This window comes from Ixodes scapularis, unplaced genomic scaffold, assembly GCF_016920785.2.
Source record: "Ixodes scapularis isolate PalLabHiFi unplaced genomic scaffold, ASM1692078v2 PGA_scaffold8__174_contigs__length_109621045, whole genome shotgun sequence".
Taxonomy (NCBI): Eukaryota; Metazoa; Arthropoda; class Arachnida; order Ixodida; family Ixodidae; genus Ixodes; species Ixodes scapularis.
Genome location: NW_024609883.1, coordinates 104,927,336 through 104,996,367, shown reverse-complemented (window position 1 = coordinate 104,996,367; position 69,032 = coordinate 104,927,336). Strand labels below are relative to the sequence as shown.

At 47.1% G+C, this 69,032-nt stretch overlaps 1 protein-coding gene across 2 annotated transcripts; it reads right to left on the bottom strand.

Annotated features, from left to right (window-relative positions):
• Positions 1–9,087: 9,087 nt before the first annotated feature.
• Positions 9,088–62,020, bottom strand: LOC8053252 (choline transporter-like protein 1). 2 transcript variants are annotated; one of them, XM_029985146.3, is made up of 19 exons: positions 61,711–62,020; positions 45,883–46,027; positions 39,856–39,969; positions 30,083–30,231; positions 29,309–29,377; positions 29,140–29,227; positions 28,099–28,162; positions 26,614–26,722; positions 24,268–24,385; positions 23,948–23,995; positions 22,313–22,384; positions 21,005–21,133; positions 20,332–20,438; positions 19,731–19,868; positions 19,520–19,632; positions 18,621–18,787; positions 14,410–14,505; positions 12,783–12,875; positions 9,088–10,702 (listed from the first exon to the last, which is right to left on the bottom strand). In XM_029985146.3, exons 2-19 carry the CDS (start codon positions 45,931–45,933, stop codon positions 10,640–10,642), a joined length of 1,788 nt encoding a protein of 595 aa, XP_029841006.2. In that variant the 5' UTR covers positions 45,934–46,027; positions 61,711–62,020; the 3' UTR covers positions 9,088–10,639. The 2 variants fall into 2 exon arrangements, with proteins under 2 accessions (XP_029841006.2, XP_029841007.2); XM_029985147.4 differs by having other exon boundaries at positions 10,173–10,702; positions 14,346–14,505.
• Between the last annotated feature and the right edge of the window lie 7,012 nt (positions 62,021–69,032).

Sequence of the window (69,032 nt, the reverse complement as noted above, 5' to 3'; positions counted from 1 at the left end):
AGATCATGTGCTCCTCGAAAGCTTGTGGAAGACGAGGTGGAAGAAGACGAGGGCACGTGACAGGCGGTCGGCCGACAGACACGAGCTGGGGTCAGACAGAGCGTGCTGCGCGAGGCTGAAGCCGGGCAGGAGCGACGGGGTCGGTCTGGCTGGTCTGGCCCATGGCGATCCCCGGAGTGGTCCACCAAGGAGGTTCTGACCAGGACCAGAGGGAACGGTGAGTCCTGGCCATTCCGGCCTGGGTCATGACGATCCCGGAGTGGTTCCGCAGCGAGACTCGGTCTGTGATAGACCATGGACGAGCGAAGCGCAAACTGATCGGGGACGATTATTAATAAAGGTGAGAATACCACAAGCTTTACTTTTCTTTTTTTATTCTGACTTCCAATCACCCAACGTCGACAAGGACTAGGCAGTCATGCCTTTCATCTTTGAAGACACTTTCAACTCTTTTTTTTTTTTTTTCCGATGCGAACACGCACGTAATCGTACTGTTTAGCGGTAGATGCCAATTCATGCAACTCAAGGTTAGTTTGTTTATCCTTATAAGGACATCACGTGTGACGTCACGAGGGTAACAGTTTCCCGCCAAAAAATCGGGACATTTTCCCACTAAGTTTAGAGGGGAAATGTTTCCCCGCTAAATTAGCGGAAAATTTTTCGCTAAACTTCCCGCTAAATTTAGCGAAAATTTCCCACTAAATGGGAGGGGAGCAGGAGAGGAGGGGCGTACCCTCCCCTCCTCCTCCTCAAGAGCTGCGCTCTAATTCGACATTAGAGAGAGCTTTTAGGCGCCCGTTTCCGGCTTGAGCGGCTTCGCCGTCGCCGTCGGCGTAACCGCGCGGTGCATTATGGGACATTACCCATGATGCATCGCGAGGGAGGAGGGCGAGGGAGGAGGATTAGAAGGAGAAGAGGGGAGGAACTTGAAGGATGAGGGGAGAAGGAGGTGAAGGAGGAGGAGCAAGGGGAGGAGAGGAGGAGTAGCAGGGAGGATGAGGAGGTGAGAGGAGGGGTATACCCTACCCTCCTCCTCTTCAAGAGCTGCGCTCTGTTTCGGCGTTACAGGGGATTGTAAACGGCTTTAATTTCTTTAGAGCGCAGCTCTTAGCTGCGCCTGTTTCCGGGTTGAGCGGCGTCGGCGTCGGCGTAACCGCGCGTTGCATTATGGGACGTTTCCCATAAGGATGTCACACGGGACGTCACGAGGGTAACACTTTCCCGCTAAATTAGATAGATTTTTCCGCTAAATTTAGCGGGGAAATTTTAACCCCGTGATGTCACACGTGACGTCACGAAGGCTTCGGCGGCAGCATGTGGCGTTTTGGTACGGCAATGAAACGCCGCATGAAACTTTACGGTACGAAACTTTAAATTTCGTTCCACTTTGAACAAAATTTAAAGTCGAAGGTTGGACTTGTGTCGAATAATCGTGGTAGTTGTTCCCCGTGACGTATGTACTAAAGAACTGAAAAGAAATTTTGCCTACGTGCGTTAGTTCTTTAGAAAAAGGAAAAAAAAAACAAAAACAAAAAAACAATTGACGTTTTTTTGTGCCTCCAAACCACCCTCAGCTCTTGCACCTTGAGTCATGTGCGCAGTGACGCGCAATCTCAGAGCCTTCAGCGCGCGGGGCCTCTGCTTGCGGTTCACGTGGCGACCTTGACCATGGCCTTGGGGGCCATATGGTCTGAGCAAGTCTGAGCAATCTGGAGAGGGGCAGATGGCTTACCTTTTATGTATGAAGTTCGACTGTAGCACAACGAGGTGAGGCTGAAGGGAGGAATAGTTTCTTTCACCTCGGGCGGGCAGATGGCGCCACTAAAACTGAAATATCTTATATTGGTGTGTCTAAGAAGACTCTCGATACAAAGACAACTTTGTCGATGTAATGGGGTTTTGACGTATTTACTGATCTTAAAACAACAATATTTATCAAATATGGTATTATATTGAGCAGATAATGACACATTTTGCCAACCTATTGGATAATACCCATTGCGCGTCACGCCTTAGTTCCGGTGGCCGCCACCGCGCGGCTGCGAAGCGCGAAATATTCCCGTTCTTTTCTATGCAACGGAATCTTGCATAGTAGCTGCAAATTCTTTCCAAGTTAATATTGTTGCGGCGTGGAGCCAGAAATTGCGGTCTTGGATGGCGCATGGCGATGAGGCGCACGCACAAGGTGGGGCACGCAACTCTAACGCAAACGCACGCCGCTTGCGTTTGCTTCTATGCGCAATACTAAAACTCTTCAGCAAGGTAAAATCCCATACCGGCTGCAGCACCTCGCTGGGAGAGTGAAGAGTGTTGTTTGCATTCGGAAACGACATTTCGCGAGCCATGATCGCGAGCAGTTCCGCCATGCCCGCTGAGCACGAGAATTGGGGACCCTCACTAGAGCGCTTCCCGTTTCCGCCGCGGGAGGGCGAGCGTCGAGCTGGAGACGCGAATAGTGATTGCAAAAATTGAGACGTCGTCTGACTTAAAGCCCCTCGGTATGTTTGCGTTTGTCTTGCGAGTAGCGTTGGTAGCGTCATATGCGCCAGTGCACGAGGCCCGTGTCTCGAGCGGTCCTTGGAAGCAAATGGCGGCGCAGCACTGAAGTGGCAAGAGCGGCGCCCGCTTACAATAGGCCGCGTGAAGACGGTCAAAGTAGATGCCGCGAGTGGCGCTGGAGTTCCGTGCCCTGGGAGAATTTGTGGCAGATGGCAGATGTGCGATGAGCGAAGAAGACGACGAAGCTGAGGCGGTACGCTTCTCCCGAACGTAGCAACGCGTAGCACTTTTCTTTGCGGTGTAGTGGCGGGGCCTCTTCCCCGTTCCGTTGCCGCCTCGGTCATAAATGCGAGGAAAAAGACGGACGCACACACTGCTTCGTGCCGGAATGCGAGTCGGGCCACCCGGTCAACAAGGGCAGCCACCAGCGACCGTAGGCCGTCGCTGTTTCGTGCTCCAAAGGAGGAGTCGCGCAGACTACAGTGGCATAGCCTCCTCTATACGGAGAAAGCCTGGCGCGTCGCATGAAAAGACGGCAGCTGTAAATGGGAAAGGAGGGGCGGAGAAACGGGAGCGGAGAGATCCTTGACTGCTAGCGCCACAAAAGAGCGAGCGGCCAAACGCAGAAACAATCTTTTTTTTTTCTCTCTCTTTCCTTGTCGCTATTGTGGAGAGGAGAAACTCAACGTTCAACCTTTCCCGTTTCTCCCTGCGCCCTTTCGAATCGCCGCGCCCGTTTCTCCCGGAGTACGAAAACGACGGTGACGAAAACACAAAAAACAAGCGTGGTTCGGGGAGCGGCCGCTCATGACCCAAGCGCTCGCTGTCTAGGTCTGCCCTTTCTGCTCTGCGCTACCATATTTGTCACCATTCGGCGCGCTCCTCCTCTCCTTTTTCCTGCGGCCGCGCGCCCTATGGTTCCGTCGTCGATGTGCCAGGCTTTCTCCGTATAGAGGAGGCTATGACAGTGGGAACAAATTCTTAAACGAGGAGATAAACGCCTCGCCGAGACATCAGCGGTGTGCGAGAGACATTCTGAACCGCGCCTTATCCTTCGGGACTATGTGCACATCGTCAGTGGCGAAGAGGTTAGTGTAATGTTCGGCGAGTTCACGGGATAGCGGGGCATTGACGAGTGCATGCAAGCTTGCCCAGTGTTCATCTGTTTTAATCTCGTGCGACATGCTCTTTATATACCAGGTGTGCAGGGGGTGCCACCTGGCTGTCTATCACATTCCTCCTCCCCCCCCCCTAACAAAAATGAGCCAAGGTCCCACCGATTTTCACGGTGAAAAGCGCACAGGAGGCTTTCGTGCTCGATTACTTCTCCTCGGTAGTGGAGTACCAGGACTCCTTGGTAGCGAAATGCCAGGAACAGGCTGAGTATCGTCATGCTGGTATTCAGCTGTTACGGTTTGAGGTACCGCTTGGGCAGAATCCTCTAGTGGTACAGGCACATTCTCATTAGGAGGAGCGGCCTGATCCACCGGCTCTGGTCGCGGACCCGATGATGCCATAGCTTGGGATAGGTCAGGACGCAGATGTCCTTCATGACGTCTCCAACACCGACCATCTGGGAGTGCGATATCTGTGATGTGGTCACTTGGAGTGTCGGTCACAGTTGCCGGTACCCATAGTGGACCTTGTCGAAAATTTCTCGCATAAACGGCATCACCCGGTTGGACAGTTGGTATCAGTCGAGCACCCCTGTCGTGCGCCATCTTCTGGATAAGTTGTTTTTTCGATACGCTTGACCTCAGGTCCGGGTGAAGTAGAGCCAAAGCAGTCTTCAACTTGTGGCCCATCAGTAACTCCGCCGGAGTGCACCCCGAGGTTTCATGAGGTGTAGTTCTGTAGTTGAGCAGGGTTCGGGCCAGCTGACACTGGAAACTTCCATCAGCTGCCTTCTTCAGCTTCAACTTTATGGTTTGAACCGCTCGCTCAGCGGCTCCATTTGACGCTGGGTGATACGGTGGTGTTAGAATCTGCCTTATTCCATTTTGTTGAAGGAAGTTCTTAAAGCTACCGCTTACAAATGCCGGCCCGTTATCGGATACGGACGAGGTCTGGTAGTCCGTGACAGGCAAACATCACCCGCAGGCAAGGGATCGCGGCTTCTGCCGACGGCGTGGACACAGGAACGACCTCAATTCATTTTGAGTAGGCGTCGACCACGATGAGTAGATATCGGTTCTTCATTGGTCCAGCAAAGTCGATATGAAGACGAGACCATGGCTTTTCTGGGAATGGCCATGGCATCATTGGTGCTCGTCGTGCGAGTCGCTGGTTTTCTTGACACTCACGACATCCCCGCACTGTAGCCGCAATGTCTTCATCTAATGATGTCCACCATACATGACTCCTAGTCACGGCCTGTTTTAATCTCGTGCGACATGCTCTTTATATACCGGGTGTGCAGGGGGCGCCACCTGGCTGTCTATCACAGTTAGGATGCAATATATTACGACTATTTTGTAGTCTTTTTGCGTACTATGTTGCTGGATATCTGTCATGTGCTTGCTGTGTATGTCGATAAAGTGTATTACCACTTCTGAGAAGTCATAGAGCAGTGAGTTGAGAATACTTTTTTTTTTTCATATTAGGGGTTGTTGAAATTTGTGTTCATATCGTATTTTAATGCTTCATGTACTCCCAATCGAGGTATTTTTTTTCATAGACTGCCTTCCACAAAAAAACAATTTGTTAGTATGTTCGCCAGTTGCAGTGGCACCATGGCCGTTCCCAAACGCGCTCCGCCTTGCACCTTACACAACGCTGGTTCCCGCATCAGCAACACGATGACAAAAAACAATACGCCAGTTTATTGTTCCTCTCACCATTAAAAAAGTGAGAGATTTATTGAGATTTATTTGTCAATTTTTCCTCGTTATATCAGTATCGCGTGGTTTCTTTCGCAGATATATAAAGCGTGCAGCCGAAGTGATAGCGTTGCTGAACGACCTGTCAGTACTGGGAACCCCCTTTGGGGGGGGGGGGGGAGGGGGGGAGGGGAGGGGAGGGGGGAGGGTCGATATTAATCAAATTATCTCAATCAAAACACGCGAATAATAAAAGTAGAGGATAGCACACACTCTAGAGGCATTAGTGCAAAGGAAAACCTACAATTTTTCACATTAGCATTTGTTCTGTGTCGCGAAAAGCTCCAGCCGAACCAGGGGTGCTATGTTGCGCTTTTTGCACTCCCAGGAGACTTGGAAGAGGGAAGTGACGTCAACGACTAGAGCAAATGCAGATTGGATGTTGACAGAAGAAAACAAAATCAACATCCAATCTGCATTTGCTGCGTTATTGTTGACGTCACTTCCCTCTCCCTAGTCTCCTGGGAGTGCAAAAAGCGCAACATAGCCAACATAGCCCCCCCAGAGTAGTACACGCCGAGCAGCGCCGACGAGGCTGACGGGGGCACGTTCCTGTAGCAATATCTAGGAAGGACGAGACGAGGCCATGTCCGCTGGGCTACATGAAGCGCGTGTGTCGCCGGCGCTTCGTTCTTCTTTATTCAAGTCTCTTGCCACAGTTCCTAGGGCTGAGAACAGCGGCGCTACGGTGTCGTCTACTCGCAAAATCTTCACGCGGTGGACGCCGCCGCACTACAACTCTCTAGAACACTGTAACTGAAGTGAGCGGCTGGTGAGCGGCCCTTGGAAGCGAGTGGCGGCGGAGCACCCGCTCGTGGCACGTGTCTTGCCCGTTTCCACAATGGTTGGCGGCTCTTGTAAGCGTGAATTTTATCGAAAGACTTTAGTTTGACTGACTTCTTTCCCTGCCTCTTCTACTTTTGGTTGGGAAACTTGCCGTTGAAACCTGGGCCGCTGGCGTCCACCGAGACCGAGCTAAATACGACAGCAGCGCCACTCTTTATCATTTGTCTGTACTGTGGTCACTTTGAGCTTTTACAAAGCATGTTTTTGCGTAAAAACCAACGGAAAAAGACTCTTTTTGTATGCAATTTATTGGACTTTAGTACCAAATGATGGGCGCGTGATGTTTTTAAAATCTTTAGGTTGAAAGGTTTAGCGGCACGATTAATAGTTTTTATACAACCTAGGGAGCCTTCATGAAGGCACTCTAATACAACCATGCCTCAGCGGTGCTTTCAGGTAGCGCGTCCCGACCTATGTGCATTTTAACATCGGTAGTACGAAGCGGCGCGTCCGCGGGGGAGACGGGGGTGGCACCCCTGTAACCCCTTCCGCTGTATCCGTTTCGGCGCCAAAATGGCCGATTAAAGCCAAAATAGAAGTCGCTTGCATTTCGTGGAGTGGCCGCTGCGGGAGAAATGGCGGCGTTGTGTCCGCCATTAGCTCGGTTCTCGAGGACAGATCGGGGCCACTTTTCAGAGCAGTCTCTATGGCAGTTTCCCAACTGAGTGGTTCTAGTAACGTTGGGGCCAGTGCTCCACTTCCTCAAGGTCGCACTGAAGGTGGTGAAAGCTGCTTGGGCCAGAGGCAGGCGACAGGATGGAAGTGTCGTCGGCACACGGGACAATCAGAAGCCTTTCTGCGGCGTGCCACTTTCATATATAAGGAACAAGGTCGGTCTGAGAACTGAGCCCTGTGGGACACTCAACCTTGCACTCATCAGGGGTCAGCAACACAGCCACACCAACAAAGGGTCGCTAAATAGCTATTTGTTTCGTTCCTGCTAAATAATGCACGCAAAAACTGGCTGGACATAAGAAAGACAAAAGTCGATGGACTGTTAGCGTGTGTTTGTTCTGCGGTGGCAAAATCTGAAGGCGCCACCGAAAAGACTCGAGAGGCAAAATACAGCCACGAGCAGCGCGACAAAGGGGCGTGGGGTTACGGGGCCCCCATCACCCGGTTGCGAAATTGGATGTGAAAAGCGCTCACGGGTCGGGCAATAGACTACTTCCATAAAGCCCTGCATGCAACACGGCGCGCGTTGCACTCTGGGAACTAGTTGGCCAGGGAGGAGGGTGGCATGGTTTCGGTTTCGATCGACACGTCGACAAGAGACTGTTTTCTGGTCCCGAGAGCGTCATTTGTGGTCTCTAAACTAACCTAAATGGTCAGGCCTCGAAGCTTTAGCACAAGCCCGAGACGTATAGCTTGTCTTAACACAAGCTTGTTGTATTTTTGTACTTGAGCCTTCCTGTTAGCGTTCCATTCGAGGTATGTGGACGAGCCAGTGCTGGGAGTCTCGACGCTGCGAAGCTCGGGTGCTCGGGGATCTTGCTTGTGTACGAAACAACAAGCTGTAGCAAACAATAAGTATGCATACATCGAGCTCGCGCCTTTACCTTAGTGTTTTTGATCAGGAAGTTCGCTTCGTGCGTCCATAGACTAAATATTACTTTTTGCAATTACTGTTTTTCTTAATGTGCCTGAGTATGCGAGGTAAAACTCGGAGGTGCCATTGAAAAGCTCAATTTCAACACACTTATCTCTTATCTGTACTGACCCGCAGCACTGCACGAAGTGAAGTCCCCACCCGCTTGCATTCCACTAATATTCAACATCGCGTATGCGCATAAAGTTATCCTGCAATCATAGACTAATTCGCGCATACAGACCGTTTTAAGAATGCAAAAGTCGAGTACTTGTGTGAAGAATGTCGCACCGTTCGCCGGAAGTGCGTCAGACGACCATGAACCCCTATGCGCACCGCATTGGGGTTCATGCCCGTCCGGCGCACGGTGCGACATTCTTCACACAAGTGCTCGAAAAAATTCAAAGAGCATTTTACGGTTGCTAATGGCCATAATATTTGTTATGTGTTTGCTTTCTTCCTGCCTGAGTATGCCGAGATAATTTCAGACACACCGTTCCCGGCACAGATCTCGGGCGTCAGTAAAAGCTCGTCCAAAAAGGCTTAGCGAGGAGTAGGGGGGACGCTTGTTAGGGCCTAAGTCGTAGCTGGCCGATCTCAGCGTTTGCGGAAAGTTAATCTTCTATCAGCATAAAATTTGAGTGGGGGATATATGATGACAAGAGGAAGACATCGTAGTAACTTTTGTGCAGTAGTGAGGTCGAATTTATTGCGTTTCCTTAAAAGTTCATGCGTAAACGCTGGCCTCAACTTCGATACCCCGTGAGGATGCGGCTTGCTTTTCGCCCAATGAAGTAACAAGAAGCAGACGTTTGGCAAACAAAATGTGTGTAATGCTCCAGACGAACAAATTTCAGTTGTAGTTCGCTGGTACTAGACGGGATTACTGACATTGAGGTCAAAGATGCACTCGTCGGGTGAGGTGACTAAGCCACGACTTACTACGTTCGCATACGCACGCACAATATCCGGTGTTTCGGGAACCAAGGAAAGTGCCCCGGTCTTCGTTTTGTATCGCTCGAGAATGAGTGTATTGTACGTTCGTGAAAAGTCAGATAATCGAAAATGCAAGCAGCGCGTTCGATCGCGGCGTGATAGCATGAGATGAAGCCGCTCAGTCGAAACCGAAACTGAGTGGCCAACTAGTTCCCAGAGTGCACTGCGTGGCATTTCGCCGCGATGGGGCGCGTCGGTTTTGGAAGAAGTCCATTTCACGAAACTATGTAGCTACTGAAATTATTCGTCTCTTTGAGATATCGAAGTGTACTCCATGAGGAATGGTTCAAAACGTTTTATTTACACTTTCACACGCAGCAAGATGTCAATCCATGATAGTCACACTATTCCATTTTCAAAACCCCGCATTGTGCACACATATTTAAAACTGTTGTGTAAAGACGAACAAAGGAAAGGATGCGTCCAGCGTCATCATTTAAAACAACATACGATCACAGTGAGAACTTGACACGCGTGCGCACTAAACGTGGATCACAATTTTCACAGCTTGAGCGTCCGACACCCGTTCAGTGATATTTGGCAGAACTTGAAACCTTAAAATCTTCTCAACCCATTTTTTTTACGTGATATTTAATCCAAAAATCTCGGAAACACTCGCAAGTTTTAGAAAATAATGATTTAACAGGGGCCCGTTTATTTTTCCACGTTAAGGCAAGCATATCTTCGCACCATTTCTGCATCGCAAAGTCCGCGGGAGTTCATTGCTAAATGCTTTTGTCCAATGTGGCACATCCAATTCTTACACAAAAACCTTTTGGCACCATTTATACTGCTAGAAATAAGAATGGATGATTTGTCATTTTATACTTGGACTGTCCAAACAGGACACTTGAGAAATCGCGAGGCGACGCGACTCCGTCAAAAATCGTGGAAGTTGAAGCGTCCGGCGTTCCGGCGTCTGTTCGAACATTACCAAGCAAACATCCACAGATTTTCTTCCTCGCTTCCTCCGCATTCGGTGGCCACGACGCTCGTCAGACTTGAGGTCACAGGACACCTGCCAATTCTGTCGATCTGTTCTGCCAGGCCCCCTTGGTCGTGTTCCAAAATTTACTCGATATTACCCCCGGGGTAAGTGTTTTGTACCTTTGCGTTCGAAAACTACCCGCATCCAGCGTCGCTCTGTGTTCTCACTTGACACGACCAACCCCGGCCCTTCCCTTTCCCGTTTCCAGGACCTGAAGAGCAGCGGAGGCCTTGAGCGATTAACCGAAAGCCAACAGAGCTTGTGAGTGGCTGTCCGGACCCACGTGATGTGCATGCGTGGAGAAAATTAGGGAGCACGGGCTTAGACAAAAAACATCTCCCCCCCCCCCAAAAAAAAAAAAAAAATAAATAAACGGACGGAAGCGGACCGCCGAACGACTTATGTCGGAGTCGTGTCGCTTCACGATTTCAAAAGTATCCTGTTTGGACGGGCCTTTCACCGTTATTTTATGCACCTCTCATATTTCGGCCTTTTTGATTTTTTTTTTACCTAATTTTAGGTATCTTAATTTTTTGTAGCATAATTCAATCAGCTTCTTATGTGTCTTGTTACGGTTACTTAGGACACTCTTTTTGGTTGTTTTTTTAAAGTTTTTTTGTCTGTTTTAAGTGCATACTTGAAATTTTCTGATTTCTAGCGTAGTCGTTTCCAGGCCGAACAGGCGACCAGCATTTCGTAAAGTCTTAGATTATTGTAGCATAGCGTTCATAAGACCAGTGGCCGTAATACTATGTCCTCTATAATGCCCCTTCCCCGTTCTCTTCCTTTTACGACAAGCTATCGATACCGCCCAGGTGAAGGCGGCGAGAAGTCAAGTGCAGGCTAAGCACGCTTGTGATGCTTGACATCCGCTTTGCTTGCTTTTCTGCTGTTCTTCACAAATGCCTGCAAGTGGGAAAGAAGACCATTTTGAGCGGATGCTTTCACTCAGCTATGCTATCGGACAAATAAAAAGCTGCAGCTCTACGCGTGACTTGGAATCTTGCCGAAATTTAAACGCATGCAAGCCAGTTCCTCGGCACAAGTACCGTAAAAAAAAAAAAAAAGAAAGAAAAGAAATAAATTGGGCGTGATGTCATGGCGCCCTAAATATCTCTATTCTTTTTTTGCTTTTAGGGGCCACGAAAGTGAGACAGAAGGTATGAAACGTAACGAAGACCAGTCATGTCCATGGAAGGGTCTAATGAAAGGACAGGGAGTGTGAAGGCTATAGAGCTGGTGATGATTGTGTAACATCCGAAATTGCGGCGAGGAAACCTTGAAAGTGATCTCGCGTTTCTACGCGAATGGAGAGCGAGACATTGGAGCGTGTACTTTTCTCGCGCTTCTCACCAACTTGTCTCACCAGGGGCCCTAAACTCGTCAAACGCAAAGTTGGAGCCGAAAGTTGGCGGAGGGCGCCGATCGGACGTCGGCGAAAAAAGCGCCAAGTCATCGTCGTGATAGGCCAATCGGTGCACTCTGTCAACTTCGGCCCCAGCTTTGTGTTGGACGACCTTCGAGGCCCAAGTCGTGCGTCGTCGAGTTGTGGACTCACGCACGATTTTTCGCGGAAGAGAAAGGCTGCTGCGCATGCTTGGAAGTTGGATCCACGCCCAGTAAAAAGAGCTGGAATCCATTCGTGGCACATCTAGTCATTAGGTTCGATTATGGCATCCAACGGATCTGCTCGGCGTCCACCCGTGCGGTCGTGCACGAAAGGACACGAATTATACTTAGGCTACGCGCTGTCGTGATCTTGGCGATTGGTTGTAGGAAGTCCACCAGGGAAAGCGGGCGACCAGAGGCCGCTGTCGTCGCGGAGTCCCACCCCGTGGTTGCTCGAGTTCCCTTGCCGGCCACAGGGCGAGTGCAATAGACCTTCGTCTTATCGCCTCAGCTGCACTGTGAGGATCGCGGCGACCCGTAGTGATCGCGGAGACGCCGCAGAGACGTCGTCACTCGGGAGAGGACAAATTAAAGACGCAGGAAACACAGCAGTCGGACACGCGCTCTAGGCGCTAAAGTATGCCTCGAGACCCAGATGGAACTTTATCCGTTGTTTTCTATGAGGCACATGGTGATTCCATCTCTCCAGAAGGCGGGTGGAGACAAGGCATCCACACTAGCGGCACAGAGTACAGACGGCCAAAACATAGCCTCCTCTATACTCGCGAGCCTGGCAGTTCGACGACGGAGTCATAGAGTGCCCGGTCGCAGATTGGAAGCGCGAAGATCTGGTAGCACAAAGCATCAAAGAGCCATTTCTCGGGGAACCTGGACGTCAGCGCACAGCTTTTGCAGCGGCGAGGACCCGAAACACACTTGTTCGCTTGGGAGAAGTGTGTTTCAGCTGCAGTGGGACGCCAGTTACGTGGCTCTCCTCTCATCCGTTGTCTGCCGCTCACCTTTCCCATTTCGGCAGCCGCTTCTCGTGGCAATCTGCCAGGCTTTGTCAGTATAGAGGAGGCTATGGCCAAGGGTACAGGGCACGAGCCCTTATACCAGTGCGCGAGGGCTGCACCTCCCATGTCTTCGGCGTCGCGTCCGTAGCATTCGTTTTGCTCCATGTAAGTGCAAGACAAAGCGTAGTTTTGTTTTACACTTGTGCCGATCGAATTTCGAGCCGAATATATCCGACTGGTATGTAAACCGTTTCCTTATTTGTGGTGCCTCGATTTTCCACCCGATAACGTGGGTACAGAAGGAGTGGTACGGCCTGTGTGCACATCACGCTTATAGGAAGCTCCGGCAGTTAGGGACGCTTGCTTTCGCTCCTCTATTTTTACCGGAACTTGTACAACCAACCGCTAGGAAGGCGACAACCGGCATTACGACACGCTGGCCCCCCCTGAGCTAATTGACTGCCACTTGGAATCCCTCGTGAAGCCCGGCGGGTGAAAAGTCCAAGACGCCTTCCAGGCACCATAAAACAACTGTTCTCCTTCGACAAAGCAGTAAGGCACGGCACTGCCCGATGCTTTACCATGAGATTGGTGCTCATGAAGTAGGGTCTCGAGATGCCATCGTTCATCTGGCAGTCCTCGCAGAAGCAGAGGAAAAGAGTGTCGATGGTCATCTGCAAACGGAGGCAGATGAAAAGTGTGACGCGTATTCTTCCTTCTTTTGCAACATTGCTCGATAGCTGATTTATCAGCTCACTATCCTGCTTCCAATCAAGGATCGGTAAAAAAAAAAACACATAAACTTGCTTGAAAATATTATATTTGAGATACATTTCAGGATTTATCTGGGAATAGCGATCTGTACCAGTTAGAAGTAAAGGCCCATTCACACACTTGCGTTTGACTACGACCAACTTAGACGAGGACGGCTCACGATCGGCTGCATTACTATGCAGTGGGTTGTAAGCCGTTACAAGAGGCTGAAAAACCATTCTTGTCTCAGTCAATCGTAGTCAAATGAAAGTGGGTGAACGGGCCTTCAAAGAATCGCAATATTTTAAGCCTACCAAAAATCGAAACCAGAAGTAATCAATAGGCGCCCGTGTTTGGAACCACCGACAGACTGACAATGACGTCACTTTATTTGTCAAAGTTATAAAAAAGAAAAAAAAAAAAACTTAGCGTATTTTGGTATATTAATATCTGAAAGTCTGAATCCCCAAAATTACATTCTGCACGTTCTGTCTTTTGCGGTCTACACACTCAAAAACTGCAAGTCCCAGAAAGTGGGCATCGCAAACGTGGTAGCTAGAGCCACTGTGTAAAGCTACGCGTAGCTCCATATAGTGACACTAGTGGTAGCAACAGGAGGGCGAACAAAAACGCGTAAAGAGGGAAAGAGAGAGAAAAAAATGACCCGGAGGGCGGTGGCCGTAAAGCTAGCGAATGTACGCCCTTATTTTTTGAGTCCTTACTCAGGTAAACTCCTTCCTTGAATATTTGGTACACAAAATCCCTTTCACTCGCGCAGTAGACAGGGAAAAGGATAACTCTTCCCCTCCTTGTAGGAGTTCAGAGTGGCCATTCGGTAATGCAACTTTCTTTATTTATTATATTATCTAGGTCGACGCATTACAAACGGGGCGGGGATTAGGGAATAGAAACGTAATTAAAATATGTTACAGAAGCTCAAAACAAGAATAATAGGTAGTACAGCCTTAAACCTAATAACATCAGTAACAGTCGCAACAGAAGGCAGGAGGCGGTTTCAATCACAAAGGTGTTGGGAACGAAATAACTTGTCCCTTTATGAGAACCGCGGGAGTCCTTCACGATAACTTCATTCCCCTGTCAGGACCCGCGAGGAAAGTAGGATTAAATATTCGAGTAAGCTTTTACTTGTAAGACTGTCCTGGATGACTCGCAAGTTGTGCCGTATTTAATTAGCTCGAGAGAAAAAAAAAAGTTCTCAAAGAAGCTACCTTAGCAAAGTGTCAACCGTGTTAAAGCTCGCCCCCCCCCCCCCCCCCTTTTTTTTTGTTTGTTTTTTGAGGCCCTCTTTTTCTTTTTTACCCTCAAAAAAGGAAGGTTAGCCAAATCTTCCTAGCAAATTTAGCTAACCTTCAAAAGACCGTGTTTTATACCGGCGAAGAATTTGCATCTGGTTCGATGACGGTTTGTTGGGGCGTCCTCGGACGAGCTGCTCACCTCGTATACGGAAAGAAAGCAGTGGGATATCAGAAAGGCAAAGACGCCGCCCACGACCAACGGCAGCCAGATGTAGTGCAGGGCCTCGTTTTTCATCTGCACAAAGAGAAAACAACCGAGGCAGAGAAAAGCATTTAAACGCCGAACACACGTTTAAAACACAATAAAGCTTTCCTAAAATAGAGTCAAATCGAGAGCTATAAAACTCTGCTAAAACGTCAAAAGAAACGCGTAATTTGATTCGCAGCAATAGCACAATGGGCGAAGTGTGTTATTAAATAACGCCACATCTTTTATTTTAAAAATAATGGAAAGATGTGTCTCCCCGGACCCGCAGCATCTACGCTGGATCAATAGGGCTGTGCCTCTCGGAATGGGCGCTGGCCCGCTTACGATACTATCCAATCGAAACTGTTTCGAGCTTTCATGTTGTACCACCGCCGATTGTTCGCTTTTCATTTTATCCCCAGTTCGCCTTCGGAGCCTTTGCCATTCGCACGTTAAGGACCCCGGGCAATAGTACTAGCAGAGTTCTGCTAAAGAGAAAAACCTGAAGAGGGATTGCCTAAGCGCGGTGGCCACTATGTCACCTTCGGAAGGGGGGATAAGAGGTATTGGGTAGAAATCGAACTACCTAAATATAGAGCCATCAGCGTGGAGGGCCAACTAATTTCCCGTTTTTCAAAATTGCGTAGAAGAGACTGCTCAGGAGTCCTTCGAGTCTCTCGTGTGTGGCATCCAAAATATAATAATAAAAAAAGAGCGGAAATATTAAGCGCTTTATCGGATACAAAGGCTCCGGAGACACTAAGTTTTGGCCGCGACCGTGCATTTGCGCTAAGTCAAAGTACAGTCTCGTCGAGTAAAGAAACGTGCACGCCTCTGTCGGTCGTTTGAGTGAAGTGTCCCGTACGTTGCGATTGCCATGGGTCTGCTCATTTTCTCCGTTGGCGTTTCGGGAAAATATCCCGAAGCTCCCAATAAATCGGTCGCCTCGAGAAGTTACGATGGACCCAATTCGGATTCACAGATTGCACGAACAGCGTGGCCGTCTTTTGTACCTAACGCCTTCCAGACGCAAACACCAGTCGCTTTGCTGCGCTCCAACGTCGCCGTCCACTGCCAATACACTGTACAAAGAACGGTGTGCGCACACTGCCTGACGAGGGATTTTTCCCACGGCGGTCCTGTCACGTCTCTGATATAAAAAAATTTTCCATAGACACGTTCAGAAGCGTATGAAGCGAACATTCTTTGAAAATGCTCCAGCTGTGTCCGCGGTTCATTCAGTCCTCACGAATGCAGCGAAGACTCCAGCGTGTCTTTTGTACGAGGTGCGACCCCCAAGTTCCGGGAACAGTTTTGTAGGGCAGCACGCTGATGCGCGCCCAGCTGTTCAAGGCGGTGAGGGATCTTCCCGAGTCATCGTACCAAAGAGTGCGGGAACATTTGGTGGTGCCGCTACGCGACCTTTATGGGACCGCATTCACGAGCACGTCCGCGATTTCACCCTCAGTGTTGCCATTGGTCCGTGGTATTTTTGGAGCGCCTTTTGGAGCAGCCGAAAGTCAGTATTGGAGACTGAGTCCGCATTACATCTTTGTTCGCACGAGCGCGACTATCGCGTTAAGATTTATCTGTTTCTGTATAAACTTTGCCTTCCTGCTTCCGTGAAATCTTTCGATGCCATCGACAGCGTGACGAGTTTGATACCCTAGAAAGCACTTCAAATGCGCGTAGAAGTACAAAAGTGCCGTAACAGTATGCCGGTCGATGAAGGGCGGTAGAAACTGCCGTGCACGCTTATTTTGGGCACTAAGTCGAAGTAGGCTCGTTCGTTGTACCCGCACCTCTCGCACCGGTGCAGAAAAGTGTACGGCAGTCTACTTTCGGTATGTGTATTGAGATACGACCGGAAGTGTATCGCCCTACACTTTTCAACACCGCTGCGGGAACTGCGGGTAAATCGAATTCTGGAATATAATCATTTCGAGCACCCGAATTGATGTTCTATTCGAGTTCTAGAGGCTGTAATAAATTTGCAGTTCTTAATTTAGATAGAGTATAAAGCTATTTTCGTTTGATTATGAATACCAACGACATTTCATAAGTGGACCTTCAAGATAACAAAAATCAGCACGCAAATAATAATTATAAGCTAGGAAAAAAAATAAAAAATCCGCCGAACACGGTAAGGTTATTCTTCAGCTTCCTTCTACTGCTCCAGTCAATTTAGTTTTAATTTTCTGTATTCACTGTGCCATCGCACGGATGGAACCTATATGAAGGGAATAACTAAACGAGAGTTGACATACAAATAAACGTATATAGCAGTTTAGAAAAGTTTTCTCGCGATACCCAAGTATCCTCGACGAATCTTGAATGTGAAAAATATATCGCCACAATATCGGTATCATATATACTGGACGCATTTTTTCTTTTAAACCGTGTGTAACTAGCTCCTTTGGGCCCTGGGGGAGTGCTTTCTCCTCAGCACGAGGGTGCACTTCGGCGAAGCAAGATATATGCAAAATCGCGACGCCTGCTACGCGGTGACAAGCGCACTCAACGATGCTAGCTATCCGGTCAGAACAGACAACGTACTTGAGAAATATTGCGATGCTTCCGAGTACAGTCAATGTTTCATACAGAAATCTAACTGATTATGATGTTACTTAAGACGATAATCGAAACTTTGGGAAATTCGCCCCAGCCTACCGTAACGATCCGGCCAGTAGCGGGACCCGATTTGTTCTATTTTCGGTACAAACAGAGCGAAAAAAAGTTTTGGCGCGATGTCGGCGCAAATTCTTCACGTTTTGGCAAAATGTAGCAGGATGTAGCGGGATTAGAGCCTACGCGCAGTTGGGTGCAAATGGCGCAGCAATCACATCACTGAAACCATTACCTGCAATAAGAACAAAGAGCGAACATCGATTCTACATCAAAAGGAATGAATATGGTACAGAGACCTTTCAAAATAATTCAGCTAGATTGGCAAAAAATCAGTTAGTCCTACGAGACGCTTTGGGTGACTTCCGAGCTTCCAGAACGGCCGGACAACAATGAAAGGCGAAGAGGGGTTGAGCAAGGTCGTTTAACCCTCTTCCATTGGCCGTTCTTGAAGCTCGAAAGTCCCTCAAAACGCCTCGCACGACTCATTGGTTTTTCGCCAAGCTAGGTGAATTATTTCAAAAGGTCCCTCGATGCTTGCTCTTTGTTCTCATTGCTCGTTCATTTGGTCACAAAAACCTTGTGTAACGCGCAAAACAAAATGTTCACAAAAAAAAAAACCTTTGGCAAAATAAAGCAAATGAAAGGTCCCTGCTTCAACTAAAGTCCCTAGACACGAGCTTCCTACAAGTAGCGACATTCTTTGAAGCGCCGACTGCGTTACGGCGCATGTTTTAGGAAGCGAATGGCGGCGCACAGCAGAGGTTTGAACTGAATGCCGCCATGTTGTTCCAGGGGAATGTGCTTTGTCATTTGTATTGGTTGTCGTTACTTGTAAAAGAAGTATCAAGGGACTTTACTTACAACAGCTGCGCATGCATCACTGTGCTGCCCTCTCTTTTTACGCCAAAAACCATTCCCTGAATGTTTGGGTCGCACCTCGTATGAGCCAGCATTACTAGGTCAAAGTAAGTTGACGAGCTTCCTAGGACGCCTGGCGCCTTTTCGTGGAGCGTCCGCTCGGTGGCGCTCGCTAATCTATTAACCCGTCCCATGGACCGAAGCGACGGAACCGGTGTTGGATGCCCATAGTCTGCGGTGAAAAGTGATTCTATCGGGGGTTTTGCGGGGAAAACAAAGTTTGCATAAAAGTACGCGAAACAAGAGCGTCGTTCGAAAATGGTTCGTTGCCCGTGGATGCGATGCTGCTGGTGGTGCTAGGATCGCTATCCGTCCGTGCCTGCTCACGTGCTGGCACCGCTGAAGAACGGTTTTCAAACGACGCTCTTCCCTCGAGCTTGTCAACTGACAGTTCCAAGAACGTTGGTATGAGCAGTGGAACTTGAAGCGCAAGCATGCTGGTGAAAGTTGTATCGATGTGAGGGATAGTTTGATAGGCCGCATGAGCATCTATAATCTGCCTGCTATATGGTTCCGAGTGCTTTCACCGAGACCAGCTGGACTAAGTATGACACACGGAAGCCTGCGATAGCCGGCGACTTTCGACGCGCTAGAAGGTCGCGAAGACGGCTGCTTGCCTTGAGGATCTCGTAGCCGATGAGCGTGGTGCCCGCGATGACGCCGACCTTGGCCATGAAGATGACAAAGTCGCCCACGCAGTTGATGGCGGCCACCCGAAGCACGTTCTTGGACAGCAGCGAGAACGCCTCGCGTGCAGCCTTGCAGAACGGGTAGCCGTGGATGGCTGAGGCACGGGGAACCATGCATATCAATCAGTCACTCGATAGATCAATCACTCGATAGATCAATCGATCAACCAGTCAATCGATCGACAAATCAATTGATCGGTCAATAAGATCGATCAAACGATCCATGAATTCATCGATAAATTTATTTGAATCAGTACAAGTAACAGCAATCTCCGAACACAACAGTCACAAATCTGCAAACACAGCTAGGCGACTGGCGCTCGACCGAGAAAATCCGGCTGTCCTGGTATCGAACCAGGGACCAGATCTCCATTTCCACTGAAGCGCTCTACCAAATGAGCTAACCAGGAGTCAGGCGCCAGTAGAGCAAACGGGTTTTCTCAGCTGCCACCAGTCTCACACCAACAAGGATGAACAGCCTGCATTTTAAGGTTATGATGATAATGCAATTAATGCGAAGGTGCAGGTGAGCTGGACAAGAATGACGATAGTAATCCCTGGATAAGGAGGGGATTATTATCGTCATTACTCCGTACGTTATCAAATGAACACGAACGGGTGAAAACGTAAAAATAGAATAGGGCGGTGGCAGTTTCAAAGATTCTTTCTCGTTTAATACTCATTTAATACTCATCATAATCTTAAGACATAGAACATGTCTCATCTATCTCATTTATCTCGGTTCTAAGACTATAAATTGACAGGCGGATGCATAGATAATTTACGCGTATTGTAAGACACGAAATAAATGCATAAAAGCTACGCACCGACGAGGATGAAAGCATTCCTATTGAGGAACTTGAGAAACCTCTCAAAACAGCAAAGGCACACTTGGCAGACCTTGAGCAAGACCTTACAGGAGCTGAACCGGCCGCTCAGCCTGAAAAGGGCGGGTGCACGTCGAGTGAGAAAGAAGTTACGGGAACCATCGTTGTGAATTTCAGGATTCTTCGACGAAGATGAGTTTGTTCTACTGACTGCTTTTCGATCCACTTGAGGAGAGCCCTGAGCAACTTGACGAGTGCTACCAAGAAAGAGCCCAGCAGCACCGACCCCAGGTGGTAGCGTAGGAGGTAGTGTCCGCTCGTGCAGATGGGTGACCCGAGGTCTTTGTCTCTGAAATTAAGAGAGAGAGCAATTATCGCACCCCGATTTGAGACTTCTCCCAAAGTCCATTAAGAGAAAGTTTCGAGCTTATTTGTTTTTACAGATTTCGACTTGATCTTTTTAGGGCTCGATCTATGCGATCGGGCAACTCTTAAAAAAGGGGAATTATTCGGTGTCCGGGGCCTCTTTCGTTATGAAGAACGCGGTCAGCATTTACCTTCTTCTGTTCCGAGAGGAGCCCATGAGGCGGCGAAGCGAAAGAGCGGCCAACACTGCCGGGAGACTCGTTATGCTCACCATCGATAGAGAGTTTTAGGATAAGGGACATCGACGCTCCGAATCCCTCTGACATGGCTCCGGACATCGCAGTGCACAGAACATTTGCGCGTACGCAGTATGACGCCCCAAGCTGGGACCCAAAGCGATGTATGGAAGGCTGTCTACTCTGACAGCTCCGTGAAACGAGACGAACCTCGTGAAATACCAGGTGGCGGTGGCTCCGGCGATGACCATGTACTGGCAGCTGACGATAAACTGCGTCATCCAGTACAACGCTAGCAGATGGTACCACGGGGCCACCTGCACTCAACAGGGTTGCTTCTCATCAATCCACGTCCACTCTGCTGGCTACACTGTTAACTGCACATGCGCAGTGCCGACGCCAGCGCCACCGCTGGGGCGTGACGTCAGAGAGCGTGGGTAGTGGGCGACATCAGGGGCGCTCTTTTCTTCCTTAGTTAGGCTTTGAACTCATGCAGAATGACATTTGTCGCCCCACCCACTACGCATTCCCTCTTAAACATCTCACGAGGACGATTGCCAATTCTCGAGCCGCATTTTGCCCCCCATGGTATTTGCGAAGTGTTCTGTTGAAACTTTAGCCTTGATGATGTAATATCTCCGGTCACATGTGCTGTCTTCAATTTTAGCACAAATGTTTTTGTACAACGTTGTGAAACTCACGAGATGTGTGGCCCCTAAGAGCTTTTAGTTCGCGCACGTTAAAAAAAGCGACGTTCAAGGTTAAAACAGCAAAAGCAAATGAAGGGAGAGATGTGGATAGAACATTAGACTAGTCTTGAGGACGTAAGTAGAGCGTGGATACCAAAGTCACGAGCAAAGATCATTTTGCCGATGCTGATTACCTTGAGCAGTGTGTCCTGCGCTAGGTACACAAGACCGCTGGTTTTGTCGGCCGTCAGATCCCCAGAGGTCACGATGAACAGCATTCCCACGATCCAAGCCGCGAAGACCGTGCTTAAAAACAGCAGCGTCTGCGATTAAATTCACACTGAATGCCGTAAAGTCCCGAAAGAACGCCCACCCCTGAAAAATTGTCCGCCACATATTTTTTTATTTTATTTCTTCACCGTGGGTGGGCGAATGACCCAAAATGTTGAAGATGATAAAACAATGCTTGTAACGCATGAAGACTACAGGTGCTGATACGGTATTTGGCAGTGCATGAGGCGTTGACTGCCTCAAAATGGCGCTGGTGTATTCGCTGCCCATGGACTCATGAAAATGATAGTTCTTCTAAAGGTTAGTCTTGTCAAAACCATGCTCCTTGTGGATACACAAAGAGTTTGCCGTAGATCTGAGCACTCTTTTTACACTAAACAAAGCCTAAAGCCGGGGTCCACACTCCTCATTCATCATACAAAAGACAGTTTGTAAATACGAGTGACCGCAATATCCGTGGTTCGAACGCCGCATGCCAAGTTTCTCCTTGAACTTGTTGCCAGGCGGCATTCAAGGCAAGGATCTTGCGGTGACTTGCGTTCGAATATGTTTGCAGACTGTCTTTTGTATGATGGTAGAAGCAGTGACACTCCGGCTCAAAGGCAGCTGAACTCACGTAATGAAGAACTCTGAGGAGGGACCTGTCGGAAGCCTCAGGAATTGTTAATAAAGACATTCGCGTTGTGGCAACCGCTGACTCGTTTAGGAAGACTTTAGAAATGCCTAATCAGTACGTTTCGTGTTTTTGACAGAAACCGATTAACCCCGGAAATGAACCCTCGAGCTGGTTTTTATCAAAATCGGAGAGACTGGAAAGCCCCGAACTAGAACTGTTGTCGAATAAGAAAAACCCAACCTTCATAGGTAGAGAAGTTTTATCTACAATTTTATTGCGTGTAAAACCGAAACAAATTCAACCATGAACAGTCTGCCAAGCTGCTTCTTTTTTCACTATACTATCTGGTTTCCTTTTTTTTATCGGTAACGGGACGTTTTTCAAGTATTCGGGTGAGACACCCTTTCCCTGGATGTTGGGAATCCCGTTCCCAGCACCTATTCAATTCACGTGCCGATAAACACCGATTTTTTGCCAATCCAGAAAATTTGCACCAAAAACATCGAATCAATGTGAAAAAATACACCCCGAAAAAACCCCTCCCAATTCGCAGAAAAATGAACCCCACGGGGTTTTAGGGGGAGCTGACTCTTACCCAGAGTGGCTGGAGGAAAAGCAGAGGTAAGGCAGTCAGGGCTCTCCCTGCTTCGGTGAATAAGGCAGCCGTCTGCACACAGAACAGGAGTAAGGACAGCACCGTGCACCACACGGGTATTCGAGGCCATTGCACATCTGGTGCAATTCATTTAGAAGACTCGTGGTAATTACGAGGAATAGGCTCCATGGCGACACAAACTCGGCGTACAAAGTAGGTTGTGTCTGCCAGAAACTGATACGAAGAGCGTAAAACGAAAGCAGACTTGGCGGATGAGAAGAAAATCATCCTCGTTTTCGCATGGCCAGCCTTCCGCCTTCTGCACGATCGGTACTAACTTTAGCGCATTTCCACGCTTCATGCCCTTGAAATTGGTTGGTTGAGGGGTTTTCAGTGACACTCAGCAAATTTCTGTTATGGAACCATATGTTTATTTCCACTAACTAAAAGTTATTGAACAGATTTCATGGAGTTAATTCGCTATACCTGACGTCTGCCGTAGCTGTCGGTTTGTTCCCGAGAACAGTTGATTTTTTTTCGTAATTGCCCGATTTGCATGAATTTTTAGAAAGAATCCGCAGAAACACCCGGCATGTTCAGCAACGTCTTTTCTCGCTGTAATAATTTGTTTAATCTTTTTTTCTTCTACAAAAATAAATTTCGAGAAAAGCAACAACAAAAAGTACAACTCTACAGGTGCACTAAAGAAGTGTTTGACTAAGTAGTTTCAGGGTTAGAACCTGATTCTATTTGCTGCACCGAACCTAAAAGGCCAAAATTGCACAAATGAGCGCATACCCCGTTCTGGTAAAAATGCCCCCCCCCCCCCCCCCCCAAAAAAAAAAAAAAAAAAAAAAAAGTGCGCAGAAAAAAGTGAAAGGATATATCAAAATAGTCATAGATCGGTTTTCTCGCGCGCGGCTGCAGGCCATTGTCCAATGAGAGGCTATCTTTGCGGCCGCAGCGAGACAGCGGACGCAGTTCCATAGAGCACGCTCGTGATCCAGCGCGCAGTTCAACTACCGTGCAGTTCCACTACTTAATGGGAAAGCGGCCAGGTCCCAAAAGTGCACTTGACACTTGACAAAATGTTGAAGCTGGGCACGCACGTTCTTCAATATACTTCAGATCGCTTTTGCGCTTCGATATCGGTATACCCAAAGCCCCTCTATCCTGGGAAAAGTGGAGGCATTCATTGTTGTGGAAATGCTCGAAACACGTGCCGCGCGCCCTGGTGAGAGCATGGCGTTGCAAATCTAGCTCAACACTCTAAAAAAAAGAAAGGGTCGTGCATCGACAAACCTTGAGCTACTTTCTAAACACGAAGTGGATTTAGGTACACCCGATGCGATGCACGCGCAAAAGCGCCAATGCTATAAAAAACATCGTTGTGGAGTTATCGATATGATCTCCTAAAGCTCCTTATTAACGCTGGATTTTAGAAGTTTGGAAACACGCAGATTTAGCGGGTTCTCCTAGGAATGTCGAGGTAGTGAAACATCTGTAGAGAAGCTAGCTCTACCTTAGTAAATCCCATAAAAAATATAGTGAAAAAACAACAACAACATCAGAATTTGTAATATAAGAACCGAGGACCAAATAAAAATAAAAGCGATAGATGCTTCCGAAACTTACCAGTTGAATGCGCTTGCGCATGACTAGAATGATCAGAAGAAGGATTGCCTTGAGAAAAAAAAGAGAACAAAAACGTGCGATATAAATTAATATTTGTCACCAAAACTACGAGTGCTCAATTTTCCTTTTTTTTTTTCCTTTTTAAAGTATAATTGAAGACGTATATTCTAGCGGTTAAAACTATTTTCCTAATTGAACAGCGACGGCGGTTGGCCGTAGCTCTTGAAAATGTAAAACGAATATTTCCTTGGCAGTACAGGCGCCGTAATCGCTTCCGAAGCTACCCCGTACACTCCAGATAGGAAGCATGAAAGGATTACCGTCACAATGGTCGCCAAACAGGCTGCCGCGAGCCAGTACTGGAGATCGTTTAGGTGCTTCTTTGGTTCGCTGTCGGGCAAGCTCGAAAGGTCGCGGCGAGTGATATACCAGAGGAACCTGCAATGGGTTTCGGAAACAAGAAAAACTTGAACAAATACGCTCGCCATCTGCACCTGCGAACAACTTTAGCACCTTAAAGGGACACTGAAGTGAAAAAAAAGTTTTTTAATGCGAGAGCATTAACTGGTCCCATGGAGCGAGCTGACGTCATCAGTTTGAAGCGCGAAAACGGCACCTAGTTTCCCCGATCCCAAAGGAGCGAAGCGAAAGCTGATGGATTTCGCCTTCGGTTCCATTGACTGGCGCGATTCGACGGGGGCTCCCATTGGCCGCTGCGCTCGTCAGTTTCCACGACCGCTCACCCCACGGCGCTGCGTGTCCATCAGCGCGCCTTTAACACGGAGCGTCCAAGGTCACCTTGCCCAGGGGAGAACGCGCGCTGACCGGCGATGACAAGTACGCAGCAGACGAAAAAGGGGGCAGCTTGCATGCTTTCGCATTCACAACTCATTAGAAGTGTGCTTAGGTGTTTTTCCAGACAGAAAGACTTTTGAGCAATATTTACGCTGTTAGACGCACTTTAGTGGGGGAGCCCTGCTCTAGGGTCCGCCCCGTGCTTACAGAACTAAGCACATTTTCTGAGCTCATTGGATGGAGAGATGATTGATGTGTGAAATGTTTGTTGTAAAATTGTCTCTCTATGCCATACAAGTATTCATATCGACAATATTTGTATGTAGTAGAAACAAATAATCTAGATAGAGTCGTTATTGTTAAAAAAAAATATCCCGAAATTGGCTTTCCACTTTGGCTTCAAACGACAACAATTTGCAGCGTAGTCAACGAGCCTAGGTCGTTGAGCTTGTTTAATTTCATGGCGAGTCGTTCTGTGTTCACCGAGGTCCTAGATGAAGATCTCCTCAACCGACCGAATTGGCAGCAAATAACTGCTGCAAGTAGGTGCCGTTGGAAGCGCTGTGCGAGTGCAATTGGGTTCGTAGCGGGACTGGCCTAGCGTCCCACGTCAACTACGTTGCATTGATCTGGCTTGATTTGTTCCTTTGCGCGTGTTGATGCCGAATAAAGATGTTGGTTAGCGTAAAAGCGGCCCCGCTGCTCTGTGCGACCGTTGTGATTGCAACTATAGTTTAGCACAAGAAGATACCTACATACACAGGTAAGAAATTGCGAGCCACTTGGCTCGAGCCAATCGGGCGTTAGTTTGCATATGTTCCCGTCATTTCGCTTCGAAAAGCAAGTAGCTCTCAAGTTTTGCGGTGCACCTGGCCTACCGAAGCGAATATGTTTACGTCGCTTTTGAATTGTGCGTCATGACGCGGACCCACCTGGCTCGCGGATGCCACGTGAAAGAAAATAACATGAGCAGTAAAACTGCAAGAACAACATACTTGTTTTGTTAATTTTTTTATTCCTCTCGGCCGCTTATTACGCACATCGAGAAACGCTGACACAGACGCTTATATTGAACCGTGGCTCGTGCATGACGGAACGCTAGAGCGCCGATTCATGGTCACGTCTTCTGCGCGTTGCAGAAGTTTTTAGACGGCCGCGAAATAGCAGAGGGACGGAGGCGAAAACGGACGCCGTCGCGCAGCTTTCGTGTCCGCGTCTCACGGGCATTGCAGACGACGACAGACGGTGGCGAAATAGCAGACGATGGCGGGGGCTGCCGCGCGTCAGCTCGCAGGACTAGCAAGCGGTGCCTAGACTAGACGCACCGGATGTCGCGAAAAGGAGACTTAGCGTGTTCAGCCGTGCAGCCAAGTCAATACAATAGTAATATGCGGGGCCACTGATCTGTGGGCAGGGTTTAGAGTGGCCCATGACCTTCAACTAAATTACGCGTAACAGCGTAAACATTGCTAAAGCATTTTTTTCTTTCTGAAAAAAAAAAATTAAACCTTATAAAGTAACTTTTTTTTCTCTCACTTTAGTATCCTTTTAAAGCCGCAGTTACACCTTACATCACATAAAAGACGGTGTTGGCTTCCTTGTACGACTGACCTGTCCCACCTGCCATAGAAAACCTGCCTGCAGAAACGTGTCAAAGCACGCACGAAGTTGCTTCGAACGGGCTTGAGGCGCAGATAATTCTCCCATCGTGTCTGCAGCGCGCCGTCTTTTGTACGATGAACGAGGGACCGCAACTTTCGTCGCTTACATTCGAAATGCGACGAACATGGCGGTTATTTAAGCGACCCACCCGCAAGAGACGAGAAAACACAGGTTCATGACTCCACTGGGCCACTGGGTTCCCGACTCACCAGAGGTAGCTGGTTCCCCCGACGCAGGTGAGCGAAATGGTGAACAGGACGAGCCAGACGATGGCTGCGGTGAAGAAGCGCATCAGCATCAGCACTACCAGGGTGAAACCTGCGCAACAGGGCTGCGGTCAAGAAGCGCATCAGAATCACCGGGCTGCGCAACAGGGCCACATTTCTCGGAGCCGTTTATTGAGAGAGTTTGGCCATACATATTGGTTTGAATAGGCGAGCATCTCGGGGGCAATCACAGGCCGCGAAATAGCCCCTAGCGGTGGTCGTGTGCTCTAAGTATGTGACACGACTAATTTAAGCCGTTTCAGCGTCGCTAGAATAATAAGGTTTATCTCTCGGTGACTGAAAACTTTGGGCATGTGAGGTTTTCGTCAAGCCAATATTCAAGTGTAGAATAAACGAACGTGCGCTGCAAACCAGGGCCGACTCGCTAGAAACAGCGTCTCAGCCAAGACGGGGAAAGAAAGCAAGCCGGCTTAGAGCAAACTGGCACCGATACTCCATCTGCACAAACATCAGCAGTGCAGACAAAGGCATGGACACGAGCGCGTGGCTTTGGAAAGTGCCTCCTATGCACGAGTTCTCGTACAAACAAAAGCATTTCGCTGAGCTGGGCTCCTGTGCCTTTGTCTTTACTGCTTCAAATGTCGTTTGCAATATTGTGACGTTGCGGTCCCCTGATAAGTCGACGCTGTGTCGTACCTTTAGTTCATCACCAGTGCGGCCACGTAGCAGCTCGCGTCAGCGACGCGGCCAGTCCGTCTTGCAGCGTCTCGCAACGGACGCGAGGCCAGCACGCGGCGACGCAGTGGCCTGCCACTCGACTTTTGCCGAGCTTTAGCGTGTTTGCCGCATGACGATGACGTCATAGACAGGCCTTGTATAAATTCTACATAGTGGAGTGCGCAGCGAGTTCACCTACGGGGTTCCTCAAATAGCGGCCAGGCTCCTTAGATCGACCGTAAAAATCGGTTTCTTAACGTATCGCGCTACGATTTTGTGCAGCGTTTCCCACAGGTGGTGCATTTTTTTTCTATAAAATTTGCAAAGAGCGCACTCACCGGAGGAAAAAGTAAAAATAAGGAAAAAGTCTCAACTCGTATGGAAACGCAGTGAAGCCACCGGTCTTCAAACGATAGGGCGCTCTATTGTTTTCTCTAGTGCGAGTGCGAGTAGATGACCCTCGAGTAAACGTGTTCCGCGCATCTGTGATCGTGCAAACAAAGCTTCCCCCGGAGATGCGTTCCCGCGTCGTTGCCTCTGCTCACAACTTATCAGCGGTCGAGGGAACCCTACAAGGCGAAGCGACAGCACAGGTGTCGCTGATTGACTCGGATTTGTTTGAACGCTTCTGTCCGGCGCCTTTTCATGTTCCCTAGGAAATGACTTAGAAGCTGTTTTAGTGTCGCACGGAACGTGGCGCGCCAGTTGTGCGTGCGTGCATGGAAGGTGCACGAGACCCGGATGACGTACCCAGGGCGATCAGGCACATGTATCCCAGTTCCCGCCAGCACATCGTCAAGTCTTCTGCCGCTTCCTGGGGGAGAGAAGGACAGCTCAAAGCCACAGCTCGCGAACTCAAAGCTAGGTTGTCGACGAGCATTTTCCCCAGGTGCCTCTCTGTGTATTGCCTAAGGTGAAGTAGCAGAAGGAAGCACAGTTAGAACGCTTTAAAGGGATACTGAACCGAAATTTCGAGCTCGCTAAACAAAGCAGGGCGGATAGGCGGGAAGCTGCAAAACCAAAAAAAAGATATCACTCATACGGCGGTATAACGGATCGCCGTATGTTTTGGAAAAGAAGTGCGCGATTGAACCCGGCCGACGAGGCCGACGAGACAAGCCACGTCACGATCCCCATCCTCTCCCCTCCTCGCTACGTCCCGTCAAGCTGGTAAACCGAAGCGAGGAGGAGAGAAGCGAGGCCGCTTCTCCTCATTCTCAAACTCTCCCGGAGGACAGTTACGTCGAAGAACTCGCTTGATCGCGCCCTTCTTTTCCAAAAGTACGGCCATCCGTTCGAGATATCGATGTACGAGTGATGCTTTGGAGTTCGTACCGTCCCGTTCAACACTTCTGCAGCCTTACTTTGCGAAATCCAAATTTCGGTTCAGTATCCCTTTAACGAGGCATAATCATCTCTTTTTCTCACCCTCCAATCATACACATGCATGCACGCGCATGCACAGAGATGTACGCACGCACACAAACCAAACAACTGCCGCAGAAGCGCACGTTAACTCGTCTGCCTCTCTAATGTGACATATGCTTTTTCGTTGCGGAGGCTGCGCCCATGAGCGAGCGTCTGAAACAAGGCTGCCACATTTAGTCTAGGATAACTTCATGAACCAACTCATGTCCCCGACATCGCGTCAAAACAACAACAATAACTTCTTGAAAAAAAGAAAAAGGGCGCCTGTGCATGGTTAGTGCTGATAGCTTCTGCGGGTAGACGACCTTCATTTCAACACAATGTGTTACCCTAAACGTGACTCCAACATAGAGAGTGTTGTACCTCAAAGAATAAGCTGCTGACATTGATGGCTCTGCCGGCGAAGCTGATGGGAAGGTTCTCCACAATGCAGCGCCGAAACGGGGTGGTCCTAAGAAGAAACGCGCGCAAGATATATCAATATTTGCTATGGAAGAAACCGTATTAGGGCACACATTGTCGATCAACTTACAAGTAACCAACGGGGCATTTGGAGGCGCAGTACCTCCTTTGGCCAAGCACGTCTTCCAACACGAGCAGCCTGCATGATCCGATAGCACCGTCATAGAGGGATCGCACGAATGCACTTGCAGCGATCCAAACAACGGGGTTCTGACCAAGAAACGCGTAGAAGTCAGAAGACCCAGACTTCTTGAAAATCATTGCCTTCCGGTGGCTGAAAAAGCAGTTTCACTTTCAAGAAACTAGTGGCGGTCATGACACTGCCTCATCGGGCATCGTCACCTCAGCACGTCGACGGCAGACGAGAATTGGTTCTTCGATCGCCCCATAATTATTTGTTTCCGTTGTGACGGTGTGAACGCAAGAACTGACCCGTACAAAGTAAAGCCCTTTTATACGAAGAAAGCAGCGACATCCTTCGAAGAATGCCGCCTGCTATCTTGGGCCGATATGTTACAGCCCTTGGGCACACTGACTAAGCGAGGTAGTAACGCGTTGACGTCACCTAGTGTCAACGCTCTCATAACTACGGTACTCTCGGCCCTAGGGAGGCCGATGACGTCGCGGCAAAGTCGCGGGTGCGACGGATATCCCGGATGGCTGATTCTGAAGCGCTCACCAGAATCGAACATTTAGAACGAGAAATACAGCCATCCGTCTGAAATGCGAGTGTGCGATTGTCATTAGCAGGTATACAGTCCATTATGTTTACCTTATTTCTGAGCGTGGGTCTATTTTCAATTTCGAATCAGTGCCCCGTTTAAAGCAGGCGGGTGTGACTCACGGGAGCTGACTCATGTCTCTTCCGGACTGCGGCACCCCCGGCAGGGCATCGGCGTCGTTTCGGATGCCGCAGATGTTGCCGTAGTTGTCCAGGCCGTTGATGAGCCGCAGGGGCTGCCCCTTCCGCACGGCCACGAACAGGATGTAGCCCTGGACATCACGCGAGAGCTCCTGCACTTCTTACCCTCTCGATCACTATTCATTATCCGCTGCAACATAAAAGCTGCAGAAAAACGACGCTCGGCTCGGCCCATTAAGCGTCGTTCCTCTTGTTCTTTTTGGCGTCAATTTTGAAGAGGAGCGATGGCGGATGCTTTCCCTGCAGTGTTGGACAAGATACTCGACTAAACTAGTTAAGATGAGATACTGCATACCGGCTTCAAAAGATATTTGGAGTAATACTCAAGCTAATTCCCCGCAAAATATCTTGAATAGAGTACATATACTTAGTAATGTAATTCAACTACTTTTGCAGATACTTTTGCATTCCGCAATGACACCCGGTTGCTAAATTTACGAGCGATACGAGCAAAGAAAACAAAATCGTAGTGCTCTTTTACGCAGTCCCAGCAGACTACAAATAGTATCACACTGGTGAATGTTACAAAAAGTAACGTTGGCTGGGCGGTTGGTGTGCGCACGGAATCGTTTGGAGCCTCTTTTGTACCGGCCGTTCTTGCCGCGTAATATTCTCGCAGCTCAGATTTTTTTTCGTTGTAGTCGTTGTTCTCGATGCATCGTAAAAGAGTTCGCCCAATGGTAAATAATAAAGCATACAAGAGGGAGGCACGCGCACAAAGACCTGTAAATCAATATGTAGATTGGCGAAATATAGGTGGTTTACGAGATACTAACGACTTGGCGAAAGAGCATGTATCGCGCCAACGGGGGGATGCGTAAATGAGAGGGCGAGGGAGCAGGACCTTCCTGTAAGGCGGTCATCTTCGAGAAACTTGGCCGTTCACTGTGCCAGGTGCCCATGTTCTCCCGTGCTCGATGAAAGGCAGACTTTCGGGCCGTATAAAACAACAAAAGAAAGAGAAATCTTCGAGGCTTTTAAAATCAGGGGGAGGGCACATCGTCAATCCTTTTATCAGATCAAGAATTTGAATTCCTTTCGTTTGGATTGCGAGCGAATGGTTCCCTCGGGGGTGTCTCTCTTGTTACGGAGTTTAATTTGCTTGGGGCTATCCATGGCCAGATTCGAACAGACCAACGTTACTGGAGAAAGCTTGCTCCAGTAACGTTGGAACAGACTGTGAGTCGGCCCCGTGCACGCCTGCGCGCGCATCGTCGTCGTCCTCACTGGGCTCTGGCAATAAAAATTCAGTTGGAAGTAGCGCATCGTTTCGTCTACTTCTTCCTGTTGTCCATGTTGTTGCTTTTTTTTTTTTCTTGTCGTTTCTAAAATTCGAGTAGAAGGGCAGGGAGCTTGTTCGGCCTTTGAAATCCCTCGACGTCTCGTGATCCTTGAGCGTGCACGCGCCGGCCAAGTACAACGGAAGGCAACCACCATGTGCTCAAAGCCGAGGACGCCTTTGTTGTCTTGTCAGCGACTATGGTAAAAAAATATGAAGCATACGCGACCTATGATTAGCGGGGGAACGACGCCCCCTCGCGTGCTCCTTGCCACCAACACGGATCGCGGGGAATATTAGTTGCGCCCCGATTCCTTTCACTGAATATGTTAATCGGCTGCCTCGCGTACGCCGGTGCGTGCAGCCGTGATCACCCCGTAACCTACACTTGGTTTCACAAGAGAAGAACAAAAGTGTTCAAAACAAAAAACCGGCCCGGGGTTAAATTTTGCTCGCGGAGGTCTTCCGACCGGCTCGAGGCTGGCCGCAGTTCTTCCAATGAGGCCCGACCCGCGGCACGCTTCCAGCAGGCCGGCCCAAAAGTAAGCTGCATCGCTTATCACCCGGGCGAAAAATGCCGAGTCATTGAACTGGGGACGCACGTGCAGCGTCTGATGTATACCGCACAGCAGATGAACAGCGCATGCTCCGAAGGCTTTCCACAGCCCAGCAGACAAAGGTGGCAGTGCGCAGAAGGCGATTTTTGCAAAGGTATTGAAACTGCACCGCATTGCGTGTCAACCGCGTAAACGAAGATACTAGAAAAAAGGATCGTCATATTTTAGGGGCGAAGCTCCTTAGGGTAGCCTTGTCCGGCGTCCGTGCTCACATCGACTGCCATCCCATCTGTCTTCTCAAAAAAAGAAGAAAAAAAATGTTTGCGCAGTCCACAGTGTTCGAACCTGTGCGGGGAGACCCCAGTGGATTTCTAGTCCATCGCCCACTCGGTCCCGACTGCGGGACGAGTAGGGAGCTCTGAGATGTGGTAGTAACTCAAGAGCTGGGGATGTCATGGATGAAAGGTTGCATGCAGCCACTCAGCGTCTATACAGGAGAGGGCGCTGCGGTCAAATGCGTATATAATCGCGTTAAACTTTGCACGCATCGGCTCAACGTTTATAGACGAGAGGGCGCTGCGGTCAAATGCTCCAATGCGTATATAACCACGTACCATACCACACATTCTCTTTCTGACATGGATGAAAACGAACGAAAGGCTCGGCATGCTGCGGCTCAGCATTTCAGCACCACCAGAGCTTCGCCCCGATTAACATCATTCACCACGTACGAGATGCGGTCATTTTTTCACTGAACATATCGTCCTCACCATATCAAGACTTAGGTCGTTCTGGAGTGGGGAATAATAAATAATAATAACAAGTATTATTAGTCCCCCGTTTCATATGTGTGTAACTGAGCATGTTAAAATTCCTTCGCGTATCCACGCATCATTGGGGTTAGTGTTCATAATTGATTTTAAACTGCGCTACCAAGAGGACAAGCACAAAACTGAGACGAGGGAATAACGACACGAAAACGAGAAGACGCAGTTGAAAACCAATTATGAACACAGTGATGTGATTGGCCTCAGCCGTTTTGGAACACCTTTCGGAGCAGCCAAAACAGTGTTTTCGAGCAGCAAAAGTGAACTTTGGAGCTGATATTCTTAGAAAAATAGAAATATTTGTTTCAGGTGCTGAACAAACGGAGGACACTTTGCTCACCGCAGTAAACAAATTATAGTCAAGTTAAACTACCTGGGAGTCTTTCAACATGTTAACTGAAATGCCAATGACATGCCACATTATGCAATGCTTCAGTTAAATGATACATATATTTATACCCGCTACAGGTAAATGAGAACCAAACTACACATATTAAAATTTATTTCAAAATGACCAGCTTAGTATTAAATATCACAACATTAGGTTGACTAGTTATATAATAAATGGAAATAGTCTCTAACTGTCAGTACACATGACCACCGCAGTGCAATGCGAAATTGTCACGCGAGCGGAGATGGCTGTTCGATCGAAACCAAGTCACTCCGCTCCGTCGCCAACTGGTTCCCAAAATTGTGCACAAAATGTAACTGTCGAGCATACAACAAAAATCAGTCCAGCCGTACGTGCTTGCCAGACTGGCTGGCGAAGTACAAGCTAAACACACACAAAAAAAAAAAAGAAAAAAAGAAAAAAAACCTGAGCACATCGATGCAAGACATTACGAGCCAGGGTCAAAAAGCTCTCGGAGTGCTCAAGATAAACAAGCGCGCTGTGCGGGTTCAGACACTGCCTTCTTTGATTTAGCTCACTTCTCTTCACCAACTTACTTCCGCGGCGGATTTTTCAGGTACCGGGGTTTCCCTCGAAAGAAAACCCACCCAGAGAAACCTAGGTAAGCAGTACTTCGACACAGCAGTCTTCGAGCAAGAGGCATTTTTTGTAGTAGCGTATTAAACAAGAACAATAATGTTGATGAACATTAGGGCGGTCCTTACGTCTCAGTTTAGAAAGCACGATATGTGCAGCGACGTGGCGACAGCAACACCCGACGTCGCGCGACCACGGCAACTTGAAGGCAGAGACCAAGTATAGTTTTCCCAGGAGCAAGTGCTTCAGCTCAAAAAGTAACTCCCGCCGCGCAAAAACGTGGTTTCGTTTCACAACATGATGGCATGGCTGGTACCCATCACGCTAGTGTCGGAGCGTCCGCACATGCCCGCGTTTATCGTTGAAAAAGTAAAAAAAAAAAAAAGAGACCGGATGAACCACTGATGCAGGGTACTTTGTGTCGGGTGGCCCCTTGGGCCACCTAGCTGACGTGTGCTCAATTACGGTACTCAGTTTAGTTTCGGGTTTGAAAGGCAATCAAAATTGGTACTTTGGCGCAGGCCGGGCGCAGATTACCCATATTTTGGCAAAATGTAGCAGGATGTATTAGGGTTAGACTCTTGGCGCAGTTTGGCGCAATTGGCGGAGCAATCACATCACTGTGAACAGCCCCCACCCAAGCTTTGTTGTGCTTACTGTCTCGTGTTCTATCTATTTCATATTGTCAGCATCGGTTCTAGCATTTTCATTAGTTTCCTGCCCTGTCAGAACATGTCAAAGTTTTTATGCAATTTGGTTTATGCCTGGGGAGTTTTCTGGGTCCCGATTACTGTACAACTAATGAGAAAAAAAAAACAGTTAGGGCCCAGGCGAGCTGGGTTAAATTTACATTTTTTTTTTGGACCACCTGAGACTGGGTGGAAGAAACACGACGACGTCGTCGTGTTTCTTCCACCCAGTCTCAGGTGGTCAAAAGATGATACTGTACAACGTCACAATTAGCTAAATATTGGATTTATATATAGAGTATATACCCAGACAACACCCGACATCCTCAGGATGTCCTCAAAAAGTACAAACGTCCTCACGGTTTTCAAGACGTCCTCAGGACATCCTGAGAACGTCAACCACTGGGTCATCCTAGAAACGTCCTTCCGAGGACTTATTGAGGACGAAGGATACAAAGTTAGAGGTAATATATACGTCCTCAATTTGATTACGTTTTTAAAAAAATTAATGAATGAAATTTCGGTAGTATACATAGTTCACGTTCACTGCTCAACTAAATTTCACATACAAATTATTACATGTAGTTGCGTAAGTTTAGGACATCTTTTAACTATAGTTTTTATCAAACAATTATTTAATAAAACTAGGACGCACTACAATAATTATTAGTTTTGTATTTGCGCAGTATTTCGAAATTCAGTTCCATTGGCAACATTCAATCTAGGTGGCACAAGCTACCGCCTACTATAAGGTGTACCTTTATGGCATTTATCCACCCATCCGAGAGACTCAAAGGGGCACTGACACCCCAAAGGTCGTATTTATTTTTATTGTCTAAAACGATGCAAGTTGTAGTCATAGACACGCAAAAAAAACCGCATCGCGAAAAAGATTTTCTTGCGCGCGCGTGCGCCTTTTTACTTTTGGCGTTTGATTTTCCCGCCTCTCGCCTCCTCGCTTCTTTTGATCGGTGACGTCAAAAATCAGGAAATTTAGAAGCTTTGTAGGCGACATCTCTATAACATTTAATTACGGCAATCCTAAAACATGTTTTTTAACGCAATTGCGAACGCACTACGGCCCTTCTTTTTGAAATACCAAAAATCGGGAGTTCGTTGTGGTGCCGTCTCCTGGATTTGTATCCTCCAACGGAAAACAGGCGACACCGCTCAAAACCGGTCCGCCGGAACGCCGCCGCTCACTCCCTTCCTCCTCGCTTCGGGTCGCCATGGCAACAGCAGGGAGTGGTGAAAGGAAGTGCACTCTCAGGTCTCCTCAATTTTTGACGTCAAGGCACCGGCGCCGATCGCGCGGGAACTTCGAATTCGGCATTTGGAAATTGTTTTTTTACTTCACGAATACTGAATTCCCAAATCTCAAATTTTGAGGGTAATGTCCCGGCATCGTTTTCAATCGTTTCGGATAATAAAAAAAAAATATGATTTTGATGTGTCAGTGCCCCTTCAAGCAAGCTAAGCCAAGCCAGGACAAAAACAGAAGTAACGTCGAGGTTGATGATGGCTTGATAATTTATAGTTGGTAATTCATGCTTGGATGGAACAGCGCGGATACAGTCACACGCACAAGCACACAAGGACACAGACTCGCAGCGCTGATTTACAACTCAGTGATATATTTCTTCTCCCTCATATCGTCATCTTCTCCTCCTTCGCCGTTAATGAGATCATTTTAAATATTTAAACACCAGAAACCAAATAGCCAATAAACATTAATTAATAAATAATAAATAAATGACAAGTAAAAAGAAATAAAAATTAGAAAATTAAAAGAAATAATTTTTTTAAGTTTAATTTTTTAATTGTAATTTATTTTCTAAAAAAATTTTAACTTCACTTTTTTTTAGTTTTATTTAATTTTAGCTGCCATTTATTTATTTATTATTTACTTATTAATGTTTATTGGCTATTTGCTTTTTTGTGCTTAAAATTTTTAAATGTTCTCATTAACGACGAAGGAGATGATGATGACGATTTGAGGAAGAAGAAATGTATCACTGAGTTGTTAGTCAGCGCTGCGAGACTATATCCGCGCTGTTCCATCCAAATTGATGATAGCAGCAATGAAAGGCAGTGACAAAGGTTAGTGTGTTTTTTAAATGTAGTACTTCTTCGAAATGGCAGAAAGCAATGAACGGCAATTTCGGCGGGAAAGATGCCGACGCGTAACCGAATGCTTCGAACTTTCTAAGTGTGCGAAAGTAGACTCGGTAGCAAGGGTATCTTCCTCGCACGAACATTGTGATTTTTTCCTAGACCATCTTAGCTTCCTGCTGTGACTGTCATCACAAATCAATGTTTTAGGAGCAGTGAAATCAAATGTTGAGTGCGCAAACAAACCTGACGTGGAGACCATCATCAAAGTATGGCTGCGCCACGCTGGAGAGAAGCTGAAAAAGCTGCAGTCAAAGGCCGGAGGTGTTCGACATAATGGTAAGTTTCTCACATTACCTGTTTTTATGGAATTGATTTGAATTGAATTGACTTATGGAATTTTTTTTTTTCTAGATCCCGCTGACTATTCGGACTAGTGCTGGCCAAGATGCGAAGCCAGACTGCACGTCTGGTGCAGACATTGAAAAAAGTCATGCTCTCCAATAAAGTATTTCTTGAACAGTTACCTTTGTTTGCAATATTGAATGGCACGATCATGCTCATAGTTACAGGCTAAGAACATAGCGCAAGGAAATACGCAGAGGAGAAAGCCGACAGGATGCTGGAGGGAAGAGGTTTTCTTCTCTCCTCTTCAGCATTCCGCCAGCTTTCTTCCTCCTTTCCCTTGCCCTATGTTCTTTACCTCTCACCGACTAGTTATCTACAATTAGTGTGTGAATTGCACTTTAAAATAGTGCGCAACAATGCATTTTTTTTTTCTGCAGGCAGCTCTTGCAGGCATCTCGAGGTTCAAAATCCAGTTGGAGAAAACCTAGAAACAATAAAAATGAAAGCATCCTAACAGCTCGGTGAACAGCTGCGCCTGCAGTGCGTTGTCCTAAAAATGTACTAGAAAAATCCTTCGCTGCCCTCTTGAGGACGTTCTGAGGATGTCCTGAGGCCGGACAATAGGACGTTTTTAGGATGTTTCCAGGATCATTTGAGGACATCCTCAGGACATCATAATGTCCTCAAAAGGTTGTCCTGAGGACATCCTGGGGATGTTCAAGTGTTGTCTGGGTATATGCATCCACCTTTATTCTTCTTGCTTCACGTTTACTTTAACTTTCACTTTTGTATTTATGTGCATATTTATATAATTATTCATTTAGTTTCCCCCATTTATTTTTGCTTAATAGTTTGGCCCTCGAGGCGGCCACAGATCCCCGATCAGGCCCCTTAGCCAAAAAGTTTGGAGACCCGTGGACTACAGCCAGGAACCAAGACGTTTAACGCGAGTTAAAAACCGCACTCTGCCTTTCCACTCACTCGTATACCCACGTCGGAGCAATGGGGTTTGTAATTGCCCCGGATCTTGCGCTCTGATAGCCATACCTGTATACAGTCTTTCGAAAGTTGGGACGATCGAGGTGAGTTCGACTTAATAAATACGGCCCGCGTACCACCCAGTTCTGGTCCCTGTATGTATACAGTCCCAGTGATACTTAACTGAAAAAGATAACGCTGAGACTACCCGGCGTATTTTGGTCCGGTCTTTGTGAGCATACATGCCTCTGTGTTAGTGTCGAATCACGCGTCCAGTGATGTGATTGCTGCGCCAATTGCGCCAAACTGCGCCAAGGGGCTAACCCTGCTACATCCTGATACATTTTGCCAAAATATAGGTAATCTGCGCCAAGCCTGCGCCAAAGAACCAATTTTGCTCGCCTTTCGAAACCGAATCTAAGCTGAGTACTGTAATGAGCACACGTGAGCAAAGTGGCGCAAGCAGGCACCCGACACAAAGTACCCTGCATCACTCGTTCATCCGGTCTTGCATGGTTTTTCCCGCCGTCTCTCGTTTCACGCTCTCGTCCTCTCGTTGTCTCGCGTCTTTTCAAAAATGTTTCAACGATAGACGCGGGTGTCTGCGGACACTCCGACACCAGCGTGGGTACCAGCCATGTCATCATGCTGTGAAACGAAACCACGCTTTTGCGCGGCGGGAGTTACTTTGTGAGCGGGAGCACTTGCTCCTGAAAGCAATGGCCGTGGCAAAACTACATTTGGTACCTGCCTGCCAGTCGCCGTGGTCGCGCGACGTCGAGTGTTGCCGTCGCCACGTCGCTGCAGATATGGCGCTTTCTAAACTGAAACGTAAGGACCGCCTTAATCTTCACCAACATTCCAATTCTTGTTTAATGCGCTACTACAAAAATTCCTCTAGATCAAAGACTGCTGTGTCGAAGTTTTGCCTGGGTTTCTCTCGGTAAGCTTTTTTTCGAGGGGTCGCCGGTACGTGAAAAATCTGCCGCGAGAGAGTGGGTGAAGAGAAGTGAGCTAAAGCAAAGAAGGCAAAGTCTGTTACGCTGAACTCGCACAGCGCGCTTGTTTGTCTCGAGTCCAGTCTTTGCACAAAGCGCTCCAAGAACTTTCTGACCCTGGCTCGTGATGTCTTGCATCGATGTGCTCAGGTTCTTTTTTTTTTTTTTTCTGTATGTTTAGCTTATACCTTGCCAGCCGCTCTGTCAAGCACGTGCGGCTGGGCTGTTTTTTGTCGTATGCTGGACAGTTACATTTTGTGTACATTTTTGGCAACCAGTTGGCGACGGAGCGGAGTGGCATGGTTTCGATCGAAGAGCTATCTCCGCTTGCGTGACAATTTCGCATTGCACTGCAGTGGTAACGTGGATCAACAGTTAGAGACTGCTTCTATTTATTATATAACTGGTCAACCTAATGCTGCGATATTTAATACTAAGCTGCATGGTCACTTTAAAATAAATTTTAATAAATGCAGTTTGGTTTTTAGTTACCTATAGCAGGTACATATATATGCACCATTTTACTGAAGCATTGAAATATGTTTCATGTGATTGGCCTTTCATGTTAAAAGACTCCCAGGTGGTCTAACTTGACTATAATATGTTTACTGCGGCGAGCAAAGTGTCCTTCGTTTGTCCAGCACTTGAAACGAATATTTTTATTTTTCTAAGAATATCTGCTCCAAAGTGCACTTCTGCTGCTCCAAAACACCGTTTTGGCTACTCCGAAAGGTGCTTCAAAACGGCTTAGACCAATCACATCACTGCGCGTCTCTTTTATGTTCTATACCGTCTATCCTATGTCTTCAGTTGGCACGAATGTGTCCGAATGCACTTATAGTAGACGCCGGGTTAAAACCAATGGTTCGGGCAAGCGAGATTACTCAGCGAGAAGAGGAAACGATGAAGGAGAGATTACCAGGCCGGCGCAGAAGGCAGCGAACAGGAAGAGCCAGACAGTGTCCGTGCATGATCGCTCCTTGACGGGTCCGTGGTACTCTACGAAGACGTCGACGACGGACGTCTTGCGTTCCTGGATGGCAACGAAAGTCCATCAGACTCGCTATTTCGCGAGCGTGCATACACAGACCTCGCAGTTTTAAAACAACAACAATATACCTACCTTTATGTATCCCAGGAACCACTCTACTATCGCCCGGTCACCAACAGGCGAACAGGCAATCAACATAATTCACCCGGGCATTACAGAATCAGCTTTCAGCGACAGCCATAGGGAGTTTTCGTATAGATCGTGCCGATAATTCCGATGACAATACCCGACGCTCTGCTAACGCCTTTGCGCATGCAGTCGACAAAAAAAAAGTATATCTTCATATTTTTTGTTACATCTACGACACCCCAATACTTTAGTTGGACGTACAGCGAACTGGCGTTCAACCGACGCTACCAAATTTCACGAGCGGCTTGACAGTCGAGTGAAGTGTGACTGACTGCAGAAAAAGTTATTGTGGTCTTTTTGGTCCTACCGCAAAACCTCTGTGTTTTTTTCTTCTGTAAACTGGGATATATACTTAGCTGTTTAATATGTTCTATAAACTTATATCTCACCGTCATCAAGCCTCTCGTAAAAGTTGGGGCCGTCAGTTTGACGTGCAGTGCACTGTACGTCAAACTGGAGTTTCGGGGTGTCGTACATGTGACAAGGGGGGTGAGGGCTACACACTTTTCTTTAGGGTGTATCGTTATCGGTATTGTTATCGAAGGTAACGGAACGATCTACGAAAACTCCCTAATGAACTTCAGCACTACAACCCAGCATTCAATGTCGTGCGAACATTCCCTGGGTGTTCTGAATGTTGAAGGAACGTTAAACACCATTCGGAACGTTCTAGGAACGTTCGTATGAGAACATTCCTTACAAGGTAAGCTGCTCAACATTCTAGAAACGTTTGTTGGCGAACATTCGTATGCACAATGTTCTCGGAACGTTCCCCTTTGAACATTCATATGTGCAACATTCTTAGAATGTTTGCTTCCGAACATTTCTAGGATTTTCGCAGGTGAAGCCAACTTTACGGAGCTTTCAAGCAACCTGTGTTTCGAAACACCATCCACTATATGCCACCTTGTGCCAAAAATATGCAAATTAAGTGGAGGTTTTGCAAACTTAGCATAAGGGATCAGTTTTATCTTGTACGAGTGTACCGAGGAATGTGAGATAAGGTGTAGGAGAAAAGCAATGGTCTTCAAAATTTGATAATGAGTTTTGCACTCACTGCGTATGTAGAGGAGCAGTTTTGAATAGACCCGATTTTTAGCATCTCGAATTCAATACCTTGAAGAAGGTGTGTCCCGCTTGAGTGTGGGATGCCGTAGATGCTCCGAGTGAGTAATCGGTTATGTATGCCGCACGTTTTGATAAGTAGGAGTAAACTGCCGTTATAGTACAGGCTGTGGCTAATGCGCTGGTAAAGTGGCTAGGTTGTACTAGGCCTAGAAAAAATATATTTTGATTAAAAGACATCGATCGCTCTTTGAGATTTATTTTATCAATATATGTAGTACGGCTCAGTGGGGCTGTAACGTAAGCAAGCTATAATTGTGGAATCGGTAAACGTTCTATGGATGTTTTGGGAACGTTCTTAAAACCTTGTTAGAATGGTGATTAAATGTTCTGTCGTGCTCAGAATGTTCTAAAAATATCAACTAGAAAACATTCCCCGAATGTAGCGATAAGTGCCTGCGCCACATTCTGACAACGTCGATAGAATGTTCTTACGTAAATTAGCAACATTCAGAGAATGTTGCAGAAGTTCTTTGGATGTACTGAGAACGTTCTTAGAACCTTGTTAGGATGTCTCAATGTTGATTGAATGACCTGGTAATGTTCTATGTCGTTCTCAGAACGGTCTAAGAATATCCCTTTGAAGACATTCCCCGAATGTAGCGATAAGTGCCTGCGCCACATTCTGACAACGTTGATAGAATGTTCTTACGTAAATCTTCAACATTCCAAGAATGTTGTCTATGTTATTTTGAACATTCCCGGAATGTTCTCAGAACGTTTTCGTGCTACGTGGGAACCCCTGTTCACAAACATTTATTTTTTTTAATTTCTGCTCAAAATCGAACCTCGTTCTGTACGGTCGACGATGACACAGAACTCGGAATATAAAATAATTAATGAGCTGTGGGAGCAACGTCCTTATATATATATAAAAAAAGAACCAATGGATCCAATAAAACGCAGTTCTATGAGCATCGAAGAAACACTAAGTATATGCTAATCGTATTCGTAAGAAGCCCGAAAGCTAAGTCGGAGGGAGTGAAACCACTGCCAATTTTGATGTCGCGTTCCTCGGCGTCGATCATCTGGCTTCGGATTGATTTTACTTTTTCCGGCAAATACGCGACTCTGCAGCGTAGATTATTGAAGGAGGGAGGGGGGGGGGGGGGGGGGGGGGGGGTAAGGAGGGCAGTCAATGATATTGGTAACTTCAAATAAAATTAAGAAAAGAAGTATCTTAATTCAACGGATGAAGCCGGGAGACAAAGAACGTATCGTTGTTTTTCTAGCCCAAAAGTCACGCTATATTTTGCTAAATTTACCGGCGTTAAAAGGACGGCCCGGGGGGGGGGGGGGGGGGGGGGGGCAACGATTTTAATATTAACAGCGATGGAAGTGCCATTTGCCCTTTTGGAGCAGGCCTTGTAGCAGGCAAAATGTTGTTTTGGAGCAGGTAGTGGCCCTTTTGGAGCAGGGTCCGGCATATGTTGGCATATTACTTGAAAATGAAATCATGCTAAATTGCTATATAAAGCCCATCTCTATTATTGGAACACAGCGCCTGTCGCCTTTTAAGACAGGATATATAAAATTCAACAAAGTAAACACAAAAAAAAAAACATTTTTTTAAAATAAAGTTTATCTGCTCGTCAGATAACAAAATACAATTAAATATGTCACACTGAGTTCTGATGGTACAGGATATTTATTTTTATCAGCCTGCACTTCTTTTAAGGTATCTGCAGCAGCATCTAACGACCCTCACTGTTGTGGAATGTTTTAGTTCCGATTAGAGTTGTCTTTCGGGCAGCAGCTTCAAATATTGCGGTATGTGATATTCGCTTCAAAAATTCCGATTCATTTTCGATGCGCTGGCGAAGTCACGATCGCATCGGATCACGGCGAGTTAACCCGTTGAGTGCGCTCCTTGGCATGCACCGACGCGCTGCAGAGAAGCGACACCCGCGGAGCAGACACCGCAAGTCGCGCGAGTCGCGCAGTGTTTTGTGCTCCGAAAAGGACGGTGAGGCGTTACCAGCACTACATCCAAAGTTTGGTGCAACTCAACTATACTTTGTTTGAGCTTCGGTGCGAGCGCAGCCGAAGCTACAAGCGCGCGCATGGAGCCCTAACGGTGCCCACACTGCACGAGCCTACGCGCGAGTCAGGAATGCACAGAGTAATGGGCTCGCGCTAGCTTTGACTTCGCTGATAGCTAGCGCATGGGAACAGGGCGGGCCAACATTGAAAACATCCACAAGCTCTGCCTTTTTTTTTTTTTTTTATATAAATAGGCTGTTCAGTGGGATGGTTCTTCGCTTAACCTCTGCGGCTTTGGTCTCAGATGTTGCAAACGTTGTTCCTTTCAATGATGATGATGATAATGCGCCATCGCAGTTTCGGTTTGCGTAACAGTTGCGGCGCGGAAAATACCGCGGTACCACCACGCGCTCCGATAAGACTTCAATTTTTATTTTTTATTGCTACATCTCATCTCGGCGCAGGCATGGCGCAATTCTTCGGTAAAATGACAATTTGGCGCTACATGTAGCAGGATTGCGTCCTTGGCGCAATTTGGCGCAATTGGCGCAGCACTTCCATCACTGTATTAAAAGAGTTTGCATTTCGTCATTCTTACGTTGTTAATCGTGTCCCGGAGGACAGAGAAAACATCTCCTTCATTAGAAAATGTTCCGCTGCATAATCGCCAAGCAAAAGTCGAGCTTTTTCCCCCACCTGCAGCCGCAAGTGGCAGCCGAGGGAACTACGGCGAAGAGCTTACGTGACCTCGCTAGGCTCTAAGCTGCAGCACAACGCCCGCTAATCTCGGCAGGGGCAGGGAGAGGAAGCGTCCTCGGAGAGAGCACACCAAAAGCTACACGGCACCTCGAATTACGTCACTAGGAAGGGGACCAGGTGTGACCCTGAAGACTGGGAGCGAGTTGAAGGGTGCCAGAAATTCCAATCTTTTTTTTCTTTTTTTTTTTTACACAACAACTGGGACACGCAGGTAAATCGGTTTTCTGTTCTTTAGTCTTTCAGCGGCGTGCGGTGACGTGGGCTGTTGCTGTGGCTGTGGCGTAATAACTTCCACAAAGGTTTGACTGAAGTCCGGAAATCGTTGCATCCGTCTTTAAAGAGATACTGAACCGAAATTTGGATTTCTCAAAGTAAGGTTGCAGAAGTGTTGAACGGGATGCTACGAACTCCAAAACATCCCTCGTACATCGATATCTCAAACGGATGGCCGTACTTTTGGAAAAGAAGGGCGCGATCAAGCGAGTTCTTCGACGTAACTGTCCTCCGGGAGAATTTGAGAATGAGGAGAAGCGGCCTCGCTTCTCTCCTCCTCGCTTCGGTTTACCAGCTGGACGGGACGTAGCGAGGAGGGGAGAGAATGGGAATCGTGACGTGACTTGTCTCGTCGGCCTCGTCGGCCGGGTTCAATCGCGCACTTCTTTTCCAAAAAATACGGCGATCCGGTGGATATATCGCCGTATGAGTGATATTTTTTTTGGTTTTGCAGCTTCCCGCCCGGCCTTGTTTTGTGAGGTTGAAATTTCGATTCAGTATCCCTTTAAAGAGGGTGTGCAATGATTTCCGGACTTCAGTGAAAGATTTCTGGAAGTTGCCCTCCGACCCTTCTGAAGTAAAGAACAGAGAAAAGATTTCGCCTGCGTGTCCCTAGTTGTTGTGTAAAAAAAAAAGATAAATATTGCCATTTCTGGCAGCCCTCAACTCGCTCCCAGTCTTCAGGGCCACACCCGGTCCCCCTCTTGGTGACGTAAATCGGGATGCCGTGTAGCTGTTGGTGTGCTCTCTCGGAGGACGCTTCCTTTACCTCCCTCTGCTGACGTTAGCGGGCGTTAAGCTACAGCTTAGAGCCGAGCGAGGTCACGTAAGCTCTTCGCCGTAGTTCCTTCGGCTGCCACTCGGGGCTGCAGGTGGGGGAAAAAGCTCGACTTTTTCTTGGCGATTATGCAGCGGAACATTTTCTAATGAAGGAAATGTTAGGGAGTTTTCGTAGACCGCGTTTCCCCCTCCGCTAAGCCCTCCGCAACGATGAAACGGCTACTGCGCCTGCGCGCCGGTGACCTAGACTGTAGAGTTCCGGGTATCGGCGCGGGTTGGCGGAGAGCCCGTTGCGGGACGGCGAAAACGATCTACAAAAACTCCCTTCAGGGAGTTTTGTAGATCGTTGTAGATCGTTGTAGACCGCTGAAAATGAACAACAGAGATAATTTCGAGGATGTCAGACACGTGATATGTGGCAAAAAGCTTCCCTGAATTTCATACGTCACCAAGTGAGGACCAACGCGAGACATTTGGACAGGAGTGCTATAGGTCAGCGTTCGAAACAGCCCTCGCGTCCAATACGTGACCCGCGCTCGTCCCCATCGAGTGACGTAGAAAATCCATCGCTGTACGAGCTTGGTACGTAGGCGGTGTTGCCGAAGGCCCACCGGCGCTTCCAAAAGCCTGCTAATACACCTTACAAAAGACAGCTTCCTTGGATGAGAATGCTGTCGCACTGGCCATACGAAAAGGGTTTTGAGATGCATGATCAAAGCATCCCAACGTATGAAGCGAGCGTGATTCGAACATGCATCGGGTGTGTCCGCGTAGAATTCTCTCGTCAGCAAGAGCAGTGCGAAAAAGGGGGAAGGGGGGGGGGGGGGGGGGGGGGCGACAACTTACGTCGACCGAGTGAACCTTGGTTCCTTCGTCGCCGCAACAGCAACAGCCCATGTCACCAGGGACGACATGCGTGTGGACTCCGAGGGACGGCCCGGCTCAGCAGATGCTCGACGCTGCGATTAATCGGACCCCTCGCGCGGAATGCCTGCGGGCAAGCAAACAACTCGAGCGGCCGTCTTGTCGCCCATTAGGAAGGTCTTTTTTCTATCGTGACCCCCAGCTTCGCTGGAAACTGATAGACGTACAGTGGCGAAGGATACACTAACAGCGCTCAGAAGGATTCGGTGTCAAGATCTCTACGTAGCTGCGTTTGTCTCATACCGCAAGACCTATCAAAACTAACGTTGCCCATCTTTTTTTTACTAAGGGCATTTTGTTTGTGATGTTGTATTAGATTGATTAAACCGTTTTATTTTGAACGCAGCCAATAGCTATGTCTTCCTGGGGGAAAGGGGAGGGGGGTTGTTGTATGGGGATTTGTTGTTGCTGGTGGGAAAAATTAATTTTATTTAGTCCTACGGATAAACTCCGAAAAAAAAAAAAAAAAAAAAGGTAGCGAGCGGCTGAAGAACGCGCATGGTTACTTGTTTACAATATAACTAATAATATTATAATAATCATTATTTAGCGCGCATTAAATTTATCTAACTTTGGCGCTAAATCTACAGGCCGCACGCCGTTTTTTTCCCTGTCATAAAGTTACGCTCATTTCATTATACGCTATGTGAAACGGCACAGTTTCCTAGCAGGTTGCAAAACAAACATCTTGCCTCTTACCTTCGTCTCATGTTAAGGACAGTTAATAAATCTCAGCTCCAAGTAAAACCTTTATCAGGACCTTATGGGCTAAGTAGAATGCGAGCCACAGGAACTCATGAAACATGTCGTGGCTTATGTTAGTGCCAGTAGTGCCTTAGATCGTGGAATGCACGTTTTGAGTGGGAGGGATGAGACCATTTTCATACTAGAATTTCTTGCGCATATACTAACAAGTTGGATGGTCTTAAACGTAAGGTGAAAGACCGTTTGCATTAGCCGAACATCACTTTGTCCTAATTCTTCTAAAAAAGTTGAATATAAAAAATTGCGAGATAAAAAAAAAAAGGTTTCATTCCACCCACACCCCATGGGACGAGTAATGCTCGCAAAATATTGTACTAAAAATTGTACTAGGGAATATTCTGGGCTGACAGGTCTACATCAAACACGAAGCCTAATTGCAATCGCCTTGTTCCTCCCATTGTCTGTGGTTCTGGCCACTTTGACACAACGTTCCTCTTGAAGGTAAACATGTTTGAGAGAATTCTCTCTGGTTATCTTATCTCTTTAACGTTCCTCTTCAGTACTAGGCTACGTCCTCCTAGCCCGGCATAAGAATGCGACGCAATTCATCTCGCAACCGAAAAACTGAATCGGTGTTTAGGTCAGTACGCAGTCTAACAATGCTCTTCCCAAGGTACTGTAGTTTAACTATGCTTTTCTGAGTAGGTTCATAGCTTCCAATTACATTTTTCTTTCGGTAATTAGTAGTTTACTTTAATTACTTTTTTCGAGTAACTTCTACTCAAGTTACAAATTACCTTCGAATGTTCGTGGTAGGTTCGCTTATCAACAAACATTCCTGCACACACACACAAAAAAGATAAGACGTTGGATGATTGGATGGTATTTGCAAAAGAGGGGTAAGCATGTGTGAAATAACGGGGCGTTTGGAGCGTCCGCAACCCCTCAACGTTTTCACGAGCCCCACACTGCAAAAGCACTGCTGCGAGGCGCGGGGAGCGGACAGCTACACGTCGCCAAATGGGGCCGAGGAACTGCGGGACTAGCGCCCAAGACTGGCGTTCCTTTGACTTGCGAAACGGCTTGTCCCAGCCTCTGCCCAATTTGGGAACTCTCGCCCACTACACGCGGCATGCTCAATCAAGGGAGGAAACCAAATGCAGCACTCGCTCTGGACCTCGCCTGGTGCTCCCGTAGTTTGTGCTGTACTTAAAGCATCATAATGAAACCGGAGACACGGAACAAGAAGGACACATATAACACCGTCTGAACTTATCGACTTCTTTTTGCTAATACTAGCATTGCTTTTTTGTTCTTTTTTTTTTTTCACTTTCGCGTCGGCTGAGGGTTGTTTACTATAAAAAGAGAGTTGTGAGGGACGGTGTTATCTGTGTCCTTCTTGTTCCCTGTCTCCGGTTTCCTTATGTTGCTCAATATTCAGCAGCTGGCCTGTGCCCTAACTCTTCTTTCAGTGCTAAAAGCATCGCGTGCTCAGGGGCAACACAAAGGTGACTCCTCTGCGTTGCCTTTCAAAACTCAACATATGCAGGTCTTCCAAGATTCGAAGATCGTTCGAGAAAACCTTGGTAATTCCCCCGATGTTTTTACGTTAAAAATAATAAACAAGTAGTGCTGGAAAATACAAGTAAATTCCAGCACTGCTGGGATGTACGCACTACTTTGACGGAGTACTGCTTAAAATACACGTTTTGAAGTAGTACTTAAAGTACTACTTCAAGTAGGTTTAGAAAACTTGTACTTTACTCGAAGTACATTCTCTGAGCATGCAGTTGTTCTTTACTCAATTATTTCTTTGTGGTACTTTCCGAGGAAAATGCAGCTCCAGACTTCAAAGTACATTCCCCAAATTTGAAAAGAAAAAAATGGCGAATCCTCATGTGAAAACGCACTATCGTCTTTTGAGACGTCATCTGGTCATTTTCCTGAGTGAACTTATGGCGGCTATAAGGCCGATAGAATTAAGCGCCTTATAAGTTTATTTCGTTAAATAGTTTGTCATCGAGAGTAAAACAGATACTCTGTGGAGATTTGACTTCATCCAATATTTGTCGCCATTTCCGAAAAAAACGGATGGACCTCCGATTACACCTGAAGCAATGCATACCAGTTAAAAACAAAAACAGTGCATAGGGGATGAAAGGACATCATAACATATTGTGTTAAAAAGTACTTGTACTTTATTTTGAAAGTACATTGTATTTATCATACTTCAATTACATTGCACCCGGGGTACTTACTATACTTTACTTGAAGTACATAACCTTTCATTTACTTTTTGCTTTAATTCAAGTACTTTTTAGATCCACTTTATGCAACACTGTAAACAAGCAAACACTGTCTGCAAAATCAAGCTCCCAGCCAATGTTAAACCTTAAATTAAAAATTTTACTTACTCAGTACATCACTGACAAAAAAAAAAAATTATGCACGCAGAAGTAGAACCAGCTATTAAAGCATTTCTGTGAAAACACAAGCCGCTTTATATTACGCTAGCAGAATTTTGCTAACGGATCAAAACCTTAGTTACCATAAAAAAAAAAAAAAGAAAAAAAAAATCGCTGTGTCTAAAGGTACATTGGACGTGCCCAGAACCCGAAGTCTAAAGTGCCGTACGTATGCGGATCCCAGAGTCTAAAGATACGTTGGACGAACCCGGGACCGGAGTCTGTCGAGTTTCAAGAGCAATGTTCGAAAGAGAGTACGAGACTGACGAGACATAAAACGTCGTGTGCTGTTTCTGGCCGTTTCCTTTACTGGTGGTCAAAGTTTCGTTTCGTACAGACGTGCAAAGCATGCAGTGTGTGACAAAGGATCGGCGGGTCACGGCTCCTGCCTAGCGATCTTCGAGCTTGTACGATGCAACGTTCCTTTACATGCACCTGCTCACGTAAAACCAAAACGAGAAGGAGCGAGCACTGACGAGCATCTTTCGGTTTTTTCCCATTAATGACCCTGGAAATGCAAAACCGGCGTGCTGTACTGATTCTACAAACTGGAAACGAGCTCCCTAGTAAAAACAATCATTTGTATGAGAAATTTCTTGTGTCCATTAAACACATATGAATCATACAAGATATATAAGAACATACAAGAACATATAAGAACCACATAAGAATTATATGAGAACTATATAAGAATTATATAAGATATATAAGAACCCCATAAGAAACTTATAAGAAAGTTCCCACTAGTTTCTCATATGGTGCTTGTGTGTTCTCATATATCTTATATAGTTCTTATATAGTTCTTATATGGTTCTTATACGGTTCTTATATGTTCTTATATATCTTGTATGATTCATATGTGTTTATTGGACACAAGAAATTTCTTATACAAATGAGAATTTTCAGTAGGGAGCCAACTCAGCTTCCAGTGCAATCTAGCACCACCAAGGAGGATTGCTTTGGCGTCACGTGCAAGCCATGTATACCAGAATATAGAGACTACCCTATTGTAGGTCTGCTATATATAGAAAAATAATTTCCCACGGGGGTGTTGGTCACACGCGCGAAGCACATGCAGCCTCTTTGTGATCGTAACACTTTTTGTTGTGGGCGATGATGATGATAACTTGCGGCGACTCGAACTTGATTGGAATGGACTGATTTGTAACAAGTTTCAGTTGATCGAACCTTTTTTTTTTTTTTTTTTTTTGTTATCCTAGTCGTAAATGCAAGTACGGTGCGTCCGACGGACCGGTGGCCATTCACAGGCTACGACCGACGCATCTTTAGAGACACAGCGTAATATATATATATATATATATATAACTTCAAAAGTAATTCGCTACTTTTTTACGGTAGTTAGTCATTTACTCCGTTAGTCTCCATTTGAGTAATTTCTACTCTACTTCAATTACTTTTCAGGTGAACACTCAGTAACTTAACCTAATTACTTTTTTTAGTAAACTGCACATGTGTGGGGTCAGGTGAGGTCACGTTAAATCAATTTCCGAGCTAAATTTAGCGGGGAAATGGAAGAACGATCAAGCCTTTTTCGGATTAAGGGGTTTCATTAAAAAAAAAAAAAAAAACAAAAAAAAAAACGTTCAACGCAATAATTTTTTTTTTCTTTTTGTGAGATCTGTATACGGATGGATGGATAGATGATATTATAAAAACCCTCGAATCAGGCGGCTGCTAGCTCCACGTAGTGGCAAACACCTCCGCATTTTTATATTGGTTTTATGAAATGCACTGTTTTACGCTGGGTTCCCTCGTGGCTATATCGGGAAACAAAGAAACGAGAACCGGAAGGGACGCGGACGAATCTGCGAATACACAATCTGGTGCAGAGAAAGCGAGAGTGTTTTATCGCGATTCCTCGGGTAGGCGCGACTACTTCCTCCGGAAGGGCCGGCGTCTGTTTTCCTCCGTGCCGGCCGTAATGGACGCCGAGCACGCCAGTCATTCATGGCCTCGTCGTTGCCCATCGACCCGTTGTCGGCTCACCCCAGTGTCGAGGACAAGGTTCCCGTGGCAGACGGTTACGTGCGCGCCCTAAGATCTTCGAAGGCGTCGAATCGCGCATGAAAAGGGTCGGACAATGGACCTTTTCCACATACCGACGGCACCAGGCGGTGGCTGCATGAACTAAAAATCGAGGAAGTGACCTGCCTGCGGTATACCCATCGATAATGGGAGCTACCAGTTTCTTCGCTCTCTGAGCAGCGGCGCGTGCCCAACGCGACTTGAAAGAGGGGCATCCGTGTCGTCCACCCAAACGTCGTGTTTTCCTTTCCGTCGACGTTCTTTTTTCTGTGTAACACAATTATATATATGCTGCAGTGACGTGTTCTACTCGCTGATATACAGCCTCCTTCCGAATTTCCTCGATTTTTCGTTCCGACTTCCGCCGCTTGGCATCGGGCGCTCGCGCGTGCGCAGAACGCTTCTCGGAAAAGGTTTATTTTGTAAACTAAGCGCCATCTAGTGGCGTCAACTATCCGAGTCGGCCACTGTTTGTGCACGACCTTTGGGCGGGACACGACGACTGCGTTCGGCGTGTACTCGGCTTAGTTCGTATCATTGGGGAATTGTAGTAGACCGTTTCCGCTGACCGCTAAGCACCCGGATAGCGTTCCGTAATCCGCCACAAGATATTGAACTGTGCAGATAAGGCTGGCGGTCCGCATGCGCAGCTGCGGCGTTTTCTTGACGGATACCGTAGCGGAGGAGAAAAACGGTCTACTACGTTTCCCTAATATCAAGTGCCGCGTGGTAGCTCGGATAGAATCGCACCTGCCCATTGTACGGAAGAATGGATGCTACTTTGTAACGGGCGGTATCTTGCGCCACCTAGTCTATGTCTAAAAACGAATGTCCATCAGGCGGCCGCCAGTGTTGCCTGACGGACATTCGTAAAGGGTCTCTATTGTATAGCGCCGCCGTACCGTGTCGTCGTCAGCTGACTTTAGCGGAATAACGAACTCCTACATTTAAGCGAAGGGCCACTATGGGCTAAAGGTGCGTGCGCAGCAGTCTGCATCACTTTCAGGGTCACGAGCACTAATACGAGACGTTTGGGCGGTAGATAAAAGAGGCGCCTGGATTTTCTAAGGTACATTAAACGTGATATGTTGCCCCTTGCCGCGTCGAAACATCATGTGCCCCAGGCATGCGAATGAAGCGATAGACGGTTCAGGATTGATCTCCAGTCAGCAATCTAAGGGGAGTTTAAAGGAGCCAGCGACAACGGCTGCCGGTAGTGCGGAACCCGGAAAGACGTCAGACACCTGCCCTTGTCCCGCATCGAACCCGACTAGGACCAGCCCCCGTCAACTTTGGTGCCGTCAAGGCCCTTCCTTGCTAGTCTTACACCGAGCGCTACTAGACGTCTTGAAAAAAAAAAAAAAAAAAAAAAATTTTTTAAGTATATATCTTGGTAATGTTGCACAACAGAGATTATTTCTAAAAGGGAGAGAGAATTATAATATTGACTAATATTTGTTCGCCATTATGTTCTGTTTATAATGTCTCGTTTAAATAAAACAAAAATGAAGAAGAAGAAACAAAAACGTGGTAGGCATTTATAAGGGGAGGGGGGAGGGGGAGTGGGGAGTTCAGGGAGCTATGTTTTTGCGTCGCTAACACCTTCACTAAGATTGATGCATCAACTAGTGTTTTAGGGGAAATGCCGGTTGAATGCTATACGAGTGAATGAACGCAGCTCTTGGAAACCTGTCTCGAGTCTGTGCTTACGACCGCTAAGCAGTGAGGCAAAAAGACGACGATCTTCTCGGCGAGGGTCCGCGGCGCTAACAAGCAGACCGCCCAGAGACAATGGGCCATCGCCGACAGACCGTGCGACAAAGTGACGCTGTCCGACACACTAGAATGAGCGCCGACTCGCAAACAGCTGTCTGTGGGTAGTGTCCGAGAAATGAAGAATTATTCTCGACACTCCCGTCAAAGAGAACACACATTGTTCTCAAACCGCGTCCTCAATTTGTTCTTCGAGTGTTCCGCGACGAAGTGCACACTTGTTAAAACCCTGGTGGCACTTAAATACAGTCGTTATGTAGGGAGTCCAAAGCTGGATTGTGACACGCACGACTCAGTCGCGCGAGCAAGGGTGCCTGTTGGCGGACAGTTTTGGAGTAATAGAGAACGCTCTGGGAGGCTGCCTGCAGGGCGCTGGGCGTGAGCACGGCCAGGCTGCTCGGGTGACCGACAGGGTCACGCATTCGTGTCGGTTGTGTTCGCAGCAACCGAAGCGACCAAGTCACCGGGACAAGTGTTAACCGCAGACAACGTGGCAAGCGATGCAAGAGGAACTTGGCGAAGCAATCATAAGTCACGGTTGTTCCGCTGTGATCTGGTCCATTCGGTCGTTTTGGTTGCTGGGAGCGGAACCCTCGGAAATGCCTGAACCTGCAGCCTTAATTAATCGTCTACCCTCTTAAAAAGCCCGTGCGTCTGCTTTCCCGCACAACACTCGAAGAGCCAATCAGCGCAACTTACGGAGGCAGCTCACCGAATGACGATGCCGAAACGTATGTTTAGGCCAAAAACCGCAGTCTGAGTTGTGGCATTAAGCAATGCAAGCGTGACGTTTTGCATTGCTTAATGTCACGACTCAGACTGTGTATTTTTGTCTAAACATAGGTTTCGCCATCGTCTTTCGCTGAGCTGCCTCCGTGAATTGCGCTGATAGGCTCTCCGAGTGTTGTGCGGGAAAGTAGACGCACGGGGTTTTTTTAGAGGGTAGGTTGAAGTCCAGTGGCTTCGATGCACACAGGTACATATGCGCGTGAAAAGCACGAAGCGCGGTCGGCGTTTTAGGTAGTGTTGGCTCCAGGGGAGGCGGTCCCTCTTCCGCCTCTTCACGATGGACCAGCTCGCTTGCACTTTGCTCATAGGTCACCCATTTCCGAAGGAAGAGACAGAACGTGTGCAACACTGACGACACTTGTCACGGTAACCACGTGCCTCGTTAGCGTTTTCTTTTTTAACTCGTTTGCGTCATTCTTGTATGTTGCAAGACCTTCTAGCCTGACGCACGGGCCGGCGGGCTTGGCGCACGGGCCGGCGGGCTTGGCGCACGGGCCGGCGGGCTTGGCGCACGGGCCGGCGGGCTTGCGCATTACGTCTTCATACGTAGATCCCCGACTTGCCCCATAGCGGCAAGCCCGCTGAAGCTCCGAAACGTCCGTCTACCGCCGCCTCTAGGCTCGCGCTCGTTGGGAGGAGACGCTGCGAGATGCTGATGATACTGAGGAAGGGGAGGCGGCGCTGCCTGGATCCACTGCTGATGACGTTTCGGGGAATGAGGCGCGGGCCTTGTCTTCTTTACTCCGTTTTGGCGCGAGCGCGTGGCTTCGTCATCTGGTTTCGTTTCTTTGCGCGAGGAAAATCATCCGCGAGATCAAACCCCGCGCCAACAGGTTTCACATCGTTGTACACAAATGGCGAATTCAGGTGGTCATTTCCCGGCAAAATATTCTGCCATGTCTTCGGCAAGGGCGATCGCGGGGTCAAAGCGAGACTGGCGAGAGCAAGCCGTTCGGATGGCGCTTTTCAGGCGCGAGACGGCGATCTACCGGCACAGTTTTTGCCCGAGCTCCAAAACGTCGGGCAGTTTGTCTGCCAGACTGTATTCGGTATCGTCACATCCTCATTGGGAAAGGGAACCAAACGAAAGAAGGCTCGCCGACAGCGACGAATAGCGGGTGTGAGTAGCGAACGATGCCATCGAGACAGACACCCATCTGTGCTCCGAGAAAAGCTAGCAAAAACAACCAAGATAAACATAAATAAGGTTTTAAAGGAGGCCAACATTTTTGGAAGAATTTGTCCAGTTTGCATGAGGTCAGTTTGTTCTAAAACAGCGTGTTATAACGCTGCTGAAAAAAAAAAAAAAAAATGGTGTACGGATAGGGATGCAGCTTGACACTCGAACACGCATTGCAATTTCATGGGGGCTGGCGCAACAAAAAATCTGAAAATTCAGAAGAAAAAAACACGTTTAAAGTTTTTGGAACTGCGAAATTAGAGCGCAGCTCTTGAGCAGAGGGGAGGGAACGAACGGAGGGTATACCTCTCCCGCTTGCCTTCCATTTAGTGGAAGACTTTTGCTTAATTTCCCTCTAAATTTTGCGAAAATTTCCCCGCTAAGTTTAGCGCTGAAATTTAGCGAAAATTTTCCCGCTAGATTTAGCGTTAACAAAAACTTCCCCGCTAAACTTAGCGGGGAAATTGACGTCGCGTGAGCTCCACAGCAGTTCAGTTTCCCCGCTAAATTTAGCGGGGGAAACTGAATTGATGATTCAGCTCACACGACGTCAATTTCCCCGCTAAGTTTAGCGGGGAAACTCTCAGGTTCCATAATGCAACGCGCGCGGTTACGCCGACGCCGCTCAACTCAGAAACGGTCACCTCGCTCTAAAATGTAATAATTACAATAATAAAATAGAATATTAAAAAGCGACGATGGCACGCCTCCTTGGGATCCTCGTAAAATGCCGGCAGTTCTTCGGAAATCCAAACAAAATATATTGAAATTTGACGCGTGTGCGGGCAGCACCGCACCGATTTTTTCATCTGCCCTCCCATTAATTTTATAATATAAGATCCTGCAAGTTGTGCGGAATATGGTAATGTTAACATTTCGAGAACTATCGCGAAGCCACTTGTGTTTACAACCACTTCGGAGTCAGAGGTTATGTTATTGACGCGTACAGCGTGCTCATTGTACATACATTAATCGAGGAAAAAGTTAACAAAGCTCACGCGCGACCCAGGAAAACAAAAACTCCAGTTGCCTGCCCCCTGTGTTCGGGTTCGTATACCGGCGTGCAGTCGAGTATCACTATAGAGCGTGGGTCGTGCTGCACAGGCTACATTGCTCATCTACTGCTGGGAGACTCGTTGCCCGTTCAGGCCCAGTCCAAGCTGTATATACATACACAAAACCCTATATTTTTTTTTCTTGTGTTCGGGTAGCAGAAAGTCTGGTAGTGCGCCGGCTGGCGCGTTTTTGGACGCCGGTGCCACCGGCGATTGACCGCCCGAATTCGCCATAAGTAGGAAACAAGCCGATGTTGGGAAAAACGAACGCACGAGCTGATGGAACGTGCAAACTGTCGCGCAGTAAAATATTTTCCACTTTGTTCGTGTCAATGCCACTCGTAGTTGACCTCCTCTTACGTTCACCTCCTCTTACGAGCGTCATTTCGCTGCAGTCATAATACGGGCGAGGTACACTATACTAAAAAGCCATTATGAAATTAAAGGACGCATAAAAATAGTAAGCCGGGTTCATCTTACAACAAACCTGAGAAGTTTGTTTGCCTTCTCAGCATCGTGTTTTGTTGTTTAAGGTGGACATTAATTGCACGTTCACACTACACTACGCTACATTACGAAGATTCTTGAAAGCGTTTCGGTGCATCGTCGAAAAGGCTTTTTTTTCTGGCCACTGCAAAGATGACCGAAATGACGAATGATGGTCACGCAACGAAACGTCGCGGGGCACGGAAACGAAACGACCGTCGGGATGCGTAGCCATTGCTACCTCCGACCGGGGCGCAGTTTACCCTTGCTCTCGCTGCGAACGGCCGTCCACTCAACCACCAGCATCAGTGGTTACCGTTGTTCGACGTCATCGTGTGTCGCAGGTAGAAGGCATGTTACTACACTCCGTTCGCCCCTAAGCTGAAACTGCGCTCGAAACTACGCCCTCGTTGGACCAGTCATCCGCATCTCTTTGGCCACGTCATCACGCTCCCGCCCATACCCACGCGCAGAGAGCCGGGTCACGTGATAAAAGAGAGGCGGCTGATTGGTCCAGCGGGAAGGTAGGTTCCACCGTAGTCTCAGCTTAATGGCGTCAGCCCGCTCGAGCGCAATCATGGTCGGACATCTTGTGACACCCGTTCCAGCTCTGCGTTTTCGCGTGTATCAGCCGGCGTCCCACCCGACCGACGTCGCCTGCTAACAATGACTGGCCCCATTGCTCGCTGCGCACGTTCCGCATAACAAAGTAGTTCGCCGTAAACGGGTCACCGGAAGCGCCGCATAAAAGAACCGGAAGCTGACGGCTCGGGACAGGAACATCTGGGTCGCTGGATTCACCTCGATGAGGTCGAACCTGACCCGACGCGAAGAGATATCGCGATTCGCGAGGCGATAGTGACCACGACACACTTGTGGCCTTCGAGGCAGCTTCTCGGCCCTCGAGAGTCGAGCGTTGACTGCGGGAGTGACGCAACGAGGCGGTCTGCTAAGGGCGCGGCCTTCTCGCTGGATGCGAAGGCCGCCAGACTCGAAGGTGATCGGCGAATGTCGAGTTCCGGGTCGTTGGGACACAGCGCCTGATTCACGGGTTGTGGATTGGGTTCGGCCGCAGTCTCTGCATCGTGCCACGGATCGAAGGGTGTCGATGACTGAGGAAACCTGTTCGTGGCCACTAGTTACTGGGAAAGCCGCAATTGCATAGCTCATACCCGATTCGAATGTTCGCCGCAGAACATATGAATTACATCTGTGAACGCGCCTCAGGTATGTCCGAGGGTCTGCAGACAGTTTGGCCACACGATCGCAGTGCCGTTTCTCTACTCATCTAAGGCAACCACGTCGTCAAGAGAAAACACCTTGACCTTTTTTCGCTTCTTGCGTTCTAAGTAGCCCATATTTTCTTATACATCTATATTGACCTTTTGCCGAATTAACCGAGGTTCAAAAAGAATGCCGGGAACGTAGGTACACGCACTGCGCGTGCTGGCGTCTTCAGCTCTAACTGATCGAAAGCAAAGCTTCAACACAAATGGCACTTCGCACGCACGTTCCACGGACGCTTTATTTTGGTTATTTACTCCGAATATTTTCTATGGAGACTATTTAAGTGCCGATTATGCGAGCTTAAGAATACTTATAAACGGTTGCAGGGTTTTAAAAGGCGATGCGACCATTTTAGTACTTTGCGCGAATACCGCTTAGAACGGATCCCTGACATTAATGACCTATGAAACACGCGTTCGTTTTTCACCCCACGCAATAGAAGTCCCAGAAAAAAATGAAAGAAAAACGAGCAGCGTTCACCCAAGTTCACCCCCTTAACTCGCAGCGAGAACAAGCGGCCACGTGATCTGGAACCGATTATATGCCGCCAGTGTTCACCGCAGCTACACGCTCGGGTTGGCAGAGCACAGGACACGCGCTCAGTTCCAGACATTACCATGGTTCGGCTATTGTCGTCATTGAGCGAATGGACACGGCCCACTACCCGAATGCTTGTCGAGCTATGGTCTATCATGAGCCGAAATCAAATGTCACGGAATGCTGGGCCCAATTTATGAACCGCATTCAAATATTGTCACTGGGGGGTACTGCGACCGCCCAGCTACGTCATCAAGATGAAGAAGTTGAGAGAGAGAGAAAAAGACAGAAAAACGACGCGCTCTTTTTTTGTTTTTGAAGGGGCAACGCAACAAATGAGTTTCTTGGTCAATGGCGTTGCGTGCGACTGCACTTAGGTCTCCTACTGCCAGTAAACTAGTGTAGAGTGAAACACTTTCCAAGCGAATATCCTTGCAGAGTCCCTTCAAAGACTGGCGCCATCTATTTGCTAGCCATAAAACACTTAACATTTCCGTACATTTTTTTTTTTTGGTTCGCGAAATTTTTGCACCGTTATAAACGACTACTGTAAAACCCTTAATGTTCGCGAGCCCTTAATATTCGCGAATATCGCGAATTGAAAAATTCGCGAAACTTAAAGGCACGCGAAAATTTTGGTCTTCAAGAATTTCAATGCAAATCTCTGGAATTCGCGAACTTTAGTGGCCGCGATATGTCCTCTGTGACCGATTCGCGAAAAATAGGGGCCCCGAAAATAAAGGGTTTTACAGTATTTCTCGTTATAGTACGGCCATTCGATCTCGCAAATAGTGCGAAACCTTGACTCTAGTGAACTGCAGTTTCAAGGTCACCTCACAGATGGCGTGAGCGTGCCAGCATGTTCTCTGGTCGATCGCAAGAACTCGGTCTCAAGCAAACGAGAGTGTACGAACGGACCTGCACGACGACCGCTGGTAACTGCTTCCGACGCCTCTATGAAGAGGTCCGCGCAGTGCCTCTTACTGGAACGCAACGGGTCATAATGCAGTCGGTCACCGCTAGGCGCAAATGTCTGCACCAGACTAAAGTGTGCTGGCAAGCTGCTACGACGCATTCCTAGCTGAAGAAACCCGAAACAAAGGGAGCAAGAAGATTGTATAGAAAGAGGGACACATGTCTCATCGTCTCTTTCCCAAATTTGTCTCGGGTTTCAATTATGAAAGTGAAGCTTCCGTGTCTTGGTTTCTTGTTGTTTGGTGCTACATCCAGTTTGTTCAACCTCTTCACCTTTACGCGACTGCGTTCCTATTGTCTCGGGAACTCGTCTTCGGTTAATTTCAAAAATGAGCTCGATCGATTCCTTCAATTCGTGGAGAGGAAGCACACGTGCGGGACAAGCAAAACTCGGTGAGACGACACTGCTTTCGAAACGAGAGGCGTTTTTGCTGGACGGCCATTACTAAACGAAGTCCGTGCCTCTAGATTATGATGCGAGCCTTTTATTTTGTTAGCCTGACGACACCGTACGAGAAGAAGGAGCATGAAAAGCTACTAGGAAACATGCTCGCAGGTGGAGCACGCCACTGCCGAAGTATCGACTTGGCCGACTGGAGCAAGAATATTCGGGTGGGTGAACAATCAATGCCAGGCTCAAAATAACCCGAGCTACGGCAAACCTTAAGAACCGCGTTGCTTCGATTTTCTAAAAAATAACATTAAAGGCAGTTTCAACACGTTATAAGGAACGTGCTTTGCGATGCAAGAAAGCTCAGGAAGCTATGGTGTTTCAATTTCCAAAATGCCAACAGGAGGCGTTTATTTTGTGTGTGTGTGTGTGTGTGTGTCGCAAATGGGGTTTTTACAAGGAAAAAAGCAATCAACAAAAAATTTTAGTGTCCCTCTTTTGTCGAATATTAACTACGAAGATAGTGGCTAGTGACTTTTCAGTGAGGACAAATCGTCTTCCTGACGCTACGCGCGATCGAAGTGCACGCACGCCAAAGCTGTTCGCCCGAAGCCCAAGCTGCGAGTTCGACAGAATTGTAACAGAGTTGCGCTTCACTGCTTCGACACATTTAGGCTATGTGGCCTCGGAAACTTCCTCCCGATTTTCATTGCTATGTGCGAAGCCACCGGTATTATACCTCTTGGCCTGTCTCGCTGCTTTCTGACGCTGTCAGATCCCTCTCGTCCGCGTAGCTGTATCAACTCTAAGATAATACCATCCAGAAATATCTGTTCTGAACTGCGAATTCAAAATTTCATTCGGGATCCGTTTGAAGACAACAGAAATTGGACAGGCCCACAGCGATGTAACCAACAAATCATTATTATCTAGTTTACGTTTTTAAACTTTCCCTGGCATATCGGCAAATATTCTAATAGGATCCGGTTCACAAAAAACCGCGAGACGAGGGGAAAAAACGAGGCGAGGACATACACAGCCTAAAAGACTTGGTTGTTTGACCTGTCTTCGTTTTCCCCTGTCTCGGGGTTTTCTCGGCATGACTGTGCACCACCTCTCCTGTGCATGAACTCTCATTTCAGTGACACGCAAGATATCACACGTAGACGAGGCAATGCGAAGGCTGCAGCCTCATTTCACATTTTGCAGAGTTAAATAAATAATCCAGGGACCAGTTAAATAATTGTGAGCTGATATTTGTCTCCCAGCAACCGCCGAAACACATTTAATGCGTTCAGATGTACACATACTCTGCATGGTTGGTCGCACACTTCGCCGAAATCACAAGTATGCATCGAACCAATTCTTGTTGGTTATTGGAGTGCTAGATCGGAGAGTATAATTGCTCTTCTAACCACTCTTTATCACGTGCTGCTTTAAAGCTCCCTACCACCTCCAGTTTATAGTATAGCAACCCAACACCCAGATGTAACAGAGCCAATATATATATATATATAAAAAACCAGGACAAACTTTTGAAGCACTGTGTTTAGTTATCCAAAAGCAGATTGACTCGAAATAATTGCTGTTCTGATCGCCCAAACACGCCTGAAAAGTCAAACACATGAGTAACGCTCAAGTTCAGACATTCGTCTCGGAACAAAGCAGCTCACGAATAAGCAAACAAAGACAACCAGCAACCACGAACAAAGGTTCCAACGAGCCCTTCTTTAGCCCTTTTGTCCCTTCAATGAGTTCGTAGCACCGGAAGCTTATATTATGTGTTATACTCCGAGATAATTACGATACAACAAAGAAACCCCTGCCGTGTTGACACGGGACAAACACGAAACATAAAATGCGCAAGAACAAAGAACTTACCGTCAGTGTCAACAATAAACTCGTTCAATAGAATCCGAGCAACACTTTTAAGTTTAAATGAACTAGCGCGAAAGTTTTCACAAATGATGAAGATACTACATAACGTTGTTTTTAGGGAAAAAAAAAAAAAAAAAAAAAAAAAAAAAAGCGATCTAAGCAAGATGAATCACAAAATCTCACCTGTATTTGCTGGAAAACCACCTCGCAGAGAAAGCAGGCGACAGCAGACAACGGTCCCACCGAGCCGTCTGCTCGCGCTCACCGAACGGAGCAGACGACGCCGGAGCGCGCGCACACACGGGCGCTCGGCAAACAAAATGGCTTTTTTTTTTTTTTTTTCGCTCTCGTTCTCACCGCGTAACGCTTTCTTCTTCTTCCGTTCTCCCTCGAATCTAAATCGCATTCCCGTGATCCAGAACGAGGCGGAAAAGAAGTATGAAGCAAGCCAACGTAGAGACTGAGGGACTTCGCGCGGGGACCGACCTTGGTTGTTGCAGAGCCGAAAACGAAACTAAGAAAATCGTCTAGTTCCGGCTTTCGCCGCGGGAAAGTGGGAAGCGCTACGTTCGCTTTTTGCGTGCGTGCGTAGAGAGCCTAGATTTCAGAGAGAGAGAGAGAGAGAGAGCAACTAAAACGGTATGTGGAGAGGATTTGCAATTTAATGGTGGACTGGCCGGCAGTTCACGCCGACGGGACACGCGACAACGCCTTCACGCGACAACAGATGCGATGCGTTGTTGCGTGAAGAGGGACCAACGCTTAGTCTCCTCCTTGTAGCCCGTAAACCATGTGACCCTGATCGAGCCTTGGAAGCACTCCGTGACCTAGGCGCACTATGTGTGTGTGCCGTGTGTTCCGCGCACGGAGAATCGGTCTGCTTCTGAGGTGGCGCAGGCAACCGAAATCGATGAGCCGTCAATTCCGACTGTTTATTCAGCGACGTTGGAGCCGCGCATTTTCTCGTCCACTTTGTTGTCGCAATAACGACCAGTAGGCAATTCGTAAAGCGTGACGCAAACTGTTGGAAAGAGACGAACGATTCCTTTTCCTCTTAATCTCGAAATCGATACCTTCGTTTCAATAATCATCTTATTATTTTCATTATATTATTTTTTTTCTGGTCCGAATGTTTTCCCTACATAGCTGCTCATTTTGTTGTGAGTTATGACAACTGCATAAATGGTACAAACTAAGAATCTAGTTAAAGTACTTCTTTACAAGCTTTCATTGAGCTAGTTGATACATACTGGCGATGGGTCAGCTTGAACTTTCAGAACCAGACGTAGAAAGCACTGGACAAGACAGAACAGCTATTTTGCATTGTTCCGTCGACGTCTGTTCCTGTATTGTTCAAGCTGACCCACTACCAAAGTATTTTCAAACCGTGAGTTGAGGATCTTTTTCAGTGCAGTTTATCTTCGAGTGTGACATTTCAAAAGCAAACTCTAACCCCCGCCGTTCCCGTAAAACGCCTCACACGTTCCACTTTGGCAGAGCAAACGCTGGGAAGGAGGCGCTCGAGTCCATCCTCGACTCCTCTCTAAAGTTCGCTCTGCTGAAGGGGAGAGTGGAGTGCTTTGCGGAACAAATCTTACGTAATTGCCACGTGCTCACAATCAGAAGACAGCTGGCACGGCAAAGTTACACCTTTTAGATCTAAAAAACGGATTCTCTCGTGACTCCATGGCTGGGGCGAGTTTACAAATATAGGATAACCTAATCACGACACGGGTGTCGCGATTGTATACAAAATCAATGACCCAGGTAAAGCGAAAATCCACAATAACGAAAAATTTACACAATTGATTTCGGAACAGTGAATAGTCACAACGATGAATCGTACGAATGTTAACCACACTCAAAAATTATGTTACTCTTTACATTGGCTTTAGAGGAAGTAAAGCATACAGGTAGAGAAAGAGGCCGGGTGTTTCAGCTCATACTGTCTGCGGGAGTACATCCTTCAATTGTATCACTAGAAGGTTCGTGCTCATTTGTTGCCATTTTGCGTGACCGACAGGTTTTCACCGCAGTTCAATTATACCTCGCGTTATCCCAATGTTAAGAATGACCGAGAGAAATTGAAATTACATTACGTTTGCCTCTAAAACGTCTAATCATTAAGTTAGAAGAACTTTACCATTCTCTCCGTAGAATTTATTATCCAGTTAGTCTGTAACCACACTAATGAAACGATTTAGAAACGGGAATCTGTTTAGCTCTATTATCTCTCAATTTGTCAAATAGGGCGCAGTATGAACAAAGGCCCATTGGAACTTTCTCCAATAACGAGAGACGGTTCTACAAATGCAGGGCAGTCCAACTTGCCCGTCAGAATGCATTGGCCTTCAGAATGCATTGTACCCAAACATGAATGGCCAAAGAAGGCGCGCGCAAAGATCGGTGCTGAATCTGTTGGTCGGCCGGAACTTTGCCCCGCAAAAATGGCGACAGCGGGAAGCAAGGCCATGGGAGGGGGTGCACGTTTGGGCAGTAGCTTACTGGAGAAAGGTTTAATCTCACCCGCGATATCGCATGCACTCGAAACAAAATTTGATTGCGCCACGATGTTTCGACGCCCGCCGAGCGCAGGTGCCCTTCGGGCTTAATTCTTGGAAAACCTGTATCTCACTAATAAAACTATTCTATTCTATACGTATGCCGAAATCGAAGGTCAGCGCTATTGGAGTGATGCCCTCCTTCCGATTTTCCTCCATCGTACAATGGCGGGAAAGTTAACGAGCCGGACGGTTGAGACACACAGCCTTGAACGCTTCAAATTGCCGTCCCCGGCAGAACACAATGGGACGGCTCGTGCTGGCCGGCTCCGCCGTTTCGTTCGTACATTTTATGTATATAGCGAGTTGCGACGCCCGCGTGCCCCTCGCTGTTCCGTAAGCGCGGGAGCAAGGACAAGCGTGAAATGGGCAGCTGTAGCAACCCGAGAAAGGCCATTGGCAAACGGACACTGCGTGGTGTCCCAGCTGGCACGATCTGGGAAACTATTACGTTCTTGTGGTACAACTTTCGCGCTTGTTGCTGCCAGGAGATACGCCTGTTGACGACTTGCGCGGCTTTTTCACGAACTCGCTCGAACGGTTGCTCGCTTTGACCAGCAGGGGCCGTTAAAGTCGGATAGACCGCGAGTGAAGAATGCCGCACATGAACGCTACCCCGTGTAGTACCCGCCACCGCGTCAAGTCACTCCGTGGATCTATACGAGGAACGGCAGTAGCCACGATGACGTCAATGCGACGTTTTCAAAATGGCTGCGCCATGGATCGCAGTGGCCGCCATTGTGGTGACCTTCCAGCCGAGTGCGCATGTATCCTTCTGGAGCATGCATTTCGTACCCCAACTTTTGCTGGCGAGAATAAGTAGCAACGACTGCCAGTATTGTGTGATGACGTCACGGACGTGCAGATTTCGTGTTCGCGCGCAGCTAATTGACAGCCAGGCGGAAATTCAATTTTGAGCTTCTATTCCATCGGGTTTCTCCAAGGATATACGCGTTGGACGCCCGAGAGAGAATTTTTCCAACCGGGCGTAATGTATAGATTCACGGGGTCATTGTGTCGTCTTCGTCCGTTTTCGAGGCTCATTGTTCGGAAACGGGCGCGTTTTCTCACTGAACGCTACGCGAGCGCACGAACCTGTTTGGCGATCATGCGATCCGCATGCGCAGTCGGTGCTTCCGGACGTCACGTCACAGTGTGCGCACCGTTTCCGAAACAAACATTCTTCGATAAAGATTTTTTTTCCTTGTCAGGGGAGGGAAGCAAAGATTGTATCTGACGACGGTTTTCCCGACATTTTTCTATATAAAACAACAACGCCCATAAACAGCAAAAAAAAAAAAAAAAAAGTTAGATATTTGAAGCACGTGTGAAGCGAACATAGGCTTCGAGCATGCGTGGGGCGTGACAGAAGGCTTAAGCGCACGTTCAAGTGCATGAGATAAGCCCACAAGATGGATTATTAGACTCAAATACCGATTAAGTAAACATACAACGGACGATTTCATTAAAAAAAAAAAAAAAAAAAAAGGAATGAATTTTGGACGGGAAAAGAAAAAAGCTTTTTCGACGTGCAAAGTCGTCGACAGTTCAATAATAATAACTTTATTCACCATATCGCATATGGTGGGAGCTGGAGAAAAAAGCTGACAATGCAGCTTGATGGGTCTCCAGCCCCCTCAACAGGTACACAGCGGGGCCAAGTTACATACAAGCAAGAAAAAAAAAAAAAAGCAACAGCAAAATAAACAGAAACAACCACAAAACGCTGTTATGGTAAAACAAAAAGAAGATAACTAACAAACCGTCAACTACAAAAAAAAAAAAAAATCGCATTAAGATTAGACAACTGATAAACAACATATTTATATAAAAAGTAGATAGTCACGTAACTCACGCGGGCTAGAAGATAACATATCAACATTCGAATTCAGGAAAGTGTTTAGTAACGTTGGAAGTGTAATTCTAATCATCTGAAGACCGTAATCTGTACGCGATGTATCAACCATCCAGAAACCTGAGTGGCGAGTAGAATGTGTAAGCTGTCTTTTCCTAAGGGATGCCAAGCTTAGCAGGAAGCTATCTCTCACAGAATATTCTTGTTTAGACTTCATGATAAGCCTGTATTCATATTGTTGATGTATTTTAAGTACCCCGAGTTTTTAAAAATTTGGTCCGTGTGAAAAAGATAAGGACGTCACACACGAGTCTTAACGCTCTCTTTTGCCGTATGAATATTCTATGTAAATTTGTTTTAGTAGTGGTACCCCATACCAAATGACAATAGTTCAAATGAGATACAAATAGTGTGTTATACAGAAGTAGTTTAACACTTGATGGAAGAATTAGACGGTGTCGATGTATCAAACTAATTATACAAGCAAGTTTTGAAATAACGTAATCTAAGTGCGCTGTCGAAGACGGGCGGCGGAGAAAAGCTCACCGGAGAAAAGCTCACCGGAGAAAAACTCACCGGAGATAAGCTCACCGGAGAAAAGCTCACCGAAAAACTGGCAGATACAGAGAAAAGCTCACCGGCGTTTGAGCGAATGTGGAAAAGAGCTCACCGATTTTTTTATTTTTTTTTAACTTAGCGGATTCTGCGTCAAACGTTGCAATTTCACGTAGTTCGAATTCGTCACTTCATTAAAAATATGTCCACTTTTTGCAATATTCTTGAAGTTCATTGGGCATATTTACTAATTCATCAGAAATTAGTAATCACCCATTCTGTATATTAATGAAGCCGCAAGTATAAAATCAGAACATCATACGCCGGTAAAAAAGACAACAATTTATCGACAGCTGCCAGAGTGCCGTCGGTAGCTCTGTCAAATAAAAAGGTTTGTTCTTTGCGAGCTAATATGAATAGCGGTGTGTAAACCGTTTCAGTTTCAAATATTGTTTAGTGCCTAATAGATAAGTAGGTGTTTGTTAATGTAATCAGTGTCGGCTACGCTGTTTTCTTTCTGGTAATTTCACTAACAAAACTTTAGTTGCGAGAACAGATTCGTCCTGTCGTGTTTGTTGTTTTCACTTCGTTGTCGTTTGAGCGGTTTTCATCATGTATAACGTTTACCAACTCGCCCCATTCGCTACCTTACAGAAGACTACTTCTTATATAAGTAACGAGTTACAACTGTGCCAGTGTGCAGCTCTGAAGGTCATGGGTGGCTCGCCGTAGAAAGGCACTATCACACAAAGGTAACGTGTGGAAACACTAGCACGAGGCTAGAAAACGTGCTTCTCCGTGAAAGAAAAAAATTTCGATATCGTACTCACTGTTTTGTCCTATTTTCAAAGGTCAACAAAAGCTTCAAAGAGAATTTCAGGCACCGCGTTGTTGCGCATGCAGTTTCGAATTTTCGGCGTTTACAGTTTTGATTTCTAGGTTTTAGGCAGACATTATTAAGTTTTCGAACTTTGTCCTCTTCTTCAAGCTCATAAAGTTTTGAGTTGGGCTTTCGTTGCGTACAGAGTAAGCCACAGAAAACACTCACCCGCAATTATTAATTAGGGAAAAAAATACACCCAATAAGCTTAACAAATATTACAAAAAAGGACATTTTCGTTTTTACGAAGCTGACGAATTTTAATGATAATATATTGATGTATGTTACGCACGATCCAGCAGCCTCCATATAAAAAGAAGAAAAATCGTCGAGCTTTTCTCCGCATACGTTTAATGGCCGGTGAGCTTTTCTCCGCATCCACCGGTTTCGTGGTGAGCTTATCTCCGGTGAGCTTATCTCCGGTGAGCTTTTCTCCGGTGAGCTTTTCTCCGGTGAGCTTTTCTCCGGTGAGCTTTTCTCCGGGATTCGTCCAAGACATGTTGTTTGAAAACAACACGCCCAATGTCTTGAACGTGTTGACCATTTCAATGGGGGACGAGTACAGAACGATGTCGCTCGAAAGAGTAATTTTCCTGTTTTTGGGACTAAAAAGCATAGCTTTAGTTTTGTCTTTTTTTATTCTTAGATTATTTGATGTAGACCAAGCCTCCAGACTCCTCAAGATGTCGTTTGAATATTGGTTGAGCCTGGTTAAAACTGACAACAAAAAAAGTAACTGGTTCCAGCGTAATATGCGAAGGTAAATGTTAAAAATGGTACACGCGTTGATTCTGATGGCATCTGAGAGTACGCCCACACTAATCCGGCATATTCGAATTTCAGCTGCATTTTTTTTTCAGAGCTGCCTCGTTTCGATCAATATTCAAAGTGCGGTCACTCACTGCACAAAAAGCGGCGACGGCAGCGTTCAAAGTATCCGCTCCATTCTTCCTAACGATCAGTGGTCTACGGGATCGTGAAAAGAGCGAGAGAAAAGCGAATTTGATTAACGGCGCGGTCAATTTAGTGCCAACGTTCGATGTCTCCAGGGCCATGGAACATTTCTTGTTCTATTCCACAGCAAACGCTTTTTTTTTCCTTTTTTTTTTTTTTTTCTCGCGTATCTGAATTTTCGAAACACTTCCAATGTCATTGTGAAATGACATGTATGTAAACTTAATTTTCATCGGGGGAATTGACACCGAACGAAATAGCTTTACTCTCATACAGAGGGAAATAATCCTCTTCGGAAAATCCCAGGAGACCTTGCGGTTATTCCAAATTGACTGATTCATAAACACCGTTTCATAATCATTTTACGTACTTTGTAGTGCGATTGACAACTGTTTAACTCATAGCTCGGTAAATTCTTAAACAGAGCCTGGCTGTTCTTGAGCACACACACACAAAGAAAGTCCAATTGAAATGTATTTATTAATTCATTATTTCATTTGTCTATTCTTCTTATTAATGAAATTTAATTTAATTTCACTACCCCAAAGGCACTTTATTTAGTGTAACCTTATGACTCGCGTACACAGTATCACACCCTAAATACGCAAATCCACCTAAAAAAAAAAAAAAAAAGAAACACGTGAAAAATACACGCATCGCAATAAAGGAATACAAAAACAAATTTGAAAGTAAACATCTT

What these genes read in the sequence shown, in the direction of transcription:
- LOC8053252 (XM_029985147.4), bottom strand. Translation starts at nt 45,933, where the DNA reads ATGGGCTGTTGCTGTTGCGGCGACGAAGGAACCAAGGTTCACTCGGTC. An exon ending in TCAGCAGCTTATTCTTTGAG is followed by an intron (nt 28,163 to 29,139) that starts GTACAACACTCT and finishes TCTCTCCCCCAG; the next exon opens with GAAGCGGCAGAAGACTTGAC. An exon ending in CAGATGCAAATTCTTCGCCG is followed by an intron (nt 12,876 to 14,345) that starts GTATAAAACACG and finishes CTCCGTTTGCAG; the next exon opens with ATGACCATCGACACTCTTTT.